Source organism: Hyperoodon ampullatus (assembly GCF_949752795.1).
Source record: "Hyperoodon ampullatus genome assembly, chromosome: 18".
Classification (NCBI taxonomy): Eukaryota; Metazoa; Chordata; class Mammalia; order Artiodactyla; family Ziphiidae; genus Hyperoodon; species Hyperoodon ampullatus.
Window position 1 is genome coordinate 14,631,176 of NC_136931.1, and position 71,501 is coordinate 14,702,676.

General features: G+C 50.5%; 1 protein-coding gene across 1 annotated transcript; it reads left to right on the plus strand.

Moving 5' to 3' along the window:
* Positions 1 to 17,791: 17,791 nt before the first annotated feature.
* Positions 17,792 to 45,251, plus strand: CALB2 (calbindin 2; the record flags this gene model as incomplete). Its single annotated transcript, XM_079723242.1, has 11 exons — positions 17,792 to 17,888; positions 28,780 to 28,856; positions 32,209 to 32,298; positions 33,244 to 33,324; positions 38,122 to 38,178; positions 38,773 to 38,850; positions 39,383 to 39,438; positions 39,774 to 39,813; positions 39,972 to 40,025; positions 40,806 to 40,877; positions 44,568 to 45,251. The coding sequence occupies 11 exons, from the start codon at positions 17,792 to 17,794 to the stop codon at positions 44,682 to 44,684; spliced, it is 819 nt and encodes a 272-aa protein (XP_079579368.1). The 3' UTR covers positions 44,685 to 45,251.
* Positions 45,252 to 71,501: the final 26,250 nt, after the last annotated feature.

The following is a 71,501-nucleotide window of genomic DNA, read 5'->3' on the forward strand; positions in this document are numbered from 1 at the left end:
TAAAAAAAAGAATTAATGATTAGGAAAATGTGAACATGTTGTTACAAGAATAGCTGTTGGGCCAGGAAACTGGTAGTAATTTAAACAATAGATCAGCCATACAGCAGAGTCACAGGACCTTTAGTTCCTCCCTGAAGAACACAGATAACAATGTCTGATGCACATTCCTAAGCTGTTTTTACAGAAACCAGACTCCCACCAAATGAAAACTGCTGGCCACAAACACACAGACCCCAGACCAGTTGGGACCAGAAGGTTGATGATGTTGACTTCTGAAATATCACCCTGTTACCTCACCACCAAGCAAACAGAGGAACATCCACGAGCTGCACCCTGCAACCCACACCCCTAATGTTGCTTTTAAAAGCCCTTCCCTGAAAGCCACTGGGGAGTACAGGTCTTTTGAGGACTAGCTGCTTGTTCTCCTAGCTTGGTACCCTGCCATAAACGCTGCACTTTCCTTCACCACAGCCTGGTGTCAGTAGATTGGCTTTGCTGCCCATCAGGCAAGCAGATCCAAATCCAGGTTCAGTAAGAGCCTGGGAGACAGAACCTGAGACTCCAGGCCTGGCACAAATTGCTCACGGGACTGTGAGCTGCATCCCGCCCAAGAGATGCCCCTGCTGACACTTAGTGGTGCCCATTTCATCATTAATCCATTCACTCAACAGTGCTGAACACCTTCTCTGTGTCAGGCAAGCCACTGAGGATAAATGGTGAGCACTGCAGAGTCCCTGCGTTCACCCGGGCAGTGTAGTCGGTGAGGCCGATAAGAAAACAGAGAATTACAATGCAGCGTGAGAAAAATGATGAGAACAGAAGCATGGGGGCGGGGAGGCAGCAGACTGGGGAGGGGGTAGTGGGTACTTGCCAGGCAAAACCTAAGCTGAGTCTTGAAGGCTGGGCAAGAGTTAGCTACGATGGGGTGAGCAAATGGACAGAATGAAGGAAAGGTGCTCCAGGCAGAGAGAACAGCATATGCAAAAGCCCAGAGACAGGAGAGAGCATTCAGGGTGCAGCAAGCAGTTCAATGCAGCTGCAGCGTGGAGAATGAGGCTGAAAGAGAGGAGGAATGCAGCTCAAGGAGAAAGCAAGGGCAAGAAAGGGAATGTTCCTTGGTTTTCCATGGGCTTCCAGCTGCCCAACTCCCCTTTAAAATCAAACAGCACAGGTCCATCCATGTTGCTGCAAATGGCATTATTTTGTTCTTTTTTACAGATTGTCATACTGAGTGAAGTAAGTCAGACAGAGAAAGACAAGTATTGTATGATATCACTTATATGTGGAATCTAAAAAAGGCTACAGATGAACTTATCTACAAAACAGAAATAGAGTTACAGATGTAGAAAATCTGTACGCCTGAAACTAACGCAAGATTGCAAATCAACTATACCCCGATAAAAATTTTTTAAAAAAATTAAACAGCACAGGAAGAGATTAGTTGAGAAGTGGCTCTGCATCTGGGGAAGGAGGGACAGTGCCCCTGAGGTGAAGGGGGCTGAAAGAGGACAGAGGGGGGAACCGTGGCCACACCTTCCCGATGCCCATCAGCCCAGCCAGCCCCAACTCCTGTTCCACCAAGCGCTGCTGTCTCCCCAGAGCATCACCACTGCTCAGACCCCCTGGAACACGCCTTTTCAACTTCTCAGTCATTCCATTCAGCTCTTCTAGGAGATGAATAACAATTTATTGCACATCAACTTGGGGTGGGCACTGTACTCAGTACTTCAAATGCAAAATTCATTCATTCCAAAAATAATGTTTGTGTTCCTTCTATGCAACAGACAATATAATTCAGATACTGGGGACATGGTCGTGAACAAAATAAACTCCTAGCCCTCCAGGAACTTATAGTCTCAGGATGGGGTGGGGCTGGAAGAGAAACAAAAGCAAATAGACATGTCTTATGTCAGGAAAACACAGTGGTCTAAGAAAAATAAAACCCAGTAAAGTGACAGAGAGTGACAGACAGGGGATGGTCAGAAAGGGGCCTGAACATCAGAACCAAGACCTGAGGGAACTAAGGAAGTGAATCATATGGAAATCTGGAGGAATAATGTATCACACTGAGGGAACAGCAAGTGCAAAGGTCCTGTAGTGGACATGCCACCGACACATTCCATCAGTGAGGCTGGGGGAGCAGGAGGAGACCAGGCCAGATCAATGGAAGAGATTGTTATTATCACTGATATTATCACAGATTGTTATTATCACTGTAACGTGAAAAAGTCAAGCACTCTTGTTGTTCCAACACTACAGACAAAGAAACTGAGGGTAAGAAATATGCACACGGTCTCAAACGTTTTCTAGACAGAGCTGGGAATCAAACCCAGCCGCTCAATCTTTAGAACATGTGCCCTTAATTGCTCCCTTAGACTGTCTTGTCAAGAAGCTGTAGGTAACTAGAACAGATCAATAAGACTCCAACCTGCCAAAGTTACCCAAAGCCCCAGCGATTCCACGCCTAAAATTGTAGGGGATCATCAAGGACCTGAACAAAGATTTAGCTACTTTTTTATAATGGCAAAATAACTGGAAACAATACCTTTTCCCTAATAAGAAGGAATTGGTGAATAAAGAAGTTACGATACATGCATGTAAAGAGTGTCTCATGCATGGCCATTTTAAAAGACGTGGAAGAATATGCAATGACATGGAAAGATGGTCAAACTATGTCATTGAAACGAAGCCATAGGCACAGTAGGATCCCATTTTTGTAACAAATAAATAATGTGTGAATATATGCATAGGCAAAAGGCTGGAAAGAATTAAATCAAAATGTTGATAAATTGCTAACCCAGAGGGTAGGACTGTGGGTGGTTTTTCTTTTTGTTTAGCAGCATTCACTACAATGAATATAAATTATTTTTGCTCAGAAAAAGTTTACACGTACACAAACACACAGAAAGCTGGCCAGAAAGCTTCCTGGGTTGGCGGCCCCTGGGTGGCACCAACCTGGGCTCCTCCACCCCCCACCCCACTCCCTGAGGTGTGCCGGCAGCAAGGATCCGCCAGGTCCCCATCAGAATCACGTTCAGGTTGGAGACCCTCATCATGAAGCAGCTCCCTGGCCTGAGATGGAAAATTCGGGGGCATACTGACAGCCTCACCGCATTCCTCAACAAAGCCTTCAGGATCCAAAGCTGGGGGAGGGCTCCAAGCCCGAGGGCGGACAGTGGCGGCAGCACACGGGCACCCGGCAGCACACGGGCCAGGGTGCCGGAGCGGCAGGGTAATTGACACTTCACTTGTCAAAAAATCTGGTGCTATTTTTAAAATCATTCCACCGCATAGTTTCACAAAGGATTCCAGGAGTCCTGCTCAAGTCCACCCAGTGCTTTAGGAAGGCAAATGAACCGATGAATGATTTAGTAGTAATCACCCAGAACTTTAGAGGAGATGCATCACCCCAGCCCCACCCCAGGGATTCGTTTGCTACTCTTCCTTCTGGAGATGGAGGGGAGTTGAGCCAACCAGAACTTTCTCACCTGCACTGTGTTTGCTTTCACCCTGGAAGACACCTGGAGCCATTCGTTTACTAGGCCCTGGCTTTGGTGAACAGCTCAGCACAGAGGCTTCAGAGCCAGGCTGCGGCCCTGCCACTCACCAGCATGTTACCCTGGGCGGGCCACTCAACCTCTCTGTACCTCAGGTTCTTTGTTTATAAAAATGAGGATACGACAGAGCACCAAGCGTCCAGGGCTGTTGCCTTTAGTCTAAAGCCAGCAAACTATGGCCCCCAGACTAAACACAGCCCACCTCCTGCTTCTTTAAATAAAGTTTTATTGGAACACAGCCAGGCACATTCATTCACAGAATGCCTATGGGTGCTGTCGAACTAGGATGGCAGAGGTGAGTGGCTATGACAGACTATAAGGCCCACAGAGTCTAAAATATGTATTAAATATTTATTATCTGGCCCTGGTATTGCCGACCCCAGCTTAGGTTAGAGTCTCCCAGAAGTGGAACAAGGATTTGGGGGCAGTGATTTATCAAGGAAATGCTGCCAGGAGGAACCAGTAAGGGGGTGAAGGCAGCAGGATGGGCAAAGGGAGGAGGCCAAGCCAGGGCATGACATCAGGTAAAGCCTCAGCCTGGGGACTTCCCTCGTGGTCCAGCGGTAAAGAATCTGCCTTCCAATGCAGGGCGTGAAGGTTCGATCCCTGGTCAGGGAACTAAGATCCCACAGGCCTCGGGGCAACTAAGCCCACGTGTCACAACTACTGAACTCGCGCACCTCAAGGAGAGAGCCCGCGTGCCACAAACTACAGAGCTCATGCGCTCTGGAGCCCACGCCACAACTAGAGAGAGAAAACCCACACGCCACAACTAGAGAGAAGCCTGCACACCGCAACGAAAGACCCTGCAGGCCGCAAAGAAGATCCCACATGCTGCAACTAAGACCCGACACAGCCAAAATAAATAAATAAATAAATATTTTTAAATAAATGAATAAATTAATTAAAGTCTCAGCCTGACTTGACCCTGCACGAGCAGTTCCCTTGCAGGTGAAGTGGTTCAGGGGGTCCCTCAGGAAGGGAACACGTGTGAGCTACTAGAAGCAAAGCCCACAGAAGCCATCCCAGGCGCAGGGCACTGTGTCAAGCACTTTGGGTACATTATAACGTTGACGCCCCGCCACAGTAATAGAGGTGGGAAGTACGTGATGCCCACGTCACAGCTGGGAGTTAGAGGAGGAAATCTACGTGGGGTGCTCAGCCCATCACCCACCACAGAGGAAGAGGTGTTACTGCATCCTGGGTCTGGCCTTGTGCTGAATTCTGGGGCCGCAGAGATAAGTAAAACAAGCCTAGGATCAACGTGACTGGTCACGGGGAATCTAGCACGCAACTTCCACCAGAGCCCTGCTTAGTGCTCCTCTCAGGGAGGTCGGAGGAGGTGACGCTGGGAAGGAGTCTTGAAGGAGAGATAGCAGTTGCCAGGTGGGGGAGTGAGCTTTCCAACACAGAACACAACATATGCAAGGGCTTGGCCCCGGGGAAAACACACACTCTGGCAACTGCAAGGAGTTTGGTGGGGGTGGATGAAGGCCGCGTCGGGGGCGGTGGGAGATGAGACCGGGGGCATGGAGGCCACGCAGGAAGCAGATCTTGGATGATGGAGAGTCCATGCAGATTTCAAATCGGGAGTTCTGTGGTTCGGCTGGAGTGTTAGTTTTCTGGGGCTGCCGTAACAAAACATCACAGACTGCATGGCTTACACAAGAGAAATTTGTTTTCTCATAGTTCTGGAAGCCAGAAGTCCAAGATCCAGGTGTTGGCAGGGTTGGTTTCATTCTGACCTCTCTGTGGCTTGTAGGTGGCCGCCCTCTTGCTATGTCCTCATGTGGTCTTTCCTCTGAGCACCCCTGGTGTGTGTGTGTGTGTGTGTGTGTGTGTGTGTGTGTGTCTCTCTCTCTCTCTCTCTTTCTGGTGTCTCTTCTTAGAAAGACACCAGTCAGACTGGATTAGAGCTCACCCTAAGGGCCTCATTTTAACTTAATCACCTCTTTAAAGGTCCTATTCCCAAAGGCAGTCACAGTCTGAGGTACTGAGGTTAGGACTTCAACATGTGAATGGGGGACGGGGTGGGGATGGGGGAGACACAGTTCAGCCCAGACCAGCAGGCATTTCAGAAAGCTCTCCCTGGTGCTGGTAGAGAACGCAGCCTGGAGAAACCAGAGGCGGCAGCCTGGATGAAACCCATTGTAGCTCTCCAGCCACTTAGAGCCTGAAGTCACGATGGCTGAGTCTGCAGTCTGGGGGATGGCTGAGCAGCGGTGGCCAAGCTGCACTCGCCCTGCCCTCCGGCTGCGACTGACCTTCAGATCCAGGCAGCAGAGAGAAGAGGAGGACAAAGGTATGCTTCTGCATAAAGGCAAGCAGCTGGTACCCAGAGCACCAGAGCCCGCAGAGCAAGTGTCAAGGCCAACACAGGCACAAAGCCAGCTGTCACCTGTCCCCTGGCCACACCATGGGGGCTTGACCTCCTGGGCAGCACCTGGGGGGATGTGGTGCCCCCATTGTCCTGACTTGTTCACATACTCCATGTCCTCCCAGCACTATCTGGTCATCGAAGAAGCCTTGTACCATCCAGGTTGAGAGTTCACATCAGGAAGCATCACACCTTCTCTAACCCGCCCTCGGAAGTTCCGGGGGCCACTAAGGGGGACTCACACTGCTCATTCCCAGGTGAGTCCTTCCCAAGGAAGCTACTGATCTATTATATCTTTAGGGCCAGAGCTCTACAGCTTCCTTTGTGATTAAACATTTTTCTCTCTTTATGTCTCTCTCTCTCTCTCTCTCTCTCTCACACACACACACACGCACGTGCACACACACACACGATCCACAGTTCCTAAAATTCCACCAAAGACTTATTCCTTCAGTTCAATCTCCTGGGAGAAGGAGGGCACAATACATTAAGTCACCAACACCTTAGGGTGAATTTATTAATCAGATTCTTCCCTCTGCCTTAGCCAGGTGTTAAGAAAGTACCAAGCATTTGAAGGGGAGGGTTATTAAAAAGAGATGGCATTGTGGAGGAAAAGCAAATGTAAGCGGGGAGAAGCAACGTTCCTTCTACCCAGTCTTGGTCAGCCTGACGCTCTGAGTCAGAAGTCAGCCAACTTTTTCTGAAAAGGGTCAGACAGTAAACATTTTTGATTTTTCTGGCCATAGAGTCTCTGCTGCAATCCCTGGACTCTGCCATCGTAGCACGAGGGCAGCCGCAGACACCAAGTAAATGAATAGGTGTGGCTGTGTCCCACTAAAACCTTACTTACGGACACTGAAATTTATCATTTTCATAAAATATTCTTCTTCTAATCTTTTCCCAACCACTTACAATGTAAAAGCCATTCTTAGTTTGCAGGCTATGCAAACATAGGAGGTGGCTGGATTTCGCCTGAGAGCCGCAGCTCGCAGCTCCCTGTCCTTCATGAGACAGAATTTGCACCTTTCCCATCTTGTCAAACAGTCCTCTCCTCAAGGACAAGCCCTTGGCCATTCTTTGCTGCTCACCATCCTCACCTCCCCTCTCCAGCCCTCAAGAAAAAAAAGCGGCTCCTTGTTCTGTGTGCTCTGTCCACGATCCCTGGGGATCTGCTTTCAAATGTGGAGGAGAAGACAGGGTGACAAATGGGCTGGCATGCAGGCTAGCCACCAGCAGCAGGCTGCTGCAGATTCAGGCCAGCTGACTGAGGGTGGGTTCCATCTGACCACCCCTCCCTAGCCCACACGTGATGCATCAGGCCCCGAGGGTTCCATCTGTCACACTTCTGGGCCACTCTTTAGGCACCTCTCCCCAGTTACCAAAGGTAATTCTTATGACAACTGACTTTAGACGAACCATCCCCATTAATAAAACAACACTCACTTCGTACTGGGTACTCGGTCTGTGCAGGTGCCATATAAACCTTCTGTGGCTAATATTCCCAGAATGAGCCAGGCTCTGTTGTAAGTGCTTTGCATGTACTTGGGGCTCTCAGGAACCCACGGCTTCAGTACCAGCGTTATTTTCATCTTATGGATGAGAAAACCAGGCCGAGAGGGGTTAACAACACACCCAAGACACACAGCCGGTCGGATCTATCTGACTCTAAAGCCATGTTCTCTGTCACCGGCTCCCCCAGCCCTCTCTATCTCACAGCCACACTCCAATATGGTATCACGATCCCAATTCCTCAGATGTAGAAATAGAACCCCTGAGAAGTTAACGTCTTGGTCCAAGTTCACGTAGCTAATAAATGGCGGTGCTAGAACCCTTTGTTAGAACCACTGACATGCTGGAAATATCCTGCCCTCTTGTGAAAACACAACATTTCTAGATAGTGTCAGAAACTAGAGTCCTAGACTGAGAGTGGGGCTTTCCAACAAGTGGCGAGAGAGGAACCTTAGCCTGAGCGCGTGTCTTAGGGCTGATCTAAAAGCAGAGCCCATGACAGGGATTCTGCGCAGGTGAATTATTGAGGTGAGGGCACCCAGGAGGAACCCTGAGAAGGTACAGGTTCAGCTGAAGTCTGGCCTCAGCCTGATCTCTGGGGAGCTCTGGAGCATGAATGGGCCACGGGGTCCTCTCGCCCTGAGGCAAGGGGTCAGGCTGAGATATGCTGTATCTGTCAGTCATTGGCGATGGGTTGTCCCACGGTGGGGTAGCGGAGCATCTCTGGGCAAGGTGGCAATTCTCCAGAGAACGGCGCAGCTTTGAGCCCTAGCAGTCAACCCTCACAGCAGCCGGTGGGCGTAGTACCATCGTTTGAAGGGTCCTCAGCAGGGCACAATTGGCATCTACTATGGGCAGGTGACCCTGTAGGTGCAGACCTCACTACCTGTCTCTGTGACTCCTGGAAAACCACATTCCCTTCCCTCCCCTCCCCTTTCTCCCCCCTGTTCCTCTCTTGCTTTTGGACCTCCTCCTTTGTCACCCTCCAGCACTGGCTGGGCTGGCCTTGGCCCGGGCTTCTGGCTCCTGTATCAGACCACCGGCAATCACAGCCAGAGCTGAAGATTCCAGGAAGCGCCCCAGTGTGGCTCCTTCCGGCCTGGGCCTGCTCCCTGCCCACCACTGCCCAGCCCCATCCTGTGTTCTGCCTGTGAAGGGATCCCCACTGACGTGATGGGGAAAGCAGGGCAGGGAAGCAGCTATGAGCCAGGCCTGGGAATTAATGAATGAGGGAGAGGACGAGAGCCAGGCAGCTCCTCCTCGCCAGACGGTGCTTCAGCCGCCAGCAGGGCAAGCAGCTGCCCTCCTGAGGGTGACCCTCGGGGGCCCGTTGCCTGGCAATTGATCGCCAGGGGTTGAGCTGGCCAGGTCCATGCAAGGGCTCATTTCTAGAGCTTTCAGAGGGTCGTAATTCTCTAAGTAGAAACATCCTCTTCCTCTCTGCTGCTCTCCATTCATTCACTTAGCAATTATTCATTGAGAACATATGGGCCACAAACTGTGCTGAGAGCCGGGAAAAAGGGATGAACAAAATAGACAAGGTCCCTACCTCCATTCTAGTGGGGGTGACAGAGAAGAACTGAGCATGGTGGGGTCACACATCGCTCAGATAGATGCACCCCGAAGGTACAGTTTCTTGGTCCTCTCTTCCTCAAATGCCTCCATGCTGCCAGGCGGTAGGGGGGAGGGAATGGGGGAACACACTTTAAAACTGCCAATTTATGGGACTTCCCTGGCGGTCCAGTGGTTAGGACTTCGCCTTCTAATGCAGGGGGTGTGGGTTCGATCCCTGCTCAGGGAGCTAAGATCCTACATGCCTCGCGGCCAAACAACCAAAACAGAAAACAGAAGCAATATGGTACCAAATTCAATAAAGACTTAAAAAAAAATTGCCCATTTATGGTACCACCATGCTGTTTTGCTCAGAAGGGCACTTTTGAAGCATCTGGTTTCCTTTGGAGAAATCTTCCATCTTTTCCATCCTCTCCTCACCCCCTTCTCCAGCGTGGTGTCTGAGCGTGAGGGAGGGCAGTGATAATGGGATAACTAATGGTGGGGGGATGGAGGTCACTTGGAGGAACACTGGGTCCTCCCTGCTGGCCGCTGCTCCAGAGTGGCTGGCCTGTCCTCTTGCTGGCTGCACTGCTGCGATGCACCTGTCCCGTCTGGGGCACAGCAGCTGCTCCTGGGGTCCCACTCCATCCCCTTCCCTAACCAGGGCTCCCACCTCACAGCTGCTGCAGGTGTTGGCTGCTGTCACACCTGCACCCTTCTCCAGGGATTGCCCTTGACGGAAGGAAGGTGGCCACCACCCCTGGAGATGGGCCCTGGCCAATGCCTACCTCTCCAGGGTCACCATCCCACCACACACGCCACCCACCCTATGCTCCAATCCCACTAGTCTTCTTACAGTTCCTCCACCACGGAGCATGGGATTCAAATCCCAGGAATCCTCCCCTCCTTCCTTCTCCTGGTTAATTCTCTCTCATAATGACCTCCCTTAAAGGCTAGATATTTACGGGACTCTTGTTAAAAACTGTTTGCCCTTCTATGTTCCATTATGTGGTTTGATCAATATCTGTCTCCCCCAATCGACTTTAAACTCCTGAGGGGAGGGACTATTTCTGTTTTTCTAACCAGTGTCTCCCTAAGGCCTACTACAGTGCCTGGCACAAAGCCGATGGTTATTAAATATTTTTTTGAGGGCATGAATAATTCAGTTTTAAACGAGCTTATGAATGAATGGAATGCAACCCTGACCTCTGAGCACCTCACTCCAACAGCCCTGCTACATCCTGGAAAATCCTGCAAGTGGGACACTTGCTCCTCTAGGGACACTTCACCTATCCTTGGTGAAAGGATCCAAATTCTCAGCCACCAGGAAGTCCCATTCTGGCAGGAAATGGAGCAGGTCTGTTTGCAAATCGAGCCCAGGGCTCCCTGCCAGGCCCCAAGCAGAGGCCAAGCCAGCCCCACACAGAGGCCCTGCAGGTTTGGATTCATCTGCAGTGATATTTCCCTCTGCCGGCCTTGCCTGAGCCTTAGCTTACTTGATCTCCTTCACCCCGGTCCTTTAGTGATCTTCTCTAACCTTCTGGAGAGAGGAATTATCAGCTCCCAGCTCAGCTCAGAGAAGATGAAGAGACTCTTGTAGATTCATAAAGCAAACTGGTGGACCTAGAATCCAGTTATTCTGAGATCGCACCCAGTGACAAAAAAAATAAAAGCAGCCAATATCCATCTACTCTGTGCCAGACGCTGTGCAGAGTAATTTACATGCATCATTTTACTGAATCATTACAGTTCTTCTGCGTAGGTTCTATTAGGGTTCCTGTTTCATAGGAGAAGAAACTGAGGCCTTAAGAGGTTAGAGAGAGACTAAAATTCATTCTACTTGATCAGGAATCAGCAAACTATGTCCCAGGCCAAATCTGGCCCAGTGCATGTTTTTGTAAATAAAGTTTTATTGAAACAGAGCCATGTTTGTTTACATATTGTCCTTGGCTGCTTTTGTGCTACAATGGCAGAGTTGAGTAGCCGAGACTGCCACTCCGGCCTGAAAAGCTAAAACAATGTACTATACGGCCCTTTACAAAAAACAAATTTGCCAACCCCTGCTCCAGATAACACCCCCTCCCCCAGTTCTTTTACATTTGCACTCACTGGTCAGAGTGCTTTTTTACCCAGGTTTACAGCAAACAGGTCCCACTGCCTCTTTGAGTTTTCCACGTTGAGCACCCAAGACTAGAGGTGTTCATGAATGCCACTGTGCCCACAACTCCCTCTAAGGGAAACAGCCGATTCTCTGCGCTGCGCCCCCCCTCCACTCCTCTCACCCCCTTCTGACTGGATCCACAGCTGATGGGATCCAGGGGTGGGTGCCATCCACAGCTGGGCAGCAACTTATGATTTGAATAGCCTGACACAAAGAGATGAACTAGACCGATCAGATCCTTCTCTTGGGATTTGGGAAAGGGAAACAAACAGAGGGGAAATGGAAGCTGTGACTCTTGAGGACAAGTCGAGGCGAGGTGGCTATGACAGGCAAGGAAAGGCAGTCGTGAGGACAGGTGCTGTGGGAGAGAAGAAATTGGACAAACTGTGCAGATGGAGACAGAATCTGAGCAGGAGTGGCTTGCTGCCCTAAGAAAAAGCGAGAGAGAGGAGCCTTGGCCCCTGAAGGTTTCCCAAGTCCAGGTCTCATGAGAACAACCGTCCTCTTCTTGGATTATTAGTTAGGACTTTTTGGTTACAAACGAAAGAAAATCTAATATAAATGGGCTTAAACACCAATGGTTATATATCAACTCATGTAACTGAAAAGTCCAAGGTACTTCAGACTCAGCTTGATCCAGCAGCTCAAATGATGTTACACGTGACCCAATTTCTTGCAGTCTCTCTGTCTTGCCTTTTGTGATTGGACTGCATCCTCAGTCTCCACTCCGTGCCCTTCTCCATCTTGGGCCACTCTAGACTCTCACTCATGGTGTCAAGGTGGCTGCAGCAATTCCAGACCTCACAGCTGCATACCAGTCTGTTTGCCGTACAGAGGGCATCCCTTCCAGCAGCTCCTTCCCATTCTGGAATGCGATCTCTTACTTCCTATCCTTGATTGCACTTTGGTCGGGGGGTGGGCTGCACTGACTCAATGAAACCCCTTAGCATCTGCCTTCAGTTTCCTCACCTATAATAACAACATTTGAGTGCTTCATATGTTCCAGGCCCTACATCACTCTTTACATGCTTTCTTTTTTTTTTTTTTTTTTTGCGGTACGCGGACCTGTCACTGTTGTGGCCTCTCCCGTTGCGGAGCACAGGCTCCGGACGTGCAGGCTCAGTGGCCAAAGCTCACGGGCCCAGCCGCTCTGCGGCATGTGGGATCTTCCCGGACCGGGGCACGAACCCGTGTCCCCTGCATCGGCAGGCGGACTCTCAACCACTGCGCCACCAGGGAAGCCCCTTTCCAACTCTTAATGCTCACAAAGGTCATATGAGGAAGTTACTAGATCTTACCAACGAGGAGAGGAAAGCTCAGAGAGGTTGGAAGCCTTGCCAAGGGTCACACAGCCATCACATGGCAGAACTGCTGATTAGCAGCAAAACCAAGAGCTAAAAGGGGCCTGTGGGATCCTGAAGCCTGAGCTCTCAGCCTCTTCTGTGCCCCTGCCTATTGGGGGAGGGTGTCACTCAGCCCCCAGTTACTGTCATTCCACCTCCTACTGCTATCCTGGTGACCCAAAGCCTTTGCTCAGAGGGGAGTATTTTGTCCACAGATTCTCAGGCTTCAGACTGAGTTTACTCAAAAGTCCTGCTCCCACCTCTGGGTTCCTCTGGACTCTATTCTCCCTCCACCTGATTCGTTTCCATGGAAACTGCTGGGCTCCTGCATCCTTTTCATCCTTCTTTCTGGGAAGCAAAGCCAGCTCTCCAGTAGCCAGGCCTAACCATTTTAAAGAGCAAAGAGGCAGGGGCTTCCCTGGTGGCACAGTGGTTAAGAATCTGCCTGCCAATGCAGGGGACATGGGTTCAAGCCCTGGTCTGGGAAGATCCCACATGCCGCGGAGCGGCTAGGCCCTTGAGCCACAACTACTGAGCCTGCGCGTCTGGAGCCTGTGCTCCGCAACGGGAGAGGCCGCGACAGTGAGAGGCCCGCGCACCGCGATGAAGAGTGGCCCCCGCTCGCCGCAACTAGAGAAAGCCCTCGCACAGAAACGAAGACCCAACCCGGCAAAAATAAATAAATGAATAAATAAATTTATCAAAAAAAAAAAAAAAAAGACCAAAGAGGCAATATCTGGAAAAAATATTTCCAGGCAGAGGGAGGAACCAAGCAGGGTTTCTGATTTTTTCTTTGATGTTCTCCAAAATAACACCAGGTGCTCTGAGCAGCTCTGCCAATTACCTCGGCCCAGTGGATACCGGCTAGCAAGTTGTCATCTGTTCTCCTGCATCTCACCACCTGACAGTCAGCAGGCTTCCCTCCCTTCTTGGGGGAGCAAGTCTGGGGTCTGAGGCAGAGGGCAAGTCTTCTTGCCAATCCTCAGTACTGGACTGCAGCCCTCATGATGCAGCTGGTGGCCTGGAGGTGCGACAGGAAGGATGGCACCCAGTCTGCTCCTTCTGGAGAAGGAGGAAGCAGCCATCAGCCGAACTCCTAGGCATCTCAGAAGCAGTAGACGTGGTGTCATCCCTTGCCACTAGGAGGTTCCCTGCGGTTCCAGCGGTCAGGACGTGGGAGGAACTTTGTACATATTGTCCAGGCCCTTGGTACCTGGTCCACAAGGACTCCACAGACCAGAGGAGCCCAAATGTTCCCTGTCTCCCACCCCTGCCAGGTCTTGGGTGTTCATCTCTCTGAGCTTTGGTTTCCTTATCTTCAAAATAGGCCCAACTCTCGCACTGATAGGCTAGCTGTGAGGACCTAACCAAGCAAGACACAGTAAAAGCCCTCTTTTTAAGTCAACTAAAGGTATGCTTGTGGTCATCATCCTTGCTGTTGTCGTTATAAACATGTGGGGGAGATCCTGGAGGAGTAGCAGAGCCTCAGACATCCAAAAATAATTACAAAAGTCTCAATTCATTGACACATAAACATAAAAGAATTTTGTTTCTATGGTCACTGCTTTCAAATATGCTCACTGAAACTCTTTCCCATCCCTGAGCAATTTCTGCATCCGTGTTTTTCTTCTCACGTTCGGGTATTTAAACTTGGTCAGGGCCAGCTGACAACTCCAGTTTCTTCTGCTATTCAAAGCTCTCCTCCTCCCCCCACTGTAGACTGGAGTCTCGGCTGGGGCCTGAGCGTGGAGAGGAGCCGGGGGCTGGCTCTGAGACGTCTCCTCCCTCGGTGGGCAGGGGTCGGGGCAGGGAGGAGATCTTCCCACCCATCTGGTCACTTCGGGGTGTAGGAACTGCAGCTGGTCTCTGGGGAGTTCGAGGGCACCTTGCACGGTAGAGTGAAGGCTTTCTTGGAGCCATTTTCAGGTCCACCGCGGCCTCCTTCAACACCAAGGATCGACCAGCAGTATCTAGCTTTTGCTCCTCCTTTCAACTCTGTGCACCTTCCCAGAAGCCACAGCAACCTCCAAGGAAGGGCTGCAGAGAACAGGAACGGGGTGCCATCGCCCCCACCTTCCTTCTAGGCCCAGGACAGGACAGCCTGGGCCTTCAGACAGCTCTAAATCGGACACAAGTACCAGTTCTGTCTTCACAAGGGGCCCAGACTCCAGAATTCTGCTCCGGGAGCAGGCGGGCCTGCCAGTGTCCCCTTACAGCAGGCACCCCCCAAGACCTGGCGAGGTCTTCTGGAGTCTCCCCAGCAAAGTGTGGCTTCAGAGGAGCCACACACGCTGCGCTCCCCAAAGACTAAGCCTCCTATACTGCGCTTCCCAAAGACTAAGGCTCCTTCCTCTCCCCCACACAGCTTCCCCTTTCATAGCCCATGGCCTTGGTTGGAAGTAGAGGGCAGCCCAGCAGACAGGAGGTACCCGGCTCCTGGGGAGAAGTTTAACAAGTGGGATACTAGGCCCCTTTTGTGCTACTCTTTCAGAACAAGAAAATTCCTAACATTCTGTATTAATAACAATATCCACCTTTTAATTAAGCACTTACAGCTGCTAGGATTCATGCTAACTAACTCCTCGACTACATTATTTTGGGTCGCCTTACACTGACTTTGTGCCACCAGTATTATTATTACCTGTATTTTGTGTGTGTGTGTGTGGTACGCGGGCCTCTCACTGTTGTGGCCTCTCCTGTTGCGGAGCACAGGCTCCGGACGCGCAGGCTCAGCGGCCATGGCTCACGGGCCCAGCCGCTCCGCGGCATGTGGGAACTTCCCGGACCAGGGCATGAACCCACGTCCCCTGCATCGGCAGGCAGACTCTCAACCACTGCGCCACCAGGGAAGCCCTATCACCTGTATTTTTACTAAGGTTCAAAGAGGTTAAATAGCTTGGCCAAGGTCTCAAAGTAGGTTTTGTACCTGCATCTCTCCAACTGCAGAGCAGGGGCTTGTAATCCTAAACATGGCTGCTTCTGCAGGACTCAGCTTGGGAACAAAGGGATCTGCTTGGGCTCTGCAGCCCTCCCTGGGCCTGTATCTGGGAGTCAGGGATGCGTCTCCCAGAAAGAGACTCCAAGCATGCATCTAAAATGAACGATGCAGGGCTATCCCAATGCAGGCTTTGCAGACCACTGTGGTCACCCTGCTGTCATACTCAGGACCTCTCCTAGTCGAGCCAACAACTTCCCCCATCTCAGCAGCTCGGGAAAGTAGGAAGCACGAGCTCCACTCTCTCTTCCTCGCGAGGAAAACCAAAGCAGCAAGGGGGGTACTGGCTTGGGTCTTTAGAGAGCCAGAGATGAGATCCCTCACCCCAGATCTGGGCCAGGGGAGGGCACAGGAAGTGAGCCAGAAGAGCCCAGATGACAGTGTCAGAGCTGGAAGGGGCTGAGCCTGGCCCCTGAGGGGCTGGCAGCGCACTGGTTAAGAGCTTGTGTCTAGCCTTTCCCCTTGGCCTCACTCTGGGGTTAGCCCCTCTAGAAACTATTGGTTACCTCAGGGGAGGGATGCTGGCCAAGGAACTTCTTGCCACGCAAACCGCCAACCGCTGCTGCTCTTTCTCCACAAAGGGCAGCAGAAGCACGAGATCATTTAATCCTTGGAACAATTCTAAGAGGTAAATACCCACATTCGCATTTTGTAGAAGAGAACAATTGAAGCACAGATAGGTTATGTAATTTGCCCAAGGTCACACAGCTTACTCTGGGATTCAAATCCAAGCAGCCTGATTCTAGAGTGCCTGCTCTTAACCACTGAGCAATCCTGCCTCCCTAGACCCAGCGGTTTTGGTGAATTCCTCAGCCCTGGACCCTTTGCCAGCAGCATGGGGGAGGGGGATGCATACAGGCCTGGAAAGCTAGCTTCTTAATGACACCTCCTCTCTCCTAGTCTGTTCCTGCAAGGAACTCTAAACACTTTTGCTCTGGGCAGGAAAAAAAACAAGTGGTTTTGGAACCTTCACTCTGTATTGCCTCTTTCGGGCTCACTATGGGCTCGTCGCTCCCCCTAAGGCACAACCTACCCCCTCTGTCTCCTCCTGGTTTTCCTCTCTCCCCTGGTGACCTCCTTTTCATTCTCACCTCCTTGCCTTTGCTCTCCTTTTGGAAGGCAGTTCAGCTAACACTCATTAGCACATGCTAATGATCATCAATTCATTTCTCAGTCACTCAGCAGGAGAGGGGAGAAAGTAGGGACAAAGCTGCCACTCTGGGGGTAACGGTCCACAAGGCCAGGACAGGCCCCCAGGCTCAGGCCCCCAGGGAGCATGGGGAGGGAGCCTAGCCCCCAGCTGGGGAGTCCTGTCTATATTCTCAGGCTGTACCCTCAGCAGCTGCTTCTGTCTTTTCTGAGACCAGCGCAGAATATTCCTAGGTCAGCCATGAGACCTTCTCTGCCCACCAGCCTAAGTAAATTCCCACGAGGTCCATGGGTGGGCGTGGCTACGACCTGGTAGAGGAGGCTTTCATTCTGCAGCTCTCCGAACGAGTGTCTGAAAGCCCCCAGAGCCTGTCCAGGGTGCGGCAGGCACCAGAGGGTGGAGGGAGGTACCCAGGTGAAGGCAATCAGTGGAAGCCCCTCCTCCACTCCCTCCCATCTGGATCTTTCCTGGGGGTCGCTGACTCCAGTCACCCCCAGTAAAGCCTAGAGAACCCTCGGCTTCTCCGCAAGACTGGGCCCCATTAAGGAGCTGTGAGAGGGAGGAAACAGAGCCGGGCTGGGCAGGTCATTTGGTCCTTTGAAGTCTCAAGTCCCCTCATTGGAAAAGTGGTCCCTGGTCTTCCTGCTGTGAAAGGGTCAGACGAGAGGAGGCATGAGAAAGTCCTAGAGAACTCCGAAGTCCAGGTGCTAAAGACCTGTCAAACTTTTATTATTATTACTACTGGTGGTGTTGCTGTTACTACTGTTAGTATTATTGCTGCTGCTAGTGATGATACATGGTGGCTGCACTCAAGATGATCAGAGGGAGGGAGAAGGAAGGCAAGGGCAGCCTCTCTCCACTTTGCACCCGAGAGCCTCTGTTTCCCTGGCCAGGCGAGGAGTGGTCTCAGCACAGACGGTAGCCCCCACCCCACGAACCCCTGCGGAGCCCCGGGTCGGCCGCCGCCCCGCTGAGACCCAAGCCGATTCTCTGAGCGCGCGCGCCCCCTGCTGGCGGCGGGGCGCGGGCGCAGCCTCCGGATTGTATATAAAGGCAGCGTGGCGCGCGAGACCTGGCCGAGTGCGGGAGAGGAGCCGGCGCGCAGGGAGAGCTTAGTGCTGCCTGAGGTCTCCGAGCGGCTCGCCATGGCTGGGCCGCAACAGCAGCAACCCCCTTACCTGCACCTGGCCGAGCTGACGGCGTCCCAGTTCCTGGAGATCTGGAAGCACTTTGACGCAGACGGTCAGTAAAGCTCCCAACTTGTGTGCCCGCTCGCCCCCAGGGGACCTGCGGTGGAGGAAAGAGGGCAAGGAAGTTGCGGGCAGGGGTAAGATTGCCCCAGGGGGTGTTTTGGGTGCAGGGCCTGCTGAGGTCGGGGTCTCGAGTTTGGGAGACACCTGGCTGCCCTGGTGACAACCGCCCGCAAGTTTTCTTCCCTGACAGAGACGACAGAGCCCACCGGCTTTTGCAGCCTCATTCTGGGCAAGTTGGGGCTTTCCCAGAGGGGAGGCCTGGGCTGGCAAGGCTCCCCATGACTCCCCCTGCCGTCTTATCTTCCCCGCCTTTCTCTTCAAGGTAACATCCTGCCTTCAGCTGCGGCAGCCACAGGTCTCAGACGCCCACTCATTTCTTCCCTCAAGTTCCCCTTTTGTTGAATACCAGGTTGGCCCCGTGGGGTCCTGGGGACTGGGGCAAACTGGGGGGTCCTGAAGGGACACTCTTGGCCTCCCCAGCCCGTCCGGTGGGAGCAGGAGTGGAGACGGCATCCAGGCAGTGAGCATCCCCTAGGCTTCCTCTGCCCACGTTCCATCCCTCACGGGCATTCAGGTCCCACTCACAGGGTGTGGTGGGAGGCAAGCTTGGGGTGCCAGCCTGACATGTTCCCTCATGATGATAATCCTGGGTGCTTTGGGTGACTCCTTCCTTCTCTGGGTCGGGGGAGGCACAATCTTAAATGCCTCAGTGACCCACCCTCTGCTCTGTGTGGTCTTGACATTTACCCACCCAAAAATCGAGGGCTGGACTGAACGACCTTTGGAAGTTGGCTCTAAGGACTGGGATTCCAAGGGTCTACGATGGCCTGACTCAGGCATAAAGGGAGCCCACCCCCACCCCGTTTTAGAGGCTTCTGATATCACTAGAGACTTTTTCTCCACCACTCCAAAAAATTAAGTGATCTGACTTCCTTCTCAGAGGTCCTGGCTGGGGTGGGCATCCGAAATGTTCTGGCACCTCGGACCACTGGCAGGGTGTTTATCCTGGGATTGAGAGTGAGGGGCATGGAAACCAGGGGGAGGATCAGCTGGAGGCTCCCTCCATTCTTCTCCCTCCCCTTCCTCACCTCGGCAGGGCGGGCATAAAGGTGGCTAAACAGAGGCCCTCGGCCCAGAGTGCTGTGGAGAGGCAGGGGTTAACGGGTATGATAACGAATGAAGTTTTGTTCCCTTGGAGCAAACTGAGAATCTGGGGGTGCAGAGGACTGGGCATGTGACACCTGGATTAGGACGGTGATCCGCCTATGAAGTACCGAAGGAGGTGGGTAGATTGTTAAATCTGTGAAATGGGGCTAAGGAGGGGTTGTATTTCCAGTCCCTGGCTGGTACCATAAAACTCCCTTGGGGGAAAGGGCTATAAAAAGATTGCAGCCTCTCTGTATTCTAGGTGACACGCGCACTCCCTAAGGCTTCTCCTGCCAGTTTATCTGCACCAGAGACTTGCATGATTCAAGGAAAGTTACCAAGGGCCAAGGTTATACCACAGGCCTCCTGCCAGATGAGTCAGCTATAAACAGAGGACTCCACAGTTCTATTCTCCCCCAGTTCTCACGGGGCCAACCAAGACTGCTCTTGATAATCGTGCAAGTCCTCACATTTGTCTGAGACTTTGTACTTTTCAAAACACAATCGCACCTTGAGTCCTGCACAGTGAGGCTGTGGGCAGACCATGATTCTCCTTGGGCAGATGAGAGAACAGACACAAAGTGTGACTTCTCTGAGGTCATGTAGCGAGGTGATGGCGGCACTGGTTCCTGGCCAGCGCTTAATTCCCCAACTCTGGTTTCTGGACACCTGCTTTCCCTCCTGATCCAGCCTCAGAGGTGATGGGCAGTCCCTTTAATACTAGAAAGGGGTCCTATGGCTGGAGCATAGCTAAGCTAGCATGAGGCCAAAGAGTCTTTAAAGACCCCCAAAACCATCGTACCTCTGGTACAGTGTGAAAGGGGAGCTAGATTGCTTCTTGGTTCCTTGTCCCCCTCGGCATCCTATTGCCCTCTCTGGTCTCCACTTCAGGGAAGTCCCAAGGAGGGACCATGGACCTAACAGAGAAGGAAAGCAAAAAGGATTAGAATACCAGAGATGGCGCAGAAGGCGATTTAGGAAAATGAGGCTATAGCCAAATTGAAATTCGACTAAAGGACCCAGAATTAAGCTGTGGGTCACCTTGCTCTGGACCTTCCGTACCTGTCCCCTTCTGAACTCCCATGGCTGCCAGGGAGCTTCTCCCTCACTGCTGAGGTGCTCCCTGCCCTGGCTGGGCCTCCTCTTACTAACTCTGGCTTCTGTTTTTATCTTGGGGGTTTTCCCCCGACTCTAAGAGTCCCCCTGCCGCTCACAGAGTGAAAGAGCTCCGGGAGGACTCTCCACGGCTCACCAGGTCCCCGGGGTGAGCTCTCTGGAGCCCAATTAGTCCCAGCTACCAAGGAGGGGGAGCACCGACTCACCCCACCCCTCCTGGACTCTAGTAAACAGAGACTAGGAGTCCGCAGAGAAGCTGGATTCCGAGGACAGTGGGGAAGAGGCAGGGAATCTGACCCTCCTAACTCAGCCCATTTCTAGTGAGGAGGAAGAGCCGTCATCCTGGTGACTTTGCCCAAAGAATTAGATTATCTTCAACATTATCATCAGCCTTGCGGTGGAGAAAGGAAGGAGCAGGTGTCTGAAGAGGGGGAAACTGGGACTCAAAGAGGCAACGTTCTTTTCACAAGATCATACAGCGAAGTGAGAGGGTGGGGGACCCAGGAATCCTCTCCTAGTCCCCCCCCACTCCTCCTCAGTGGTCAGCCAAGGTCATGCCCTTGGAAGCGTTCAGGTGTCATCTCTCAAAAGCAGGGGAAGGGAAGACAGCAGCCGAGTGCACCCTATGAGCCAGGTTGGGGCTGGATCTCTTCCACATAACATCCCCATGCTCTGAGTGACCCTTACGTGCCCTACATGACTGAGTCCACCGTTCTGTTGTTTCCTGGTCACTTCTTGGTCAGAAACGTTCTCAGTCTGCAAGATCCAGGCTTCAGAGGGATGCTGGCCCAGCTCAGGGCTCATGCTGGCCTCTCTTTGTGGTTCTGACCACACGGCCGCCAGGCTCCTCCTCTGCTGACGATCAGTACGAGGGCCGTGGGGAGCCAAGTTCTGCCCTTGGCCTTTGCTACCCTTTGGAAGCAACTGCAAGTGTAGGGATATTTTCTCTCCCAGAGGCCAGCAGACGTTCACAGGACAACGCAGGGAATCCCACTCACTCCAAGAATCAACCTACGTGGATATACTTGTACATATACATAAAGTTATGTGAACAAGGGGGCCTAGTATCAAGTTCTTTGGGATACTGAAATTTTAAGAATGTGCTTCCCTAGGGAACAGAAAAATAAATCCTGCTAATCTCTACAGTGGAATATTATGCAACCAATGGGATTGAGATGGGGCTTTTGTACTGACATGGAAAAGTGTCCAAGATGTATTCTGGAGATTTTTTTAAATTACGGCAGGACACTATTACAGTATGAGCCCATTTTTACTATTAATGAAACAAGTATGCTGGAAAATATTTGAAAGACAATAATAATAGTGGTCCTCTCTACAGAGTCAATGATGTAAAATTAAAAGGTATTTTCTTTAACTTTATAAGTAAATTTCTGTAGTGTTTTACAAGAGCATGTGTTTCTTGTGTAATCAGCAAAACAATAAATATTCAAGAAGAAAATAATTTTATGGGCACCCCCCTCCCCCCAAAAGAAATACATATATATCTCCAGGTGTGGGAATCTGCCCAGAGTTTTCTAGGCCTTTGTCTGCCTCCAGATGGCCCTAGTGATGCCAGAGGCTCTCAAAGCCTTGCACAGGGACTGAGCCTTGTTCCATATGGGTGTGGCCCTGAGGACTCTGAAAATGAATGACAGGCAGGACCACCAAGAACTGAGGAAGGCCCTGTGCAGTCTGCCCTCCTCTCTCCTCCTACACCCAGTAGTAGTAACGGAAGCATCCTCCAAACCCATCCCCCATGGGGGACACTGGCCAGACAGAGAGTGCTCAGGCAGGCCCTCAGTCACTGAGGAGCTTGTGTCCCTGGTAGGGGAAGCAGAAGAAAGCTGAACAACAGCGCCTCTCGGAGGTGGAGAGAGGCCTGGGCAGCTTGCACTGGAATTCTAAATGACAAAGTCTTTTGGAATACTGAAAAGAAGACCTCTATGTATAAAATAGATAACTAATGAGAACGTACTGTATAGCACAGGGAACTCTATGCAATGCTCTGTGGTGACCTAAATGGGAAGGAAATCTAAAAGAGAGGGGATATATGTATACATATAACTGATTCACTTTGCTACACAGCAGAAACTAACACAACGATAAAAATTAATAATAATAAAAGACCTGCCCCAAAAGGGTTACAGAATATCTGGTATATATTAAGCATTTACACAAATCCTACGGCTGTTACTATGCAATACAGCTGTGCTGTTCATAAGATAATTACAGGATTTATAAAAATGATTGCTTCTTGGAGCATTAAAGGCAAAGGGGTCTGGTGCTGGGAGGGAGCCAAAGCTGTCTGAGGGCAGCTTTCTTTTAACCCTGTGGGCATTTCTCTGTGGGGTCCGTGTGTCCCGTTTAGGCCTGATGTCAGGATTTGGGGTTCTTTGGGAGCAGCCTCCTGCCCCACCTGGGATAAGCCCTAGGAATAAGTCCCCCATCCCACCTCCGCTTTCACCCCCAAATTCCCCACTTGTCTTGCCAACAGTGCCCTTTGGTGTGGATGTCCGCGGCATGCCAGCTGCGGACATCATCCGTGAGGCCCTCATGCCCCATGGCCCAGCCAGCCTATGGGGGAGGCAGCTGTGTCTGAGAGCTGGGGCTCCCCAGGGAGGCAGCTGCGGGGACGTTTTCACAAACAGGGACACTTCAGCCTCGCCTCGCCTCGCGTGGGCGGCCACCAGTGATCCCATGTCCCTGCCCTACTCGCCTTGTTTATTCCCCTTTGACTTCAGTGGTTTCTACCTGAGCCCCTGAGGGAGGTTTCCAGGGCTGATGAGGCCCCTCAGGGGAATCCCTCCCAATACCCAGGGAGCCAGAATTAACAGAGCAGGCGGAGGCTCTTCAAGAACTGAGCCTTGGGCTTCCCTGGTGGCGCAGTGGTTGGGAGTCCGCCTGCCGATGCAGGGGACACGGGTTTGTGCCCCGGTCCGGGAAGATCCCACATGCCACGGAGTGGCTGGGCCCGTGAGCCGTGGCCACTGAGCCTGCGCGTCCGGAGCCTGTGCTCCGCAACGGGAGAGGCCACAGCACTGAGAGGCCCGCGTACCGCAAAAAAAATTTAAAAAAAAAAGAAAAAGAACTGAGCCTCTCCAGCTCTGGACCTGGTGGCTGTCCTGGAGGATTGCATCAGATCCCGCCTTTGTCCCGCAGGTCCCAGCTGGGGCCTCTGGCTTAGGCCCTTTCCCCCTCCTCTCTGGCTCTCAGCTGCCTCACCTCCTCTCTCGCCCAATCTGCCCCATCCTTCTGGCCTCCTCCACACCGGGAACTGGCCCAGCATTAGGCTGCCAGATGTCCACAGGTTCGGGGGACCCAGCCCAGCTCCAGAGCCTCTGTTCCAGAAGCAGCTCTGCCCAGAAACACAGATTAAAAGTCAAGTGTCTAAACATTCATCCAGTAGCAGTTTGCACTGGGGTTTTCCCCCCAGGAGCCTCTGGGAGATGTGTGTGTGTGTGTGTGTGTGTGTGTGTGTGTGTGTGACTGACAAAGAGAGAAACCAAAACAAGATAGAGATATGGACAGAGATCATCCCTGGGGTGAACAGAAGGAAAACAGGCTGTTAGCTGTGGTTCAATTTCTTTCCTCTCAAACTCCTCTCGAACACGAGGTCGATAACACCCGTCTGTTTACCTGGTAGCGGCCTGAAGACCAGCTGGGGCAGGGAGGGGAGAGCTCTTTGTAAATGGTGAGCACCATGCAAAGTAATATTTATACTGGTGCAGAGCCTGAGGAAGTCAATTTCTTGCCGCAAAGGGTGGCGTTTGTCCCAGAGGAACTCAGGCTGGAGGGTAGAGGGCTATTGGTCCTTCCATACATTTGAACTCTGGACAGACAGCCAGGAGGCCTGGCTTCATGAACGCTTTCTTGTGCAGGTAACGAGGAGCCTAGAACTGCATAACGCCCCTCCTTGATTTCCTTAAACTCCGCAACACAGAATAATACAGATTGGTGAGCACCACGCCCTAGGCCTGTGCTTCTCGAACTTGAGCGCGCAGGAGACTGGTTCAAGCGCAGATTTCTGGGCCTCACTCCTAACAATTCTGATTCAGCTGGTCTGGGGTTGGTCCGAGAATTTGCATTTATAACAAGCTTGCAGGTGATACTGACACCGTTAGGGTGCAACCACTCTTTGAATAGTGCTAGTCTAGGCCCCTCTTGTCAAAAGAGGTGCCGTCACTTGTCAAAATGAGACCCCGGTCTAACATCTCGGGCTTCACACCAGCCCCCCACCTCAACCTTGAATGTGAAGCCAAAGGTGCCGTCTCTCTAGGGAGAAGATGCTCATGTTCAAAAGCAGTGGTTGTGCTTTGAAATGTTCCTGCTCCTATGTTGTTAAAATGCAGATTCTGGTCAGCAGGCCTGGGGTGGGGCCTGGGATTCTGCCTTTCTAACAAGCTCCCAGGTAATTACAAAGTTCCTGGTCCACAGACCACACTTTGAATGACAAGCCCTCATACTCCAGACCCACCAAATTAAAATCTCCATTTTAACACGCTCCCCAGGTAATTCTTGCATACCTTAAAATTTGAGACAGGTCGCACTAAAGCAGTCCTTAATCCTTACTGCACATCAGAATCATCTGGCGAGCTTTGAAAACATGCCCACGAGACACCCTCACCCCATCAATTAAATCAGGAGCTCTGGGGGTAAGGCCCAGGCAGTGGTACACTTTGAAAAGCTTCCCAGGTGATTCTAATACATAGCCTGGGCTGAGAATCAGGACTCTGAGGCTGCAGTCATGCTGGAACTCTTTGGGCTGAAGGGTTTACAGCCATGGATTGGTTCGGAAGACCTTAAGAGCACAGAGTATAAAAATGATGCCTTCCATTTATGTGAGATTTTACATTTTCCAGAATGCTTTCACAGCCTTATCTTGTATGGCTGTCACAATGGTTCTATGAAGTAAAAAAAAAAAGCATAAATAGTTATACCCATTTTAGAGATCAAGAAACTGAGGTTCAGAGAGATTGACTTGCTCAACATCGCATGGACAGTCACAGAGCTGGTGGTAGACTTATGACCCTTAATCGGGCTCCTCTTACCTGTTCAACTCTCAGAAAATCTGTATGCACAAATCTCAGCGAGAAACAAGCCTCTTTCCACTGTGAGGCAGGGCATTCTTTGGTCAAGGTTTTCCAAGTGTCTGTGGTCAGATTAATTCTAAAGAAGTGCTGTCTCACTTCAAAATTTGGGGAAACTGAGGCACCATGGTGGTGAAGAATGGTAGCAAGCCCCAGAATAAGGACGGATGCAGGGTCCCCGGCTCCTCCCATCCCCCTCCCTAATATTCACAGGTTGCGGTTTGATACGGGGAAGTCAGGAGTGATGGTTGCTATGGTAACCACATCCTTATCAATGCCCATCCACATGAGATGTGCGCGGTGGCCAGTCACCCCACCCCCCTATAAGACGGGCATAGAAAAAGCAAACCACTTGCCCAGTGCTGAAGTCCTCCCTGGAAGGAGGCAGGCCAACCTCTCTACTCCCACCTCGTGTAATAGGTGCCTCCCGCGTGATGGTTAGGGAGTTGCTCTGAGGGAAGCCAAAGGAGCGAAGACCTTCTCCTCCAGTGCTGGAGGATGCCCCGGCTGGGCCCTGCAGCCCCTGCCTATCTAATCTCTGCTCACCCTCTCCCTTCAGCTGGTAGATTCCTGCTATTCTTGTCTGGCTGCCACACCCCCGGAGACCATTAAATGCTCTCGGGGAACAGGCCCATATCTAAACTTGGCTATAGTTCCCACAACGTTGAACGGTTGTTCAGTTCAAAAAAATAAAGGCTTGTGGAATTGAACAACATTTCTGTCCCTTTGCACAGAGCGAGGTGGTACTGTAATTCCCAGTGTAGCAAGAGGGGTTTCTTCCCACAGGGGCACTGGCCCCCACTCCCTGCCTTTGCTAGTAGCTGGGGCTTCTCAGCGAGGCCTTCCCTGCCCACCCTGTCCAAGTAGCCCTCATAGATACTTCAGCCACCTCCTAATACACTCACAAAACAGACTCATACTCACTGACTCAGGTGTCCACCCAGCCCTGGCCCGGGCCCAGCTCTGAGGCCTCTGGTACTTCGAACCCCAGCACATGCTCACAATGTGAGCTCCACCCCTGCCCCCCACCCCCCGGCCCCTCCAACCCCAGCCCCTGCTCCTGGACCCAGAGCTGAGCTCAGCTTCCTGCCTGAGAAATGGAAGAATAGACAGATCACGGCAGGGAGCGGCCAGCGAGAGAGAGGACTCGTTCCTCCAACTCAGTGGCACTGTCAACTGGACCACTGCCTTTTTGTCTAGAAAGCCCTTCCTCCCTCCCTCCCTTCCTCCCTCCCTCCCTCCCTCCTCACTCCCCCTGCTGCAGCTGTCCAGCTCTCCCAAGAAGCTTTCAGAACATCCTAGAAGAAAGATGACCACTCTAGCCTAGGGGAAAAAAGGGAACTCAAGTCTCATCTCTTCCCACCACGCGCCCCCACCCCGGCCTGCAATTACAATCACATCTTTTCCCTGCAGATAAAAATACTTAATTTATCTCACATGATTCCTCCATACACTATGTATTGTGGCATCTTCTCCACTAGAGAGCGCCACTAGGATTATTCATGCCTAATCTAAATTCTCAGGGGACACTAGTGGGGGAGGCTAGGAAGAACACACACCCCGACTCCCACATCACCCTCCAGCCTCCCAAAGCCCCCACCAAGGCCAGGCTAAATACTTCGTTTTTATTCTCTTTGTTTAGTTTGTAACTCCATTTGCCCTTGAAGCAAGCTACCATCTCCCTTTCCTGTTCAAGTTGAATATTCTCTATGGGAACCTTGCTCACTGCTTTAGATCAGATTTGGACCTTGACTTTTGGTCAGTGGTTTCCAAACCTTGCTATATACATGGAAATTACCTGGGGAGCTTTTTTAAAAATCACGATGTTTAGTTCATACCCCAAACCAATTACATCAGAATGTCTGGGGATGGGAGCCAGACATCCACATTTTTTTAAAGATTCTAGGACATTCCCATTCACAGCAGTCTGGGGAGCACTGCCTTAGACCTGTCTGATTTCCCACCCACAAATGACTCCTCCCCATCACAGACAGACCAGGGAGCTTGGCCATGGACTCAGCTCGCCCTGGTCTCTAGGTCTTTTGGGTTCAGTGGTGAAAAACCTAAAGGACTTCTTACTACGTACGTGATCTTGCAACTCAGGCCTTGACCTTGGGACCTGGTCCCGATAACGGCACTTTTCACCCAAATTCATTCCCGTTTTTTATACAAGTTCTGGTAACTGAACTCAAACAATAGTAACATTTACACTGCACCCATAACGGACTGAGTGACAGGCTTTACATGCAAAAATCCCATTTAATTACCCATTTTGCAGATGACATGGGTTAAATAACTTTCCCAAAGCCATACAGCTCGTAAGTACAGCAGAACCAGGATTTGAATCTACCTGCACAGACCTCAGAGCCCCCTCTCTTCATTACTGTGGAGTGGGTTGCCTCCCATATGCTTGATCCCTGTGACCACCTCTCAGGTGCCCCCATCCCTGCTTTTCTCTTGCCACTCTTCCCTTCTGCATTAGTTTCCTGGAGCTGCCGTGACAAAGTACGACAAACTGGGTGGCTTAAAACAACAGCAATGGATTCTCTTACAGTTCTGGAGGCTAGAGTCCAAAATCAAGGTGTTGGCAGGGTTGGTTCCAGGTTCTGAGGGGTAATGTGTTCCATGTCCCTCTCCTGGCCTCTGGTAGTTGCTAGCAATTCACAGTGCCCCTTAGCTTGGAGATGCATCACTCCAATCCCTGCCTCTGTCTTCATGTGGCCTTCTTCCCGGTGTGTCTTTGTGTCTTCACTTGGCCTTCTTATAAGGACACCAGTCATTGGATTTAGGGCCCACCCTAATCTAGTATGACCTCATCTTAACTAATTACATATGCAAAGACCCTATTTCCAAATAAGGTCACATCCTGAGCTCCAGAGGGACATGGATTCTGGGGGGGGACACTTTTTTTTTTTATTAGAAAGTCTACTTTATTATTATTATTTTTTTGGCTGCACCGAGCGGCTTGTGGGATCTTAGTTCCCTGACCAGGGATTGAACCCGTGCCCCCTGCAGTGGAAGCACGGAGTCTGAACCGCTGGACCACAAGGGAAGTCCCTGGGGGACACTCTTCAACTCAGTACACCCTCCTACCCCAAAGACCCAAGTTCTGCCTCTGACCTCATTCACCCTACTGACCAGGGCTTGCCACCTGCTGACAAATCTCGAGGCTGATGACCTGTTGTCCCCTGTCAGATCTGCAGCTCCTGCTGCTTGCCCAGCTGGCTACGGACAGACAGCTCCCAGCTCCCTCTGCCAGCATGGCCCACACACTGGTCCCTCCCAGTCTCTGACTACTAAATGTATATCACAAAGGCAACACCGTTATTAATCTTGGATCTCTATGGTTGCAAATGGCCAGAGGGCAGGACCCACATCCCTAACAGTCCAGGGCTGGCCCAGACACCTGCTTGACCAGTGAGGAGAACAAGTTCTCAACAAAGCCCCCCATTTCCCCACCCTACCCATCCACCATAAGTTTTACTACTTAGCTCTGAGGTTCATTGCTTTTTTTCTTTGCTATTTTTGCAGGAAATGGGTATATTGAAGGTAAAGAGCTAGAAAACTTTTTCCAAGAACTGGAGAAGGCAAGAAAAGGCTCTGGCATGGTAAGTCCAGACCCCTCGCCCGTTGTTTGGAATTTTCTGTCATCCTGACCATGGCTTTGAGCATTGTCTGTCTTAGGTCATACATTCCATCAGCAGCCTGACATCTCTGGTCTTGACCCTCAGAGTTTTTCTTTTATCTGGAATGATTTTAAAAATTGAAATACTCCCTTAAAAGAGTACCTTACCTCACTATCTCTTGGTGTCTGGGATTGAGGGGTGTTCATGGGTACCGGGGGTTGATAAACTGCCCAAAACTGCAAAAGTTTGTGTCTGCGTCTGTGTGTATAAAAAGTATTTTTTCCGGGCCTCCCTGGTGGCGCAGTGGTTGAGAGTCCGCCTGCCGATGCAGGGGATACGGGTTCGTGCCCCGGTCCGGGAGGATCCCATATGCCGTGGAGCGGCTGGGCCCTTGAGCCATGGCCGCTGAGCCTGCGCATCCGGAGCCTGTGCTCCGCAACGGGAGAGGCCACAACAGTGAGAGGCCCGCATACTGCCAAAAAAAAAAAAAAAAAAAAAAGTATTTTTTCCTAGGGAAGAGTCCATAGCCTACCTAATATGCTCAGAGGGGTCATGACTCAAGACTGGATGCCTAGGGCTTCCCTGGTGGCACAGTGGTTGAGAGTCCACCTGCCGATGCAGGGGACACGGGTTCGTGCCCCGGTCCGGGAAGCTCCCACATGCCGCGGAGCGGCTGGGCCCATGAGCCATGGCCGCTGAGCCTGCGCGTCTGGAGCCTGTGCTCCGCAATGGGAGAGGCCACAACAGTGAGAGGCCCGCGTACCACAAAACAAACAAACAAACAAAAAAAAGATTGGATGCCTAGAGGGTTTCAAGTGCCTTTATTCAAGACTGGAGTTTCTCAGCCTCGGCACTAATGACATTCGAGGTAGACAACTCTTTGTCATGGGGGGCTGTCCATGGCATTGCAGGATGATTAGCAGCATCCCTGGCCTCTACCCATGAGATGCTAGCAGCATCCCTCCAACTTGTGACAATCAAAAATGTCTCCGGACATTGCTAAATGTCCCCTGCAGGGGATGCAGAATCGTCCCCACTAGAGAACCACTGTTCTAGACCAACCAAGGTTGGAACCTCAGCAAGGACCTAGAGGAAAGTGGAGGATTGCTCCAAACCAGCATCTGAGCCAGATCGTACTGGCTCATGTGTGCAGGTGTCAGACCGCCCTTCATGGCCTGAAGTGACTGCAAATCCTGTCCCAGGCCCTTAAGGCAGGCACATTGTTTCCCCACGTGCCAACCTGGCATGATTGACTTTACTAAAGCTTTTTGGGGCAACGTCTGAAATACTGAAAAGGTAAGGTGATTGGAGCTAGTCTGTTGTGATTCCCATGCCTGGTTCTCGAATATATGGAGTCAGACCAACTCCCTCCCCACCAGCTCCTGCGGGTCCTTTGGTCGGGGCGGGGGTGGTCTCTCTACTCTCCCCTGCTGCATGTCTGTTGGCCAATCCACTGCTTATTAGCAAGTCTTCATGGAGCGCTTTGGGAGATGAGTCACAAATCCACTGGTGAACACCTGGTTCAGAGCTCGTCAGCGCGCCCTGGTGAGGAAGATGTCCAAGTGATGGGCTTAAGTGATGGAGGTGATTCATGGGTTTGTTTATCAACAGTCCCCCGTCACCCCTCATTACTAGGATAGTGAAGCCCGGATCACAGAAAACACAGGCTTCACAACTGGTTCTGGGATCGTGGGGTAGATGGAGGAATGTGTTTTTACAAAGTGCTTCAAATCTGAAATCCTTCTCTTAGTCACTCCCTTCCTCAGATGGCATCAGGGGTGATTTTCAAGTCTGTCAACAACATTCTCAACTAACATCACCCCGGACTGGATCTCAGAGCAGCTGTTCTGTGGTAGAAAAAATATTGGCCTTGGAAACAAGAGTCATGAGTTCAAATTCTGGCGATACTAGCTGGTGACCTCAGGAGAAGTCACGTCATCTCAGCCCCCGTTTGTGTGTAAAAATGGACAGGCTACTAACATCATGGGGACTGTTGTGGAAAGCAAACAAGATGGCCACATTTGTGATAAGGGCCTAGGCTCATTCCAGGCACATTTGTAGATGTAACGCAATAAATATTGATAAACAAATACATATGGGCAAATTGAGACCAGTCCAAAAGGTAAAAAACAAAAGACTCTAAGAATTGGTAGAATTTTCCTTGGCCCAATCCTAGGAAACACACAACCCACTAGAAAGCCGTTAGAGAAGCGAAGAGGCTTCAGATGCCAAGATGATTCATCACTGATTAGGGATAAAGAAGAGCTCACTAATGCAAACACTTAACAAGCAGCACCCCAAGCGAAGAGAAACTCTGAGAACTTCAAGAGAACCTTAGACTTAAGTTAGGCGGTGATGGCCCAATAGAACTTTTGAAGTTCTTTGCCTTTTTAGTAGTCACATTCAACTAGTGGACTATTTAAATGACCTCTCAACTATATAAACTTTCCCATCACATTCTTCCTAGCCTAAAATCAGAGTGAAAAGCATTGTAGAATTTCCAGTTAGTCTTTAAAGAAGAAAATGAGTGATCACCTTTGCTCTGGTGGAGTGTCTAGAACTTATTGGGGGCCCCTACAATAGGTTGGGCTTATTAGAAGCTACCTCAATGAAATGTTGGGGCCTGAGTTCTCACATCTGAGTGATGGAAATAAGTCCTCACCCTTCTGATAGACTTATGGTTTAATCCATCTCAAATCCATCTTATGGTTTAATCCATCTCAAAGGCAGACGGGCATGTTTACTTATGTGGTACAGAGCACATCGATATGTTCCGTTTCCCTTTGAAAATAATGTGATTGAGCCTCAAAGAAGAGAACACTTAGGGCTTCCCTGGTGGCGCAGTGGTTAAGAGTCACCTGCCAATGCAGGAGACATGGGTCTGAGCCCTGGTCCAGGAGGATCCCACGTGCTGTGGAGCAACTAAGCCCATGCGCCACAGGTACTGAGCCTGTGCTCTAGAGCCCGCGAGCCACAACTACTGAGCCCACGTGCCACAACTACTGAAGGCCGTGCTCCTGGGGCCCGTGCACCGCAGCAAAGAGCGGCCCCCGCTCGCTGCAACGGGAGAGGGCTCGTGCGCAGCAACGAAGACCCAACACAGACAAAAATAAATAATAAATTTTTAAAAAGAGAGAGAGAACACAGATTTGGAGGAACCCTAAAAACGGAAAGGGTGCAGCCCTGATTACTCAGAGCATTGGTTCAACCTGGTTCCATGCCTGCCTATTTGGGGTGCAGAATGATTCCCCACCATTGCTGCACCAAGAGGGTGAGAGATCCACGGTTCGCAGGGGACCCAGCGGCAAAATCAGCACCCTTTGTCTTTCTGCAGGTGTCCAAGAGTGACAACTTTGGGGAGAAGATGAAGGAATTCATGCAGAAGTATGACAAGAACGCAGATGGGAAAATCGAGATGGCAGAGGTGAGTCCTAGTATCCTGCTAAGAGCTACACGGGAAGGGCCGTCGGTTGCCTGTGCCTCTCCCATGCACAAGAGTCCTTCTAGGGATCCGAGTGAGGTGGTGGTCTTGAAGCCCCACCCCACCCCCAGCACTTAGGCTGATCAAAGAGAACAGATGGAGCTTTTCCTTTGACTCAAAAGGAACGAGGAAGCAACAAGCATTGACCCTAAGACAGGGATGAAGACTTTTAATGCTCTCAGGGTCCAGCGGGTACTATAAATGTGTGGTGAGCTCAGTTTAAGACAGAAGAGAGGGTGAAGTTTGCAGAACAGGAGTTTGCCTGTGACTCAAGCATGCTGGGAGCAGAGAAGAGGGGAAGGCCATTGGGGGGAACGGGGGGCAGCCAACAGTGTTTGCGGCACAAGAGGACTTGCAGTTTTTTAAAAATCGGATTTGTTGTGGTATAATTTACATATAATAAGCAGTATCGATTTGAAGTGTAAAATTCCATGAGTTTAGACAGTTGTATACAGCCATGTAATCACCACCACAATCAAAATACGGCATCTCCATCACCCCCAAAATGTTCCTCTGTCTGGTCAGGCCATCCTGCACTAGCAGCCACCAATCTCAGATTAGTTTGCATTTTCTAGAATTATATATATGGAATCATCTATTAAGTATTCTTTTGAGTCTGGATACTTGGTGTTTTAAAGTGGCACCACTTTCCGTCCCTCCAGCTGCTCATACCCAAAGGTTTGGGGGTGACCCAGAGGCGCTTCTCAGAACATCCTTCCCCTTTGAAGGGCTGCCAGCCCCTGTTCTCAAGGAAGGAAGCAAAATGGAGCAAAATGTGACTCCCATGCTGCCTTGCCACTGGCTGTTTTCCATCCTACCTGCAGGAAAGTCTGTTTGCTTCCTGGCAGGGCTCTCCATAATGTTACTGTTGCTCTCTGATCCCCACAGCTGGCGCAGATCTTGCCGACCGAGGAGAACTTCCTTCTGTGCTTCAGGCAGCATGTGGGCTCCAGCACCGAGTTTATGGAGGTGAGACCAAGGCGCTGCCTTCTCTCTTGCACATCGGGGCCTGCCTCTCTCGTGTTCAGAGCCAGGCCTACCCAATGCCTGGGAATGGTCCCTGGAAGACACTAAACCCCTTTTGAGTAGCTCAACTACTCAAAATGTGATCCATGGACCAGGAGCATCCATGTCACCACCACCTGGGTGCTTGTTAGAAATGCAGAGTCCCTGACCCACTGAATCAAAATCTACATTTTAGCAAGATCCCCAGGTGACATGTGTGCATGTTAAAGTGTGGGGAATAAGGTGAGAGGTAAGCTTGGGTAAAGTACCTTTGGAAAATAATGTGTACACACCACTTCCCATTTGGGTATTTGCCTTAGATATTTGCATATTACAAGCTCTGAGGAATCCTGCAGTAAAGAGACCTGTTTCACTTGGTTTGCCCCTGGAATCTTTCATATTTTCTTCTCACTCAATAGCATTAGTGTTCCTGGAATTCAGAGTTCCAAGGAGCATTCTTGAGAAGGATGGATTTAGGTACCATTCTAAAACTGAAAAAGCCCAGTGAGAATTCCAGTTTCCAGTATCTTCCAGGTTTGGTCTTTGACTGTGGTCTGGGCTTCACTGTCCCATCTTTAAAATGGATGTTGCCATCTTTGCAGTAGCAATTCTTTGAGATCCTCATGGGAAATAGGACATCCAAACTCAAGTGTCTTTTGAGTAATATGCAATTGATAGATTGAACCATGTGAAACTGCTCATATTTAACCATTCTTTATTTACAAAAATTGGAAATTCCATACAGTTTAACCAAATATATTACTAATCCTGATGTCCAGCAAACTACCAGTTATTTTTTGCTATTTTTCTGGAGCTCTGCACTCTAGCCATTTAATGTATGTGTCCCTCAAGATGAAATTCAACCCATACCACCCTCCCACACACACACACACAGTGCCTGCTGTGATAAATAATGACTAGCCTTCAACACAACTCCAGTCGCCATTTGTCATGTTAAATCCATTTCTAGCCACCGGTAATCCCCTGTCCCTGATTCACTGCTTAAAAATGACTGGAGAGCTAGTCCAGAAACACACATGGCAGTGAGTTCCCCACACAGATAGTCAGTTAGAAATAATGGATTCTTAGGGCAGAAGATTCATTTTTTTAAGTGGTAGCTTGCCTAAGCATCAGATATGGATTTAATTTTATTGTGCTTTAAAGGATTTCCTCCAGTTTTTTCACGATGGCAAAATTCCATAAGCTGGTCATTGACATGCTGGATTCTGTTCTTAGTCCCCGCCTTGCCTGTCTAGGAGGAAAAGTCCGCATATACATAGAACTTGTCAGGGTGCTGCTTTTATGAGTGTCAGTTTTTCTGTCTGTAGAAAAGGGAGCGTTTATACTTGATTACTCCTTTCCTGATAGGGAGGCGGTCAGAGGTTGGCCTCCCTTCCACCTATGATCAGGAAAATGGGGATGAGAGCTTGCAGGGGGCAGAGATGCTTAAAGAGGAGGGGAAGGAAACCCTCTCTCTCTAAATCATCAGTGGTTTCTCTCTGTGTAGTTGACGTGGTTCCATATTTTACCTGCCTTTACCCTTTAAGCCCCAGCATAACTACTGAGCCAACGCCACCCCCCTCCCCAGGTTTCCTGGGACCCCATCATCCTACAGGACCATCCCCTCCTGGGGTTGTCCATTCGTTCCACCTTTATCAGCTGGAAACATGAAATGGCCCCTCTGTAGCCCTGAAAGGTTTGTGCTGTCAGATGCTTCCATCCCACTGCCCATCACAACATTTTAATTTCTAACGTTAGTGACACCTCCGGATTTCTTTGAGATTTCACAAAGCCCAGGTTTCTTGAACTCTTTTCCTTGAATGGGAAGAGAATAATGACCATACTTTGTGATGGCTGAGCACAAAGTATTGGATGGGAAGAGAAGTCCAGCATGAGAGCCTGGAGCAGCGGGTGGATCCAAGGAGGGAGGGAGAGAGGGAGGGAGGGAGGTCAGACCTGCTAGGATGATCTCACTCTGAAAGCAGCTGGCTGCTTTGCTTTCTGGGAGGACTGGGGTCCCTTCAGGTTAACCTCCCCTGAGGCAATTTAGGGGGTGTCTGCCTTTTTCTCCCAGTCAAGACTCAACCTAGATGAACTAAATTCCAATACACTAAAGGCATGCAGGTGGTTGGTGAAGTCATATTTGAAAATCTGCACATATTTCTTTGTGCTTACTCAAGGGCGGGCTTTCGGAGCATGGGAAGGAATATTTTGATGGAGCCGGGCATTTTCTTTCCCCAAAGAAAGAACTCTCCCCTAATCAAAAATCATTTACCCAAGTTGTATGTAGAATAAATCTACCTTTTTATTGGGACTTGCTCATATCTCATAACTTTTTAAAAAATCAGGATCAAATTTTTTGAGCCACTACTATACCATGAGAATTACACAGCCTAGTTTGCTGGTATGGAAGAAAGATCCTAAAATATCTATACTTTCTCACACTCCTCACAATAAAAGGGGGACATGCCATCAACAGACGAATGTGTGGTACATATATATAATGAAATATTACTCAGCCATAAAAGAGGAATGAAATAATGCCATTTGCAGCTACATGGATGGAGCTAGAGATTATCATACTAAGAGAAGTCAGAAAGAGAAAGACAAATACCATATGATATCACTGATATGTGGAATCTAAAATATGACACAAATGAACTTATCTACGAAATAGAAATGGATTCACAGATATAAAGAACAGACTTGTGGCTGCCAAGGGGGAGGTGGGGTGGGGGAAGGATGGACTGGGAGTTTGGGACTAGCAGATGCAAACTATTATATATAGAATGGATAAACAACAAGGTCCTGCTGTATAGCACAGGGAACTATATTCAATATCCTGTGATAAACCATAATGGAAAAAATATATATATATGCGTGTGTGTGTGTGTGTGTGTGTGTGTGTATATTTCTGAATCGCTTTGCTGTACACCAGAAACTAACACAACATTGTAAATCAACCACAATAAAAAATTTTTTTTAAGTGGGGGACATGATGTGGAGAAGTTGAGGAGACAGGAGATCAAATTTGGGAAAAGAATTAGCACCTGCTGACTCTCAGAAAATCAAGTGTTGCTGGTGTCTAGCTGCGCTGTTTGGAGCTGAGGGAGAAGGGAATAAAAATCAAGAAAACTTGGAAGAAAATCTAACTGTGATCAGGCACCAAAATAGACCAAAGATTAGGGAAACAGGGTTCTCTGGGCCTTTTGTCACAGATACACCCACTCTCACCCCCCACCATGGTATTCCCTCCTCCCCATAAGACAGATTGGGTTAAACACTGGGGTTTCAGGACAGTTGCATTCAGGACCAGATTTTTTCAGGACCATTGTATTAGTTAACTATCGCTGTGTGACAAATTATCCCCCAAAATTTACCAGCCTAAGGCAACAAACATTTATTATCTCTCAGTTTCTGTGGTTGGAAATTTGGTAACAGCTCAGCCAAGTGGCTCTGGTTCAGAATCAAGATGTCAGCTGGGCTGCAGTCATCTGAAGGCTTGGCTGGAGCTGCAAGATGCACTTCCAAGATGGTGCACTCACATGGCTGTTGTCAAGGGGCCTCAGTTCCTCACTACATGAGTCTTTCTATAGGGCTGCTTGAGTGTCCTTATGACGTGGCATCTGGTTTCCACTAGAGTGAGTGATCAAAGAGAACAAGAAGGAAGCCTCAATGTCTTTATGACCTAGGCTTGGAAGCCACACACTGCCATATCTGCCGTGTTCTATTCATTAGAAGTGAGTCACTAAGTTCAGTCCACATTCAAGGAGAGGGAAACTAGGGAGGTGAAGAATTGGTGGACATTTTAAAACCATTCCAACTGTTTTTCCTTGTTTCTCCTGTGTGATGTCTGCTCCTGCTCAGATGGCCAGAAGAGAGAGGAAGGAGGTGGTCAGACCCATATCACCTGCTGAAGCTCTGCTTCTCTTTGATCCCCCAGATGCTGTGGTCAGCAGGCAGTTCTCTGGTCCCTCACAGGGACCCAATGCATGTACTGAATAACTGGGACTCGGATCAGAGCCCAGAACCAGTATGGAACAAGATCCAGTGATGGACCGATTGTCTAGGCCTAGATCACATGCCTACCTCTGGAGATGGGTCAGCCCCTCTTGAACCGTGTGGACTGAGCATGAGAGAGGGGTGGTTTCCTAAAAAAAGGGGGGCGATGCTTTTTATCAGAAAGATGGGGAGTGGCCTTGGGATAGTCTAAACAAACTGATTACACTACCAATTCTGTTCCACCTTCAGACAGGGCTGCCATATGCATCGTGGTGGAGGGGTAGAGGACGCAGTACAATGAGTAACCAAAGCCTGCTTCTGCCCTTCCAGAGGGTTCCTACCCTTGCTCCCAACTCCCACACAGAGAATGAGAAGCTTCCAGAACAGTAAAAGGACACCCAATACACCCACAGCAAAAATGGGATCCAACAGATCATAGTGCTAGTCCTGGTAAAAAATCTGCCTGGTTAACACCTTAGAAAGCCACAACCCTGCTTACAAGATGATCCTGAAGCCAGTTACAGTAAGGAGACCTTGTCCCAGCAGGGTTTTTTTCTTCTCTATGTGACCTTGGCCAAGACACTTTCCCTTGTTTCTTCATCTGCGACGTGGAAGGGACTGGTCTAGACCATCTGCATGTCCCCAACTCACTGTAATATTCTTGAATATCAAGATCCGGCCTGGCCCGTTAAAGGAAGATGGAGGGAAGCTTCTAGGTGTGGATAAATCTTTGTGAATAGGTTGACATTCCCATTGCAGGCCTGGCGGAAGTATGACACAGACAGAAGCGGCTACATCGAAGCCAACGAGCTCAAGGTAAGATGAGCCTTGGAGAGGGCATGGAGGGCGCAGAGAATGGGCCTGAGACCAAAGTGGTGGTGGGTTTAAGGAACCTGGGGAGGGAGGAGAGGGTGGGTGAGGAATTTGGGTGTGTGGTCTGCTGTGGGATACTCAGGCCCGGCTCTGAATGGTTGGACATGTTCGGCCATGTGAAATCAGCAACAGAGAGCTGTAGGAGTTCAACCAGTTCACATTCCTCTGCACGTCAGTGCCCAGGACAGGCATCCTCAAGGCATTCCAGCAGTTTGGCCTTCTCGCTTGCACGTCTACCCCTAAATTCCTCTGGACCCAAGGAGTCCCAGGCACTGCTTAGCATGTGTCCTGGGCTCTCTGAGGAGCCAGAGCCAGTTTCTACTGCCTGGCCTATGGGGTGAGGTTGCATCCAGCAGCTCCCTCCCCCTTCAGGGTTACTCCACAAGCATTAAGGGGTGACGGAATTGTGAGGGCTGCAAGCTATGCAAATGATGGGCCCCGGAAAACAGTGTTGAGTGACTGTCTGAAGGAACAGGTAAGTGAGTCAGGGACAGACAGCCTGAACTGGGAGCTCTGAAGAGGACTTTGGTATTCCAGGGATTCCTGTCTGACCTGCTGAAGAAGGCGAACCGACCATATGATGAACCTAAGCTCCAAGAGTACACCCAAACCATAGTGAGTGGCTGAAAGTATCCCTCCTCCCCAGGGGTGCAGGACATGGGCCCCAGATCAGTGGGATTTGGGGTTTGTGGGGTCGTTAGTTGGCTGATTCTTCAGGTCCAGAAGAAGTGACTCCCAGTGGCAGCCAGCAAGAGGGATGCTAGTTCATGGGCCCAGCACCCTCTCTCTTGAGGTCCCCACTCAGCCAAATGCTCCTGGGACAGTGTAAGACTGGAGCATGTTTCCATGACAGCCTCCACAGCTCCAGGGGAGGATAAACTTGGAGAGCGTGGGCCTGTGGTGCTGGTCTGCTGTCTTCTGCGGCCCTGTCCCTGAGAAAGGGGGAGGGGAGCCATGACCAAGTCCCTGCTGTCTCCCCAGTGACCGATTCAGCCCATGCTGGTCCCTGCCACCAGGTGACCTCAGAGGACGCATGAGCATACTCCCCCATCCTCCTTCCTCTCCAGTACAGGGGATGGCAGGCCAAGGTCCCACATGAGAGAAAGTCAAAGCAAATAACCCAGGCACCACTTTCTGTCCCCAACAGCTACGGATGTTTGACTTGAACGGGGACGGCAAACTGGGCCTCTCGGAGATGTCCCGGTAAGTGCCTGCCCTCACTCACCCCAGCATCACTTTTCACAAGATCCCTACAGATCACCCCTGTGCTACCGTCCCTATCGCCAAGATCAATCAGTGGAGAAGGTGACAGGTCAGGTGCCCTGAAGCACAAATCAAAGTTAGATCAAATCATGATCATCATCACCTCAATGTCCCGTCTCCCTCTTTTTAGAACTTTCCACTGACACCTGATTATTAAGTGCTCAGAGATCGTTTCCATAACTACAGATGCTCCTTCTGCAACCCCTCCCCCCAGGTCCGAGTTGTTCTTGCTTCTGCTCTGTCTCCTAATCGCTGCTCTAACATTCTCTTTCCAGACTCTTGCCTGTACAGGAAAACTTCCTGCTTAAATTTCAGGTAAAATAGCCTCTTTGCTTTTCTTCAATTCCTCCCTTCCCCTCATCCCTCTGAGCTCACCCTTCCTCAGCACGCACACACACGCACACGCACACGCACACACACACACACACTCTGCAGGGCTTTGGCTTCTGTCTTTAATACCTTGGGCCTTCCAGGGCATGAAGCTGACCTCGGAGGAGTTCAACGCAATCTTCACATTTTACGACAAGGTAAGACAGAGGACGGTGTGGATGGAAAAGCAGGAGGCCCGTTCCAGCCCCCCCTCCCCCCCCACCCCACCAGAATGGCTCGCCTTGGTCCTTGGGCGTAAACAAGCTGTCGGAGCAGCAATCTGAGCCATGCAGTTTCTTCCTGTCCCTTTGGATTCCCTGCAGCATCTTCTGCTATGTGAGAAGATAAATGTCCTTCAGTGTGTGGCCTGTGGGACCCAAGGTTTTGGTTCCTTAAAAGTACAGGAGAGAATAGCTCATGGAAGAGGGTTATGCCTGGAACTAGGGTGCGATTACATTGTTGGGACCCAAAGAGAGGAGGTGCTCAGTTCTGCTCCCCTGGTGCCAGGTCATAATCTTGCTGTCTTCCTAGGAAGTGGGGAGTGAGAGGCCCTCCGTACCAATGTCGCCCCTCCCTTAGCTGCCCCTGTGTGGGTGACTCCAGTGGTTTTCCTTAGCACTGTAGGCTTGGGGGTAAACTTTAAATAGCCTGTGTTCATCCTGACATCTTATTGTGGGATTCGACACCCAGGGAGTTAGCGAAATGCTTCTTGAACCTCACTTACAATTTCAGTGCAAATGAAAAACACCAGAAGGGAAGGTTACCAACAGTTTGCCCTGGACCCTCCCGTTCCTGCAGTGACTGGTAAAGTCAGAAGTGACACGTTATTTGGGCACCTCTTTTGCTCAGAGTAAAGACCATTAGCAAAGCTAGACTCTGGTCGGGGGTCGTGGGGCCTGAGTTCTGAGGCTCTGTGCTGACCCTCTGCTCCCGGCCAGGATGGAAGTGGCTACATTGATGAGAATGAGCTGGACGCCCTCCTGAAGGATTTGTATGAGAAAAACAAGAAGGTGAGTGGCTGAGCCCGGAGGTGGGGTGCTGTCCTGGAGGTGGGATGGGGGTGGGAAGGAAGGCCGAGGAGTGTGTGTTGCTTCTCTTTGATCACCCCCTAACAAGGCAACGGCAGTTTTTTGGTTTGGTTTTTTTCTGGTTGAATTGATAGGTTGTTTTTTTTTTTTTTTTTTGCGGTACGCGGGCCTCTCACTGTTGTGGCCTCTCCCACTGTGGAGCACAGGCTCCGGACGCGCAGGCCTAGCAGCCATGGCTCACAGGCCCAGCCGCTGCACGGCATGCGGGATCCTCCCGGACCGGGACACGAACCCGTGTCCCCTGCATCAGCAGGCAGACTCTCAACCACTGCGCCATCAGGAAAGCCCTTTTTTTTTTTTTAATACACATAAAAAAGTTTGCCATCTTAACCATTTTTAAGTACAGTTCAGTGGCATTAACTACATTCACAATGTGTGCAACTGGCACCACCATCCAGCACTTGTTCATCTTCCCAGAATGAAACTCCGTAGCCATTAAACAATAACTCCCCCTTGCTGCCTGCCCCGGGCCACTGGCACTCATCATTCTACTTCCTCTGTGCATCTTACTGCTCTAGATACTTCATATAAGTGAGATCATACAGTATTTGTCTTTCTGTGTGTGGCTTATTTCACTCAGCGTAACATCTTCAAGCTTCATCCATGTTGTAGCACGTGTCGGAAATTCCTTCCTTTTTAAGGCTCAGTAACATTCCATGGTGTGTCTATCCCACATTTTATCTGTCCATTCACAGGCAGACACTTGGGTTTCTTCTACCTGCTGGCTGATGTAAATAATGCAGCTACGAGGCCATGGCAGTTTTGATGTGGCCCAGTTCTTGGAAGTGCCAGCCACACGGCGAACAAAAAAGACTTTTTTACAGGAACCGGGAGATGAGTCTTGGCAGCATTTTCCTCCACCTCCTGCAAAATGTCTTTCTCTGAGAAAACGGTTTTGCTGCTTTCTTTAATTAGATGAGGAACGCTCTATAATTCCTTGCGTTGTCTAACTGCCTGGGCGGTCAGGCTAGAGCTAAATATAATGCTCAATTTCAGGGCAAAAAATTCATCACAGCCTCTGAGTCTGTCTCCCTTTCCAACTGCCTTCCGACTTCTTTATCCTGAATATCATCCTTCATTTCTTTCACCCTAAATTTATTTTTTTGCTTTACACTACCTACAATTGCTTTTTGAAAGAGGCAGAAAACGAATTATAAGCAAATACTTCCTAGGAAGAAAGGAAGTACTCACCAAGTGTTTGAACTCGGCAGACTTTTTCCTGGCACCAAACTCTAGGAGAAAATTATTTGTGCATCCTTATGTGTCCAAGGAATGTTGCACGTCGTAATGGAAAATATCTTTAACTATAATTGTATTAATGAGGCATGATTATTCTCCATATGACCCTGCTTTATGCCTGAGGCTGATAGGCCTTGAAGGCAGGCATTAAATCTTGGGAGAGACCCGAATTTCCTGATCATCATCTAACTAGGCTCTTTCTTGATTACCACAAAAGACAACTCATATGGCTACACAGCTTGACTCGAGATGTGGAAACAAAAAAGAGTCAGGTGGTGGGGCTAGGAAATAACTCTGAAGGTTAGAGAACAAGGATATTAATAAAATTATTTACCCGGGAGCCTTCCACCTGTACTAAGCTCCAGATTTAGCACACGGGGATTGAGTGAATGAATCAGTAGAGAGAGCTGCATGCTTGTAAATAACAGCCCCTGAGTTGGGAGGGGAATGGCCATTTTTAGGTGAGCCCACATGGCAGATGCATATGCCTTTTTTTTTTAATAAATTTATTTTTTATTTATTTATTTTTGGCTGTGTTGGGTCTTCGTTGCTGCATGCAGGCTTTCTCTAGTTGTGGCGAGCGGGGGCTACTCTACATTGCCGCGCACAGGCGTCTCATTGCAATGGCTTCTCTTGCTGCAGAGCACAGGATCTAGGCGCGCGGGCTTCAGTAGTTGTGGCTCGCAGGCTCTAGAGTGCAGGCTCAGTAGTTGTGGTGCACGGGCTTCGTTGCTCCGTGGCATGTGGGATCTTCCCGGACCAGGGCTCAAACCCGTGTCCCCTGCATTGGCAGGCGGATTCTTTACCACTGCGCCACCAGGGAAGTCCGCATATGCCATTTTGATGGTGCCTGCACAGACGGTGATTCGGTTTCTGAGCAGATTAATGTTTGAGGCTCCTGTGGGACAGGATGATGGGCTCAAACTTTGACATTTCCTAGTAGTCCTAAGACAGTTGCAACTTGCTGAAGCCATCCTCAGCTTCAAGCAATACTTCTAGACACAGAAAGTAAGCAGCCCCCTCAGCCCATTCTGCTAAAACTCTTGATGCCACACTAAACTGGAGGGTTTTGTCAAGCTCAGGCTTGATATATGGGGTCACTTCCTTAGCTCCTAATTGAGTGGTAGGTTGCTCAGGCACACCCTGGTGTTATGGACTAGGTGACATTTTTTCCAGAAACTTCACAACTTTAGTGAAGATGCCCCTCAAAGCTAGAGATGCTTGCAAAGTGCCTTGGGGCTGGGTGGTGGCACAAACCCAGGAATCAGTAACGTGAGGGGATGTCACCAAACGATGCAATAAAAGACTGACCTTGGAGCACTGAGGACAGGTGAGCCAAGTAAAGAATTACGCAGGGGACTAAGACTCTTTATGGCTGTAGAGTTGGTCCCATCCCTTAGCCAATACCTTAGTCTTTACACCTCAATTTTCTCATTAGCTGAATGGAGATAATGACCCATCAGCCTGGAAGGGGAACTATTTAAAAAAAAAAAAAAAAAAAAAAAGATCTGCCGACATGTTCAATACAAAAGGAGGAGGAGGAGGAGGAGGAAGAGGAAGGAGGGAGGGAAAGAAAAAGGCAGTTGTTTAGTGATTTTCCAATGTTGATGATGACTTTGCTCTATTTCAGAACTTTCGGCTATTTCCATCCAAAGCAACACAAGGCATGTGGGCTGTTGGTGTTCTGTCAATGTTGGCCTCCATTTTATATGAGACTCTGGGCATATGTTTGTGGGTCACCTGGCTTAGCGCCCCTCAAGGCCACAAGGAGCCAGTGAACAAGCAGTAGGCTGGTAGGCTTGCTGCTGGAGGAGAAAGGAGTTAGAATCCCTTGTTTCACTGGGTGAGGCTTTTAGGGAAGCGTGATCCAAGGGGCCTGAAGACAAAACCAGGGAGTTCCCCTGGCATTCTCCTCCTCACCTGCAGGGACCCAGCAGATTGAGTAAATGGAGGCTCACTGAGGTAGAGGAATTTAGAGAAGCTATGCGTATAGGTAACGACTGTCATCAACAGCTACTGTTTGGAGTGCATGCTGTGTGTCAGGTACTGTGCTAAGTATTGTTTACATTCATTTCCTCATGTAATCCTCATAACACCTCAGTGAGGCAGGCTCATTACTGTACCCATTTTACAGATGAGGCAGCTGAGACTCAGAAAAGGTTGAATACTTTCCCCAAAGCAATGCAGCCAGTCAGTGAATGGGAGACTGTTTTTCATCCAGGGCTTTCTGACTCCCAAGGCCCATGCTTTGTGTGCCTCTAAGCTACTTGCACTGAGATGGGATAAGGGAAAGGTTCTGGCTGAATGAACAGCTGGGCCGTGTAGGTGGGGCCGTCCTCTGAGCCTCTTACCCTCTCCCTCTCTGTCTCCTAGGAAATGAACATCCAACAGCTCACCAGCTACAAAAAGAGCATCATGTCCTTGGCCGAGGCGGGGAAGCTCTACCGCAAGGACCTGGAGATTGTCCTCTGCAGTGAGCCCCCCATGTAAAAGGGGGGATGGGGGCTGCTTCTCCACCTCCCCCCAAACCTGCCCCTGCTGCCCTGCCACTTCCACCCAGACCCGGAGATCCTGAGCATCCCTCCCGCTGCCCCTGCCATCTGCACACACACCAGCCTGCAGAGCAGGAAAGAAGAGATGGAGAAGGGGCTGCTGATGGGCCCCCTGGAGCCCCCTCCAACCCAACCCTGGCTGACCAGTCACAGCGCTCTGCATGCAGAGGGGCACCAACCGCACAGGAGGTGGTCGGGGGCACAGGTGGGGAGTCCCTCGTTCTCTTCGCTGTGATGCATGAGCTCATTCGCTGTATGATTTAGGCTTCTGTGTCCAACAGAGTGGACCCTCCCCTCTGCCTCTCCCCCATGCCACCAGCCACCCCGAACCCCCAGGTTCCATGCCCCCGCCTCGCTAGTGGTGTAGCTGTCTTCTCAGAGCTCCTTGTTCGTGGCGGGCACCGGCCCTGTCCCTGACTCAGCGTGCTCCCTTTCCCTTTGGGTTCCTTGTTTACCAAAGAAGAGTTTACAGACAATAAAAAGGAAATGTTCTCCTGTGGAAGCTCTCCCAGTTCTGGCTGAGTGGTGAACTTTCTCTCTGCCGCTAGTCCCTGACGAAGAGAGAGCCTGTTCTCGAGTGAGTGGGGAGAGTGAGGGGACCACCCAACTGGGGCACAACCACTAGAAGCAAGGGTGTGGGACCCCAGGACGCGGTACCTTCCCTTGCCACTCACTGCCTTCTCTCCATCAGCCTGTCACTTCTCTGCTCCGTGTTTGTTTCCACATTTCTGAAATCGTAACAGCAGTTATCAGTTCACTGAAAGTTTACTAAATGCCAGGTATTATGCAAAACGGTTTGCCTGCGGTATCTCTCTTAGTCCCTTGAGAGGGGTGCTGTGATTGTCTCCAGCGTACAGATGAGGAAACTCAAGATTAAAGAGGTCAAGTAACGAGCCCCATGTCTTAGGGCCAGTTGGTGGCGCAAAGCCAGGGTATGAATACCGAGGATTGGATCCACTTTTTTTTTTTTTTTTAATTGGCCACACCACACGGCTAGCAGGACCTTAGTTCCTTGACTGGGGATTGAACCCGAGCCCCCTGCAATGGAAGCTCAGAGTTCTAACCATTGGACCGCCAGGGAATTCCCTGGATCCACATTCTTTACAGGAGGGCTACCAATGGCCTGTGGCAACAGTGGGACTAGGTGATCTCCACCCAGCAGGGGGGACCTCCACCCAGGAGTTCCAGGCACCACGAACTTAACTTCTCCCCCTCGAAATGCAATTTACCCCACAGCAACATATCAGATGCCCCTTGGTATAGGGCCTGGCCTTTGGGTGCACAGAACTCTTTGGGATCCTAAAACAGAGAGATACCTGGGTTTTTTTAATGCTATCAGACACTGACTGTTTTGACATTACCTCATTTAACGCCCCAACAATCCTTGCGGTGGATACGATTTTCAGAGGAAGAAACTAAAGCTCAAAGACGTTAAGTCACTTTGGAAGTGTCCATTTGATAACCAGGAACTCACCTGGAGCAACGGAGCCCCGTGGGTCGAATATACGCCTCCTTTCTTTCCCAGCCACGCCCCTTTCTGAGACAGCCTGTCCTGTTCACCCCCTGGATGATGCAGCCAGCGAGCCACCTGACCTCCGTCTGCCTGCCCACAGCTGACGGGGCCGAGAGTGGACATCTGATCCAGGCGGGGCCCCTAAGAGCCTCCTGGAATCTGAGGTTGAGAGCCAGGGCTGTCAGGCAGAATGTGTGGCATTGAAGCTGGGTGGTGATACAGCTTTGGGGGCGAGAGGCGGCACGACGGCGATCCAAAACCAAGCCCGAAGTGATGCTGAGAAGAGTAGGAACCAAGAGCCCCGGAGAGTCAGAGAATAGTGGAGAGAAGATGCAGAGAAAAACACAGGAAAGAAGGGAGGAAGGAAGGACAGAGACTGAGAGAGACAGAGACAGAGACAGAGTGAGGGGAAGGGGAACCACCCAACAGCTCCCATGAGGCCCTGCTGCACTGCCTGATACCGATTTCCCTGCCACCCCCATGTATCCTACCAGGGGATCTCCTGTCCGCTAAGCGCAGCCCCCCACCCTATCATCCCTAGCTGTCCTCGGCCAGCATCCCCCAGGATGAGGCGCTGTAGCCCAGTCTATAGCTTCACACCTGCCCTCCCGACACACACTGCTCTGCCTGGGCTTCCCCTCAAAGCCCCCGAGACAAGATGGGGTGGAGCGGTTGCCACAGCCTGGGATCCATGCAGGGGCAGAGGTGGGTCCTTTTCTACCTGGTTGCAACTCCGGGACCCAGATTTGCTGGACAGGGAAAGGGCCTGGGAGCCCTTTCTCCCAGGCACAATCTCTACTCAGCAGAAGGGGAAACTCATGCCGTCAGGGACACGTGGTCTTTCAGAAGCCCGTCTAGTTCACTGTGAATGCAGGTATCTGTCTATTGGGACAAAGGGAGGGGGAGGGTGACGCTAAGGCCATCACAGTGCTGTGCCGTCCTCAGGGCTGTGCTGACTCTCGCCTGTGTTAGGAGCCCACGCCAGGGGAACAGGGGCTGGGGTGACAGGGAGCGTGGGGTGGCATCTGGGATTTATTTCACCCTCTTCCTTCTCTCTTGTCGACACTAGACTTTGTTGCTGCCTGACTCACAGGTGTGTTAGCAGCTCTAAACACAACCCTCCAGCGGAAGATCCTAGCCCAGCTCCATGCCCTTGAGTGGAATTTCCCATTCCACATAGAGCCTTGGGACCTGAGACCGAAGTCCAGAATAGAGCAGTCCCATGCAGACGCAGAGATTTCAAACTTAAAGGCAACTGTCTCCCGGGTACATTCTCCGTTCACGAAATTCCCTTTGGAAAGATTACCGAAAGCCAGGCACAAACCCATCTAACTCTGTATTTTGGAGGGGGGACACCTGCCTTCTACCCTAGCCTCCCAGGACCACCCCAGGAACGGCCCCGCCCCTGTGAGGTCCAGCACCTTTCTCTTGTCTCGAGTTTCTCCACGCAACTCTATCAACAGCCCCACCTTCTAACACAAAGGTCAGCAGAAACAGGCTATGAAGAAAAAGGAAAATGCCCAGGAACACCAAGTCCAGTTAGTAAGTTCCGAGGAAGAGGGCAGTGTCACACAGCTAACTCGATTAGTTGGAATTAGTTGCATCTCAGGGCTGAGAGAGCAGGCTGGTCAAATCCACAAGGTGCCAGGTCACTGGGAAGAACCCGAAATGGTTTGGACCACTGCAGGTCTTTCCCCAAGCAAACCGTCAATAATATAATTTTCCTGACAACTGCTTTCTACCACAGGTTGCATGGGGAGACGGCAGGAAGACAGAGACATAGGGGATAGGCTCGGTGGCACTGAGAGGGCATGGCCCTGACCCCCGGGGAACACATGATCCCACAAGGAGCCTCCCTTTGGTGTACCTGGTGCACCCTTGAACGTGTGGCCCACACGCCCCCTTTGGCAGCAGCAACAAAGGGACTGCCCCTTCCTCTGGGAATCCCTCCCTGGCTTCCCAGTGTTTAGCTTGGGTGCCACTCCCATGGGCACCTTCGTTCAATAATAAGTATTTGTTGAGTACCTTCATGGAGCTTATACTCTAAGGTGAAAAAGACAATACACAGATTAAAATGTTCATAAAGCTGTGATACATGCTCTAAAGTTCAAGAAGGGAACGAGATAGGAAGAGGGGAGGGAGGCGCTATTTTAGGCTCTCTGAATAGGTGAAATTCAAGAAGAGATGTGAATGAGGTGAGGGAGTGGACCCTGCTGCCATCTTGGGGAAGCGAGTCCAGATGGAGGAAACAGCCAGTGCAAAGGCCCTGAGGTGGGAGAGTTCCTGGCATGCTCAGAAATGTGGTCACTGGGGCTGGGCAGAATGAAGGAAGGGGGTGAACAGTTGACGGGGCTGGGGAAACAGGTGAGGCCAGGTGGAGGCCACAACAAAAAGGACTTCGGATCTTACTGTGTCAAAGGAAGCCACTGATGGGGGGAGACCATCAGAGAAGTGACATGATTTATTTTCAAGGTCACTCTGGCTCCTGTGTCAACACTAAACTATAGGAGGCAAGGGAGAAAGCAGAGGCGCCAGTTAGGAGGCTGACGCACCAGGGCCACTGAGAAACGCTGATGACTTGGACCAAGGAAGTGGTGGGAGGTGACAGCAATAGCAGATTCTGGACCTGTTTCTAGGATTGAATCAAAAAGGCTTGCTAAGGACAAGATACGTGACATGTGAGAAAAACAGGAGTCAAGAAATGACTCCGAGGCTGCTAGCTGGAGCAACTGGGTGTGTGGTGGGTGCCAGTAACCGAGACGGGAGAGGAGCAGGTTTGGGGATGGGTCGGGTGGGTAACTGGGATTTGGGACACGCTGCCTGGCATTTGGTGCCTGTCAGGACACCAACGGAAAACAGACTGCACATTCACATTGTGGACCTTCAACAAACATCCATGAGACAGACAAATGCTAGGTGCTGGGGACACAGCAGTGAATAGGATAGTCCCTGGCTGCCGAGAGCTTAAAGGCTCCTGGGCCTGAGAGATGAGGAAACTAGCAACTCCGCATGGTAAGTGGTAGGTCAGAAAAAAAGCACAGGAGGAGGTCCCTAGATTGGGGGTGGGGCTGAATTCCTTGGTGAGAATGCCTGGCAGTTAAAACATCAGCGTCCACAGTGGCACCAGAGCCAGAGGAAGCCAGGCTCAACTGAGGGGACTGCAAGTCCCTTGAGAGCTGAAGCTCAGAGGGGAGAAGCTCAGAGGGTAAAGCTCAAGGACCAGACAGGACCAGCTTGTGCAAGGCTGGACATCGCTCTCTTTTCCCAGGCTGCTTTGCAACTCCTTTCTTCTCCTTCTGGTCCTGGCTCAACCGTCACCTCCTCAGTGAGGCCCACCCTGATTAAACTGCAACCCACTCACCCCCCACCCGATGCCCCATAACCCCTCCCCACCAGGAATATTTTTCCCCATAGCACATGACGACGTGCGCTGATGTGTGTTCAGATGCTCCCCCAGCTAGAAGGTAAGTCCTCCAGGGCGGTGCTCACACTCTACTGTCCTGCCCACACCTGCTCAACCCACACACCTGGGGCACCGTTCCTTCCAGCCTCCTCCTCACCTGGCACCCCTCAGCTCCCCAGAATAGTGGCCCCAAAGATGTCTGAGCCCTAAATCCTCGGATGTAGCTAATACGTTATTTTACGTGGCAAAGGGGAATTGGGACTGTAGAAGGAATTAAGGTTGCTAATCAGCTGACTTCAGGGAGACTATCTAGGATTATCCAGGTGGGCCCAAAGTAATCACAAAGGTCCTTGGATGTGAAAGAGGCAGGCAGAACCCAGAGTCAGAATGATGCAGTAAGCGGGAAGCATTTAGAAACTAGGAAAGGCGGGAAAACATTCTCCCTTAGAGCCTGCAGAAGCCCCGCAGGCCTGCCAACACCTGTTTGTTTTTTTTTTTTTTTTTTGCGTGGTACGCGGGCCTCTCACTGCTGTGGCCTCTCCCGTTGCGGAGCACAGGCTCCGGACGCACAGGCTCAGCGGTCATGGCTCATGGACCCAGCCGCTCCACGGCATGTGGGATCTTCCTGGACCGGGGCACGAACCTACGTCCCCTGAATCGGCAGGCAGACTCTCAACCACTGCGCCACCAGGGAAGCCCCCGACACCTCAATTTTAACCCATTTTGGACTTCTGACCTCCAGAGCTGTAAGGTAATAAATTTGTGTTGTTTTAAGCCACCAAGTTTGTGGTAAGTGGCTACAGCAGCCAACAGGAAGTGAATACAAAACAAAACACAAAACAGGCCCACCTACTCGATATTTGTGTTCCTGTCACGTTATGAAACATGGGTAAGTATTTCATACTTGAGTGAGTGTTTCTGTGAGGATCCAGCGGATGCTAGTCACACACACACTTCGCACGGTGCCCAGCACAGAGTCTCACTAACTGGCAGCCGTGGGGTTGATGTTTGCTGTGGCCGTAGCACAGGAGGCTTCCTCTGCTTTCTGCTGTGTGTTCTGTGGCTGCCCCAGGACTCACGGGGACCCAGCTGGTTCCAAATTTGGGAAGTCTCACCTTTTGGAGAAGGAGCCCACCTGGTGTACCGCATCCTCCTTCAGGGATGGGAGTCCTCCAAACCTGGCGGACACCCCAAGGAACAGTTCTGTGTGCCAGGGCCCAGGAGCTGACCTCACACACCGTGCCCATGAAGGGGGTCCTAGAAACCACCCAGAAGCCTGACTCAGGGTGCTCGGTCCTCCTTACGCCTGTCCTTTGTTTCCACTCAGAGATCACAGTCAACCGGGAGAACTTGGCCAGACAGCCCCTTTGTTGGTCTCAAGTTCCCCATCTGTAGAATGGGAAGCTTGGAGTGAACGGTGTGCAAGCCTCCTTCAAAATCTTACCCCCTGACATCTCACTGAAGAGCGTTTATAAATGGCAAACAAGGGCTTCCCTGGTGACGCAGAGGTTGAGAGTCGGCCTGCCGATGCAGGGGACACGGGTTTGTGCCCCAGTCCAGGAAGATCCCACATGCCGCCGAGCAGCTGGGCCCGTGAGCCATGGCCGCTGAGCCTGCACGTCCGGAGCCTGTGCTCCGCAACGGGAGAGGCCACAACAGTGAGAGGCCCGCGTACCGCCAAAAAAAAAAAAAAAAAATGGCAAACACACACATCGAAGACGACTGACATCATCAGCCATTAGGGAAATGCCACTGTGAGATCCCACTGCACACCAGTGTAAACTGAGGATCATTTTAAAATGTCTTATCCCCGCTTACAAAAGCAGAATCTACTAAATTGTTGTGGATGACAGGGAGCTGAAGAAGAAAAAAGGCTTCCTCATAGAGCCAGTAAGCTGAGTGTTAAAACAACGTTACCGACAGTTTAAAAAAATCACCACAACGAAATCCCCACACCCCTCCGTGCACTGCTCTGTAATTCACTCTTGTTCCACTGCATCTTGGATTAGCAGTCTGCTCTCATGAAGCCATCTGCTTCTGGACCAAAAAGAGTCCTGGAAATCCTGACTCGATCCACGTTTATGGTCTGAGAGCTGCTTAACTGACGTCAGCTCAGAAGCCTGCACCCAAGAGTCTATTCTTTATATAAAGTATGAACGGTGTGAAGCACCTGGTACAGTCTTTTATCACAAGGCTCTAAGACTGTCCGTTTTAATTGACGACACACGCTGCACCCTGCAGCTTAGAGCAGAGCCTTCAGGCAAACACCAGACTAAAGGAAAACATCTCTAAGATGACACAGGCTTCATGGCTGTGGTTAATTGATTACTCTAACCAATAAGGTCAAAATGGAGGAGAGTAAACTTCTCTCTCAGGCTACAGTACAGAACGATTTCATGAGACTTTAGACGAGCCTTTCCCCTGAGGGTAAAAATATATGGGCAGTGAGGCACTGACAAATCACAAGGAGCTTCCATAAACCACACGATTTCTAAAATACTTACATTAACATTTCATCTGTATAAGCATAACCTGAGGAAGGCCAAAAATGTTCTCTGATCTGACAAGTCTTCTTGTGCAAATCTTATAAGAGTAACACATCAAACAAACCTAATTCTTTCTGGCACTCTCTTTTGATAAGATGCAAAAACAAATCTTTGTGATTTTCCAGGGCTCCTCTGAGAAATCTCAAAGAACATAGTAGGTGTAAAAGATATCTTGAAAGTTTTCTCTTTTTTTTTCTATATTTATTAAATTATTTGAAAAGGGAGAATCTAAAGAGTTACCAGAAGGGATATAGACACTTGATTAATATATGATCATGGGTGCCTGAGAAACAATCCTTGGTTACCCACTTAATTAACATTATTTAAAAGTAAACAGACCCAAGAGTATTGAAGGCATACGTCCACATAAAAATTTGCACACAAATGTTCACAGCAGCATTGTTCATAATAGTCAAAAAGTGGAAACAAACCAAATGCCCATCAACTGATGAATGGATAAATAAAATGTGGTGTATCCACACACTGGAATATTAATCACTCATAAAACGGAATGAAGTGCTGATACATGCTACAACATGGACGAACCTCAAAAACGTTATACTAAGAAGTTACACAGAAAAGGCCCCATACTGTATAATTCTATTCACATGAAATGTCCAGAACAGACAAATCCATTGAGACCAAAACTAGACTAATGGTTGTCAGGGACTGGGGCAGCGGTTCGGGGGCCGGGGTGGCGGGGGGCAGTATTGAGGAGTGACTGCTAATAGGGACGGGGTTTCATTCTGAAAATGTTCTGGAGGGACTTCCCTGGCGGTCCAGTGGTTAAGACTTCGCCTTCCAGTGCAGGGGGTGCAGGTTTGATCCCTGGTCAGGGAGCTAAGATCGCACATGCCTCGCGCGCGGCCAAAAAACCAAAACAAAACAAGAGCAATATTGTAACAAATTCTATAAAGACTTTTTGAAAAATGGTCCACATCAAAAAAAAGTCTTAAAAGAAAAAAAGAAAATGTTCTGGAATTAGGCAGAATTAGATAGTGGTGATAGTGCTGACGGTCGCACAACCTCATAACATACTAAAAACCACTAACCTATACTCTCTACAAAGGTGAATAATATCTTAACTTTCTTTTAAAATGCCTATGCAAGCATTGATTGTGAAAAAATTAAGTAAAATAAACAGAATTATACACATAGCTTGTTCATAAGTGAGGAGTTTCTATTTTTTGTGGTGTAAAATGGTCTGTTCTAGGACACAACGAATTCAACGTAAAGCACCAGAAAGCTTTCTGGTGGGATACAGAATCTCTGCTATCGAGAATAACCTTCTGTATTGTAGGCAATGGTATTAATCAGTAAACCAAGGAGGCAAGCCCACCCAACCTGAGCAAACTTTGCTAAAATAGAATATATTTCACCGTTTCTTTTCAGACAAAGGTATTATAAAGTAATACAAATAAAATTCACTTTCACTTTCCAAACCTTGTCCTTCACGGTGCCCTTTCACTTTCTGGAACAGACTGATACTTTACTGTAGGACAGAGAGTCTGCAGGGTCAAAACTATTTTCATAATAACGATAAAATGTTATTTATGTTAACATACAATGTGTTCATCACTGCTATTTTCAAATGACTCAATAAATAAGTAATTTTTTTAATGTCTCCATTTTGATTTCAAATGCGGTAAGTAGTATCGATAGTTTTAACCCACATAAACAAAAGCTCTTTGGGTAATCTCAAATGAGTTTTAAGAACGTAGAGGGGAAAACCACATCTTAAAACAGTGTTGAGCGCGAAAGGAAACAGATTAAGAAATGGCGTAACAATACCACCTATGTGAATTAAAAGTACTTACAAGGGCTCCCCTGGTGGCGCAGTGGTTAAGAGTCCGCCTGCCGATGCAAGGGACACGGGTTTGTGCCCCGGTCTGGGAAGATCCCACATGCCACGGAACGGCTAGGCCTGTGAGCCATGGCCGCTGGGCCTGCGCGTCCGGAGCCTGTGCTCCGCAGCAGGAGAGGCCACAACAGTGAGAGGCCCGCGTACTGCAAAAAAAAAAAAAAAGTACTTACAAGACAGCATCGATGCTTTGTTAGAGCATTAAGACAACCAAAAGACAGCCACTGAGTGTTCCAGAATGGTGGCCTACGGTGGGAGAGGGAGGCATGGGAGTGGGAAAGCTCATTCGGAGGGCCTAAAACAAGGCAGGGACCTTGCATAGACCATTGATAATAAACTGCCACAAACCGAGAAGGGTGCTGAAATTCACCCTAGGCCCCAGAGGTTCCCATGTCCCCTCCCACAGGAAGCTGCAGCTGCCCAGGACAGAGCTGACGCCACACAGAGACCCTGTCCTGGCTCCTAGCATCATCATCTTCCCGGAGGTGCCTCATCCTGGAGGATTTTCTCCAGCACGTCCACACATGGTAGGGAGAGCTGGCCTTGGAGGGAGCAGCCCCAGGAGCAGGAAGGCAGGTAGGACTGGGCAGATACCAGAGAGGCAATGCAAGCATATGTATCATGTACAGACCACCTACATGGACCAAAGGGGTTGTTCAGTTGCAGGGATAAGGGTGGGAGTGCTGGCCGGGTGAGAAGCCTGTACCTAACATGGAAATAGGCAGAAAGTGACAAAAGTGGCTGGAAGGACCAACCACGCGGTCTGTCATCCTGTTAAGTGGATGTTTTTAAAAGGTGCATGAGTTGGAGCACCACAGTGCCTGCGGTGAGGGGTGGTGGAGGAAAAAGGAACCCAGGAGAGACACACAGAATCCAGACTGGAGGGCCAGAAGCTGAGAGAAGAAAGTTCTTCAAAAGGTCCAGAGCGATCCACGGGGTCAGTGCCACCAGCTCAAATCCCACGGATATGTCCCAAAGGGCACGTGCTCCATCACATCAAACCAACCATGGAAATATCAGTGATCAATGCCGAATGACCTGCTGGTTTCCGCTTAACCAGTGCCCTGGCCGACGACGGGGACCTGGCTGCTTGTCAAAGAAATAGATTTCACTGTCATTCAGCTTGGTTATGAAGTTTGTCATTGTTTGACGACTATCGTTTGGAGCATTAACCGCAGGCTATGAGCTACACTCACACTGGGGTTTATAGAATGAAGAACCACAACAGACCTGCCCGGATTAGGCTCCCGGTCGAGGAGACAGCAAACACTTCCAGCAGGCAAATAATCACAGGGGTGTTCTTGCCTTTCTGAGTCCCATACAAAATGCCCAATCACTCATCCTATTCCTCCCGTTGATTTTAAGGCGGCCCCTCTCCCTGTCCCTCTGTGCCCACCCTCCACTCTCTCTCCGCAATCCCAGGCTCTCTGCACAACTCGTTCTCCAGTGATCTGTCCCCTCTTCTTCCCTCACTGCCCTCAGTAACATTCCAGGGACACACTGTGGTCTGTAACTGCTCCTCTTCAGGACCAACCAGGTAAATGATCTGTAGGGCTCAGTGCTAAAAAGAAAATGCGGGGCCTCCTGCTTCAAAAAAGTATGAAGAATTTCCAGGCAACGACAGCAGAGCATTACACCAAGCGTGGGGTCCTGTGTGGCTGCTCAGGCTGCACACTCCAAAAGCCAGCCCCGTGCCCCCGGGACAAGGAGACATAAACGAGCTTATCGAGCACCAGCCTGGGGCAGGACAGATGCCCACCTGCGCAGCCCAGTCTGTGACCCATCAGCTTGTCATGAGCAGGGGATGGGCTCTCATCACTAACTGCCCCCAACGGGACCCAGAATCTCATCAACTCCCCGTAAAAGGGATCGCTAACACTTGTTAGAGCAGAAATTGCAAATGGAACTCAATGGTTAACGAAAAGCAAGGATCCTGAATATTAATTTTAAAAACCAAAGTGAAGGGCTTCCCTGGTGGCTCAGTGGTTGAGAGTCCGCCTGCCGATGCAGGGGACACGGGTTCGTGCCCCGGTCTGGGAGGATCCCACATGCCGCGGAGCGGCTGGGCCCGTGAGCCATGGCCGCTGGGCCTGCGCGTCCGGAGCCTGTGCTCCGCAACGGGAAGAGGCCACAGCAGTGAGAGGCCCGCGTACCACAAAAAAAAAAAAAAACCAAAGTGAAGCTGTGAAGAGTCCTCTGTGACCACAAAACTACGCTCTGAATCACAAAAGCCTGCATAGCAGGCCCCGGCTTTGGGGCAGGTATGGACAGGGCAGCACGTCCCCCAAGGACATGTCAGCAAACAGAGAGATGACACTGAAGGGGCTCCAGCTGTCCCCAGAGCCGCAGCCTAGAGGAGGATGCCTCATCTCACGCCAAAGGTGGCCTTTCTAAGTCCTGAAGGAAGACGTCTGCTGCTCAGGACTCCCCTTTCTTGGCCTTTGCTTTCATGAAAATCACTGAAGTCAGGAGGCACTGCTCTGAAGTAGGTTATTGCATCCAAGACTAAGCAGCTGAAACCACAGCCGGATTAACTGGCAAGGAGCTGAAGAGCCCTGGGCAAAAGTATAAAGGGGAAAAGAAATGGACCCAAAAAGGCAGGGAGGCCACAAGATCCGGAGAGTTACCACCTGTGGAGCATCCCTCAACTGAGAGACTGCAGTCGGTGGGTAAAAACCCCAACTTCCTGGTGCCATTTCCCGTGGCTTACACCCCACCCCCTGCCCTGTGCCCCCATCCCAGCATCCAATGCACCCCAAGTCAGAAAGTAGTTGAATCCCAGGATGAGAAAATCAGAAGTCTGATGAGTCCCATCATGACGAATACGATCCCAAGACAAAATACTGCCCACAATGGTTCGAAAGAGGCAGCCTCCTTCCCATTCAGATGGAGAGAGGAGGCATCACTGTACCACAGCAGAGAGACAAGGAAGGTGTACAGCCCATGCTCTACCGAAAAAGCAAGAGGAGAGTCACATGGGCCTTCAGAAGGCCAGCAGCAGCAAGTCATGGCTCTACAACACAAACAAATCGGGAAGAAAGGAAATGGTTTGAAAAAGATGCAGCCTTCCAATCCCAGATGAGATACGTGTCCAGCAGGCACGTGTTGGAAGAGGAAGGGGAGCAGTGAAGGGGGCAAGTGTTCCCTGCATCTGGCCAACGCTCCCCTGGAAAATGAAGGCAAAACCACGCAGGCCTTAATGAAAGCCATCAGCCACGAGTCTGCGCTGGTGCACAGACAGCCAATCAGAGTGGAGAAAGAGCAGAAGCTGCTTGAGGAAGTGAAAATGAATAAGCAGAAAATCCAAGACCTGGAGAAAAAAATGAGAAAAACAAGAAAGGTCCTCTAAAATGTACATTTGCCTTCTTAAACAGGAAAGCCACAAACTCGTGTTCTGGGTACAGGATGTTAAAAGAGCTGTTGCCACAGAGAAGGTGGGAATTGCCAACTTGAGACATGTTTTAGGACAAGCACTCCAAGAAAGAGAGAGACTCTTCAACAAGCCCTGTCTCTTCAAACAGCTCCAAGAAGTAAGCAGTCCACCAGAAACTTCCTGGAAGATGCCCTCAATGACCAGAGAGTTCCTCTGGCCCAACCACCAAAACAGGTGAATTCTTGCTCCCAGTATCAATAATAGGCCAACGTGTGGGGCCTTTCTCTTCCTGCTAAAGGAGCCCGGCCCGGACTGGAAGCCCTGACAACCATTCCCAGGGGTCACCTCCTGGCTGGTTCAGTGGAGTCCCACCAACAGATGCAAGAAACCCTTCTCTTCTAGAGAGATGGATGTCACAGGCCACGTGTCATTTCCACAATCTCCATGATCACACTGAGACAAAGATGCCCGCCCCACCGGGAAGACCTGTGCCCCCTGCATCCTACCACCTATGGTTCGCCTTAGACCTACTGAGAAAATACAAACTGTGCTCCCCTCCCCCGCCTGCCCAGTAAGAACAATCTGAGGTTTGGGTTTTAAACAACCGTCTGCCCACTGTGAAGGCCACTAGCTAAACTGCCTCTTCCCACCACCACCACCGAGTCAGCCTACAAGCCCCTCCTCGTCCCTCACTGGAGGAGTTCAGCCTGGACTTGGGTCCGGGCCTGCAGAGGAAGCCCCTACACCTTGTCCTGGGCTCCTCTGAGGTCTCTCCTGACCACATATCTGTGCTTTGCTGAAACCCTTCACTTGTGCAAATACGTGGAGAAGAGCCACTGTGTCACAGCATCAAAGCAGAACCAACTTGATTCCCATAAACACAGCCAAGCCAGGGCCAACTCAATCATCATCTTCCTCAGCAATCCTCCCTGGCTCTTCCCAGTGAGAATTCGAAGACTGTGGCCCCACCTTTGGAGACTGGACATACTCCAGCATCAGCTCTGCTGTCTACATAGCAAATAAGAGGCTTCCACACTCTTATGACAATTCATACCACAATCCTTGGTGCAGTGTGACCAGCTTGAAGAGGTACTATTTGCAATTAACTGCAAGCCTGATAGCCCCAGCTCCATGGCTACCACACTTACATGGAAAACCAGAATCTCTGAACCCACACATCGATGAAGACCTGCAACTTCGACTTGGTCTATATCATGCAGCCCTCAACATCCTAGCAGCATCGTTTAGAGCCTCCCGTGATAAAGGCCACATTCACTCTGCAGAGAACCACCACCATGCTTTAAAGCAGCCAGCAACGTTGCCAGGGTGCACACACCTTACCCAACTCCAGATGCCTCTGCATACATTACATGTATCGTGGCACAGCCGTGGTGTCACAAGGCACTAGATGGAATCTTCATCACCGAGCTCACAGGGCCAGCTGGGCAGATGACCGTCCAGGTCCACAAAATGGGAAGAGGGACTCAAATGGCCACACTCAACGCTACGGACACATACCTCCCACAGCCCAACTTCACGCTGATGCTGATGCTGATGCCTGGGGTCTTTGCCAAGATCCCCAAATCCCACAGAGCGCAGGGGCAACTCAAGGCAAAAACCAGCACTCGGTTCCCTCACCCAGAGGTGCTCCTTGTTGCACCCACAGCATTTCCAAAGCTTGCTTCTGCTGCCTGGTACCAGGCATCATAGTCCCAACAATGAGGGAATCTCTGGCTGGCAGATCCACAACTGAAGGACTGCCCGAAGCAGGCCACGTGAGCATTCAGACAAAAAGCTTCCAAAGTCTGGAGGAACATCCCTCCCCTGGAATTCCTGGGGAGCTGTCAGAGCAGGTATCCCAGGAACTGAGCAGGAAAAGGACAGGCGAGCCTGATTCAGCAGTGGAGGATGAGTCATCATTAAAAAAAAAAAAAAAAAAAAAGACCCAAAACCCTCGTTGCATCCAGGATGCCCTGGTGTGAGGGCACAGCAAGTGCAGTGCTTTTACACCACCTCCTAAATAGTGGGGACCTCAAATGCTTCCAATTCTTCTGCCACATCCGTTCCCTGCTGGGCCTTCTCCTTAAAACCCTTCTCTGGTTTCTCCCCTGAATGAGCAACTACCACTGCTGAAGTCTGTGATTTAAAAAAACAAAAATGTATTCACCACACAAGAAGATTACCTCAAGACCTTGTTCGCCACATAATTAATTTTAATAGCAGCTCAGGTGTCAATTAACAGTAAAGGGCTGAGTGACTTAGAGCACTGCGTGTAATGCTCTAAAAATCTTTGGGTTTGAGTGAAAAGAAACATAATAAAAACTGAGTTCCAGCCGATCCAGCTGCTCAACCAGCTTTAGGAACCAGTAATTCATATCTGAAAGGGCTGGGGTTTGAAAAGTCTGTGTCCGTCAGCTTTGAAAAAACGTCTGCCATGGCTTCATGGGAGCCTCCAGATGGTGCACAGAAGAAGTAGGCAGAGACCACCAAGGCTCAGAAAAGTAATCTCGCTAAACTCAACACAGCACCTAACAGCTGCTTTCTGAGGGCTCACCCCACAGGGACCGCCGCAAGGCAGTAGTTCTCACCCAGAGACGGTTTTGTCCCCAGCTCCCCTCCCCGAGGACATCTGGTAATGTCTGGAGACGTTTTTGATTGTCACAAATCAGAGGGGATGCTCCTGGCATCTCATGGCGAGGGCTGCGGACGCTGCTAATCATCCTACGATGCACAGGGCAGCACACCCCACCCCAACCATGACAAAGAACGATCCAGCCCCAGGTGTCAGTACTGCTGAGGCTGAGAAGCGCCAGTCCTAACGTCACGCGAACCCCGCTAGGCATCCACTCTCTTGAGTCCCTCTGAGCACCTCACTCAGTAGGCCCTGTCCCTGGTGGCGGGGGAGGGGTTTATACACACAGACACAGAGACAAAGCTTCGCATCTCTGAAGGGGTGGTGGAGGGGCGCCAGCAATGCCTGATGCCCACTCATGAACTCTCCCCCACACCCCGCCCCGCAATGCCAGGCACCCAGGGATGCTGAGTTCAAGTACTCTTTTTAGAGTCTTCCAAATTTTTAAAAATCCTTCTAAGTAAAAGAAACCCCGCTCAAAAGAAACTTCAGCACTTATTACCTCATTTAAACTTCACAGCCATCCAGTCGGGTCGGGACTCAGGATCACCAAGCGACAGAGGAGACGTGGGGTACACAATGAGGTTTGGGTAACTTTTCCAAGGTGACACAGCCCTTGAGTGGCAGAGCCGCAGGCCCGGGCCCTCCGGGTTCCGAGGCCACCGTGGAACTGCGCGGTGGGGTCCCAGCCGATGGGGGAGGGGGGCGTTCCGATCCCAGCCCGGCTTCCATCCGGCTCTCACCTCCTCCGGCTCTCACCTCCTCCGCAGCCGCCGCCCTTCGCTGGCTGGGAGGTGAAGGCTCCCAAGGCGCCAGACCGGCCCTCTAGCAGGGCCCTCACCAGGGAGGGCGGCTCTCTGGGGCAAAGGCGGGGCCTGGGACGTGGCGTGGGCACGTGGCGTGGGCACGTGGCGTGGGGCAGGGGCAGCTCCTCCCACGAGCCACTGCGGCTGCGCAGAGAGGACCCTGCCCCGCCTCTCCCGCCACGCGGGTTCCCGCTGGTGCCGGTCTGGCGGGCCAGCTCCCATTCCTCCACAACCACGCTCACCTGCGAACGTGGCCAGCAGCACCTGTAGGAGCTACTGGCTCATGGAGCAAGTCAGCTCCAAGGCCCATCACCTGTTCATTTAGGGTCCCCCAAACTTGCCCGCTCACAGCATCCGCTAGGAGCCTCTCTGTGCTCCTCGGAGGCCAGCAGCCAGCCAATACCTAGAAATCAATGAGTAATGGCGAGTCCCTGAGGTTTCCTTATTTTTACCTCCATTAAACCGCTCCTCGGTTCCCTCAGTCTGTCCCTGCTTTTGTTTCACAGCAAGAGGCTGCTTGTGGACGAGGCAGGCCAGCGGTCCTGCAGGGACCAACCTCACTCTCCTCCTCTGGGTGGGACTGATGCCGGACTTGGACATTCATGCCCCAGGGCTCGTCCTGTGTCTTCATTTCCTGGTGGTCACACTTTAGTCTGATCCACAGGTTCCTGTTGAAAACCACCCAGCAGGGCACCTTTGCATCCAGAGGCCTGTGACAATCAAGAAACAGCATTCAGGCAAACTATATTCCGAGGCACATTTTTTTTCTTCTACTTTGAAAATACACATATTCAAATCTCAAATTTTTGTTTCAGAAAACAACAGCCAACCAGATTCTACAGATGTTACCCCTTTGCCATATGAGCGCCAGACCAGTTTTTTAAATGAGTAAACATTACTCTAAAGCTAAGCTCCCCCACCGACCACTACCCTGCTATTCCTTTCAGTCACCCACTCCCTCTCTGGGCCAAGCACTATATAACCAGAGCATCCCTTCTCTGGATATTTCTTACTGGTATGGGACACTACTGTAGCCAGAAATCAACACGTCATACCTGCCCTGTGGGTTCTGACAACTTACAGAAAAGGTAGCATACTGCCCACGTCTGGACCCTATTTTAGGCTCATTCTAAAACAGTCCCAGCACCTTTTCTTGACTGGATGTCAGATCCCTGTAGCTGGGCAAGGGTGGCTTTTTCCATCCTAGGCTGGAAGGGATGAACCCTGCCATCTGATGGAGGAGAAACAGGCCCAGAGAGGGGAAGTGAATGTGTCAAGATCACAAAGTCAGCGGTGAGGTAGGGACTAGACCTGCACTCTTGGCCTGGGCCGGGCTGCATTCACGAGCTGGTGACATCATCAGAACCTTCTTCCTCCTCATCCCACACAGAGCAGGCTATGTGGATGGGAATCCTCCTTCCCCACTGCACTCGGTCTGGAGAGGAGCCAGACAGCTGCAGACAGCCATGCCGGGAGGCTCTGAGCTGCTGCAATTCCGCTTGTGGGCATCCTGCCACTGGGGTCAGCAATTCTGGTCAAGAGGGAGAGGCCTAGGGCACCAGAGCTAGGAATCTAGGTGAAGCCACAGCGCCCCCTGCGGCTAACTGCTAAGTAACCCAAACCTTAGGTCTACCTGTCAGATTTCTTGTGGTGCCCACCCAGGAAAGCTGAGGGCTGGGTTCAGAGCAAACCCCTCCTGGGGAGATTTTCCTTTTGCTCTGCATCACCCCTGGGGGAACCCTCAGGATCCCAGTTGATAAGAAAATCATGTCCACCGTGTACAAGACCCTTTCTCTCTCTGACTGCTTCCCTGAATGTGTCCACCCAGCATCATCTATTGATGACTTTATGCAGGCCAGACACTGGGTCCAGTACTTTGGGGATGGAAATGACAAGACACTGTTCCACCCACCATGGAATTTCTTGAGTGAGGCAGACAACCAAGGAAACATAGTGAGACAAAGATTTGATGGAGTGCAGTGGGCTGGGGGAGTAGAAAGGAGGGTATAGTACCATGGAAATGGATCAGAGGGGCTCTAATGGCAGACAAGGTGTTTGAGCTGAGCTTTGAGGAGGAAACACAGGAAGACAGATATGGAGAGAGGGGAAGGCATTTGTGGGGGATGGAACATACACAGCCAATACCCTTCCTCACTTGTCTCTTGTCCCAGCTGCTTCCTCTTCCTCCCTCCCCTCCTAATTCACCATGGGTCACAGTGGCTGTCCAGCTAGAGAAGCCACCCACCTTTCCTGGCTGCAGCTCCCCTCTCTGACAAGGTCCGTGTCTGACTGGATTCCTGTGACTCTCCCAGTCCTCATACTTTGACCCTGCCAAGGAGCACTTGGTTTCCTGAATCCTGCACAAGCCTGTCCACAATCTGGACACTTGAGAATTCAATACGTGGGAAATATTTCTTAGGCAGGGGATTCAGCAAAGTCAAAACCATCCTTTGTCTCTAAGAAAGAGGATTCATCCCAGGAAAGGAGAAAAGGGGCAAAGGTGTCATGCCGAGAGAAGTTTCTCTGCACATTCTCTGCAGGCCACTATGGCTGCTATACACCCTCGCTCATGGCAGAGTGGGTCCTGAAGGTGCAGGGAAACCCATTCACCCCGGACAGCAGTATTATTCTGATACTCCTATCTCCTTTGTAAAAAATCATCTTGAGCTAGAAATCTGTGCTGCCACCAGGGGGCAGCAGAAGACCAAAGCTTTACCTGTAAACAGCTAATTTGTTAAATTCTCTGCCCAGGAGGTAGAGCAGCCGTTCCTAATCTTGGCTGCAAGTCAGATTCACCTGGGGAGATTTAAACAACACTGATGCCAGGTTCCCACCCCCAGAAATTCTGATTTAACTGGCCCGGGGTGCAAGCCAGCATCACACTTTTTGGCCTCCCCACAAGAACTTTAATTTTGTTTAACAGGGAAAGTATAGACGAGGAGAAGCAGCAACCTCTCAGACCATTCTACATTTCAGCCAGGGTGAGAACCACTGGGCTAGACAGACCATTGTAACTCAAAGCATGGTTCACAGACTACCAGCATCAACATCACCTGGAGCTTGTTAGAAATGCAAAATCTCAGGACCCACCCCAAACCTATTGAATCAGAATCTGCATTTCAACCAGGTCTCCAGGGGATTTGTTTGCATATTAAGATTTGAGGAATGCTGGTCTTAGTAACCAGAAGGGCCCTTGGGGAGATCCTAGTCCTACACCAAATCTGGTTTACAGATGTAGAGGTTGAAGCCAGACGGAAGAGTCCATCTGCTCAGACATTGGCAATGCGTTGGGTGGGATGGCACAGACCTCAAAACCCTGACTCCCAGTCCAGTACTCTTGCTCCCACAGCACCCAGAGTGGGCCTGGGCACCAAATGGCCATAAACAGTGGCGCGAGTTTGGTGAGGTTTTGGAACTTCCCCGTAGCTCTCAGCAAGCGGACTGTGGGCATCCCAGAGATGGCTAAGTTACCATCCCGGCTCGAGGCGCTTCCATCCTCATATGTAACTCAAAACACACACACACGGCATCAGCCAAGCATAGCCTCTCACCTTGAGTCACGCTGTAGGACCATCTCTAAATCTAGGAAGAAAGAGAAGGGAAAAAGATCAGTGTGGACGGATGTGTAGCCAGGGAAGGTTTCCTGCAGGCTGGGCTTGTGAGAGGGGGTGGGTGAGATTTCAGTGGCTGGTGGAGGGAGAGGCAGCCTTTCAGGCCAAAAGACCAAGATGAATGAAGGGTATTAATAAGGCAGGAAGGGGATCAGTGTGACCAGGGCACCAGGTAAGGATTGGGCAGCAGTGAGAGATAAAGCCGGGTTGGGGGAGCGGCTCAGAACACAGACAAGGCCCTGAAAGCAGACAGAGGACTGCTGGGTAGAGCTGATTCAGTTCCTGGGCTGGAGGCCACAGTGAGCCATAGAAGGCATTGGAGCCAGGGTGGAGTCTGGTTCTTGGACAGGTCTTCTGGGGTGTATCGGACATGGTACAATGGAGGAAGGGGCTACAGGAACCCTCACCCTGGGAGCTCATTGAGGGTACGGCTAGAGGCTCGTTCATCTCAAGGTCACCAGCATTTGGTAGAGCCTTGGCCTTGGAAGGTCTCCTCCAGCTGACCATATGCAACCCAAGGGCCATTTAAGACTCAGGGTCTAGATCAGAACAGGAAATTTAAGTCATGCTCTTGTGACCTTGGGCTTGTTCCACCAGAGAGTCAGGATGATAACAGAAACTCCCTCATAAGGTTAGTAAGAATTATCTGTGATAAGACCCTTTCCATAGCTGGCGTCTACCTGGTGCTCCATATCATGATAACTCCTTTCTACTTCTTAACCCCTGCTCTTCCCAGGGCCTCAGAAAGTTAGCACCACCTTGGTATCCCTTTGAGTTGCTCCTTCAGTCTCTTCTCCTTCCCTAATTAATGGTAGCATCTGTTGAGTACTGTACCCATATAAAAGCACAAGCCCATTACATCCTACAATAATGCTTTGAGATTGGTTCTATTCATTCCCTGATTTAAAGATGAGAAAACTCAAGGGCAGAGTTTTACATGCACACAACAAGGGCTTGAATTGGGTTACCATATCAAGCACCCCTCTCCTAACCACGCTTTCACATGGCCTCCAAGTGAGATGGCCCAGGACTCGCCATGGCTCCTCCATGACCCTCAACCAACACATTCTCCCTCCACAATTCCTCCTCTGACAGTTATAGGGACCAATCTCAACGTTTTGTCTTTGGCCTTGGTCTTCTCCTTTGATCAATAGACCCACATTTCCAAAGGCCAGTGGGATATAGACCCACATGGATGTCTGTCTTCCTCTAAAACCTAACCAACCCCAAGTTCCAAGCCCCTCCCTCTAGCCTGAGCCTGGGTAGCTCATGCCTTGTACCTCCTAAGTTCATTCCATCCAGAAGGGTGGCCATGCTGGTCTCCATCCCCAGTGTGGGGTCCTGGAGAGCATGAATCTGTCCTCAGGTGCCTCTCGCAGAGCCAAGCACAATCAATACAGGACTTACCTATCCTTCCAACCAGCGTCCCCTCCCAGCTCTCCTATTTTGGCTCACAGCACTGTATCCTGCATCTGGTCCTTTAAGATCTGAAACTTGCCCCTGGACCATCCCTCTCCAGCAGCCTCCTCATTCTCCCAAGGTCCTCTCTGCTCAGAACCGCCTCCCAACTGCCTCTTAGGTTGTTCCCTTCCCCCACTTCCCAACAGACCGACTGCTCCCCGCCCTGCCCTCCGGCAAGCTCAGGTCAAATCCAAGCCCCCTTGAGTCTTGACCACACCCTGGCCCCTATTAGAGTTAGTTCCCAGTGTATACCTTAACGCAATGAACCATAAACTCCCTGGCGGCAGGAGCTGTCTTTTTATTTTTTGTCCCCATGACACCATTCACAAAAATTAGCACACAAAACCACTAATAAACACATTTTGAGTAAAAGAATTTGGGGATTTAGTTAAAGCAGAAAGTGTCTGATTCAGAGGGAGCATGTTTTTTTTTTTTTTAATTAACAGCATGGAAGTTATATGTGTTCCCAACACAGAAACTTACAAAACTGCCCACTCCCACAGCCTATATCCCTCAGCTCCTTGCCATGCACACCTGCCCTATTTTTATTGATTCATTCGTTTATTCTGTTTTCACCCACTGATGTGTGTTGACTATTCATTCAAATACTTCTTGAGCTAATGAATGAAGATGTTAATGGTCACCTGATCTGGGAGAATTTACATTTGAATACTGGAAATACCTAAGAAGTCTGTGCAAAGTACAATCCTCAAGACCATTTCTAAAATTTCCTGAATCAGAATCTCTGAAGGAAGGCCTGAGGGCTTCCATTTTTATTTATTTGTTTTTAACTTTTAACTTTTCCTTTTAAAGTAATTTTCAGAATTATAAAACAGTTTGAAAATAACAAAGTTCCCATATACCCTTTACCCAGCTTCCCCAAACATTAACCCTTAGGTAACTGTCATGCAATGATCAAAACCAAGAAATTGGGCTTTCCTGGTGGTGCAGTGGTTAAGAATCCGCCTGCCAATGCAGGGGATATGGGTTCGATCCGTGGCCCAGGAAGATCGCACATGCCGCGGAGCAATTAAGCCCATGAGCCACAACTACTGAGCCTGCGTGCCACAACTACTGAAGCCCACACGCCTAGAGCCTGTGCTCAGCAACACAAGAAGCCACCGCAATGAGAAGCCCGCTTGACCCAACTAGAGAAAGCGCGCGCACAGCAACAAAGACCCAAAGCAGCCAAAAATAAATAAATAAATACATTAAAAAAAAAAAAAAGGAACACTTTTTTCTTTCCACTAGTACTTCCATGGTTTCATTTTTTTACTTTAAATTCATGATCCATTTGAGTTTATTCTTCTATATGGTGTGAGCTGTGAATTCATTTTTATCTTTTTTGAAATGACTACTCAGTTGTCCCAGCACCATTTATTTAAAAGTCTATCATTGCCTCTGAGATTGGAGATCCCATCTTTGTCATATACTAAATTTCCATTTGTACTTAGGCCTATTTCTGCATGTTCTGTTCTATTCCATTGGTCTGTCTATTCATGTGCCAAGGCCACCCTGTCCTAATTACAGATGCTTTTACATTTTGTTTTAATGTCTGGTAGCTACCTACCACCTCCACCCCCTGCCCGGCTCTTTTGTTTCAATGTTTCCCTGGATATTCTAGCAGGTTTATTTTCCATATGAACTTTAATATCAACAAACTGTGCCCCCCAAAACAGCTCCAAGAAGTAAGCAGTCCACCAGAAACTTCCTGGAAGACACTCTTAACTACCAGAGTTCCTCTGGCCCAGCCGCCAAAAACAGGTGAAATCTTGCTCCCAGTATCAATAATAAGCCAACCTGTGGGGCCTTAAGACTCTTCCTTTTCTGGGAGCCCGGCCCGGACTGGAAGCCCTGACAACCATTCCCAGGGGTCACCTGAGCCCTCCAGTGCAGTGCCTGCCTCCTGGATGGTTCATCGGGGCCCCCACCAACAGATGCAAGAAACCCTTCTCTTCTAGAGAGCTCGATGTCACAGGTCACCTGTCATTTCCACGATTTCCATGATCACACGGAGACGAAGATGCCCGCCGCACCGGGAAGACCGCTGTCTTATCTAGGAGGAACTTCTGCGCCACCCTTCCACCTATGGCTCCACTTAGACCTACTTAGAGAAAATACAATCTGTGCTCCCCCCAAGTACGAACTTCCTTTTGCCCAATGGGGTGTATGCAGACAATAATCTGAGGCTTGGAGTTTAAAAAAACTGTTTGACTGGGCTTCCCTGGTGGCGCAGTAGCTGGGAGTCCGCCTGCTGATGCAGGGGACGCGGGTTCGTGCCCCAGTCCGGGAAGATCCCACATGCCGCGGAGCAGCTGGGCCCGTGAGCCATGGCCGCTGAGCCTGCGCGTCCGGAGCCTGTGCTCCGCAACGGGAGAGGCCACAACAGTGGGAGGCCCGCGTTCCGCAAAAAAAAAAAAAAAAAACTGTTTGACCATTATAAAGACCACTGCCTAAACTGTTTCCACCTATAGAATCACCTACAGGATCACCTTCTTAGTTTAACTCCTACCACCTCTGTAAGTATGAATGACTTAGAAATTTAATTTCTAAATGTGATAAACTTCACACTATAAATAAATCCTTTTCTATGGATGATTAGCAAGAGTCTCTCAGTTATTCCAATGTGCAGCCGGGTTTGGGAACCGGGGGAATACAATAGACAGGACTGGGATCTGGCAGCCCCAGGGGTGCTCCTACACCCTAACAGGGTCCTTGCGAACAGCTGAACCCGCCACACCAGGCAGTGAATAGGGAAGGCTCAGCAAGACCAGGGGAGTCCTCCAGCTCAGAGTGGTCAAACCATCAGTGATGAGTACCTGTCACCACAGCTGCCTTCCCAAGCTAGGTGTATTCTGCAAACTCTAGAATTGTATCTCCCTTCAATCTTCCAGCAGCCCAGTGAGGTAATTTCAGGTTTGATCACCATTTTATGGGAACAGAGAGGTTAAGATAACCAATCATGGCAGACCTGGGGTGAACAGAGGCATCTCACCCCAGCAGCCATGCATCCTTATTTCCAAGACCTTGGATTCTAAGGACATTATGAGAAGTAGAAAGCGCAGCACTAAGTCCCACTCTCCACGCTGCATGGCCATAGCCCAAGGTGAAGTTACATGATGCTGGATCCTAGAATGGGCGGGAAGGGATTGACCCTGTCATTTCATAAAGGAGAAACAAACCCAGAAAAGGAAGAGACTTTCTCAAGATCACACAGCCAGTCAGTGTCAAAGCTGAGAACAGAGCCCAGGTCCGCTAAGCAGGGGTCTTTGCACCCACCTGCAAGGCATTCGGGAGTTTAGAGGCAAGGCAAGGCTGCCCCCTGGAGGAAAGACTGGAAAACTGCAGGCGTCCCTGTCCTGAGACCCTGGGCAGCTTCACTCTGCATGATGGATTTCCTGACCCTGTACCTCCCTGAGGGTTTCTCCTTCTTTACTAGTGCCCCTCTGCAGAACCCCCCAGGACTCTGTTGATGAAGTCACATCAGAGGCCTAGCATACACAAAGCAGCTTTTCCTCTCACTGCATCCTCGAAATCACTGGCTCAAGAAACACCTAGATAGAGATGGCTTTTCATGTATGAGGCACTGGGATGGGTGCGTGGGGACAGAATCTGAGAAGATGACCCTGCCTGTCCCCACGGAGGTTATGATGTGTTGGGTGTCTCAGACACAACCTGTGGTGAGCAGAGAGCTGAAATGGGACGAGGAGGCAGGGGAGGACCAGAAACCAACTAAAGAATGGAGGGAGGGACTCATGGGCATCACATCTGAGTTAAGTGTGAAGAGGAAAGGATTTCAGGACTGAAGACGATGGTACAAAATTCCCGGGGAAAGAGGGAAAGCAGGGCCAGGGCCTCCCCTCACGTTCCCTGGTGCCTGCCCTTCCCCTGAGCCCCTCACTGCCCAGGCACCAATGTCCGACTCCTTACAAAGCCCCCTCCCCTACCTGGTCTTGATCACATCTCCTGCGGTCACTCAACCCCAACCCTGAACCCTCAGATCTCCCAGTCCTTTGTAGGCCTGTCTACAGAGAAATCTCTATGGTAATCAATCAATAAGCTAAAACTAGTGCTTGTGTACCTGCTGCAGAGGATCCAGAAAATTCCAAACCAACCTCTGCCCCAAAGAAAAAGAAATCATCTCAGGGGAAGAGTAGAAGTGCAAGGAAGTGAGGGAGAGGGAAGCATTCTCTGCTAGCTCTGGGCAGCTGTGCAAGGGGAGCCCAGGCCGGAGGGACTTTGGGGGTGACCGACATCGGATTAGGAGGCGTGGGTAGGTGGCAGGAAGGCAGCAGCAGAGGCTGGGAGGCAGGAAGGCCCTGGGTGGGTCTGCAGGTCAGCGCATGGCCTGACTCCTCCAGCTGAGAGGCTAAGGGGTAGCCTTATCGGCCAAATATTTCCCCAAAGGAACTGAGGAGCCACTCAAGACTGGGTGCAGGGACACCTTGAAAAGTGTGTTTACAGAGATTCCTGGAACAAACAGTGTCCTTTGCTCTGCAGCTTCTCAAGGTGGCGGGGGTGGCAGGAGGGAGTTCTGGCTACACAGCTCTCACAGCCCCTGAGAACCTGTCCCTCTGGGGGAGCTGCCTGTCCCGCAGCCAGTTTCTTCCTCCAGTTCTCGGGGCAGAATTTGTACCACCCCAGGATGACCGGGAGGGGTAAGACACAAGGTCAAGGCTGGGTAGTGGCTGAGAGAGAAGAGATGCCAAGCCCTGACTCCGTGCGGTGCTCTTTGCTCACTGCACAAGCCCCCTCCAGCACTGAGTCTAGGCAGGAGGTGTCAGCAGAGAGTGGCTTGGGGGTGGGGTCCAGAACCTCCCCGAGCATGCTTCTGAAAATGGTGTTTCCAGGGGTGGCTCAGATCCTGTCTGTGGGTCACAGAGCGCTGAGTCAAGGGAGGAGACAGAACTGACATACAGGGAACAATTGACCACAGGATGCAATACTATCACTGAGTGCCCTAGGAAATCAGAGCAGGAAGGGGGAATCAGTGTGAACAGCTGTCCAAGAGATGACCTGAAACCTGTGTCCAACTGAGCACCAAACCCCTGAAAGGGGCAAGTGGGGTAAAGGGGCTAGACCCACCAGATATGAAAACACATTGTTTCCCCGGTGAAAACAAGAATTCCACAAGCATTCAACGAAAAGAATAAGCTGCCCAGTCCAAGGTAGTAATCCTACCCCATAATAATCGTTGGACACATGGGAGGGGGTACTGATTCGTTTGTAGTCATCCCTTCTGGGCATCAGCAACAGAAATTCCCCTGAAGAAGTAAGGAAGAAATGCTTTCTTAGAGATGGTTCTATGTTCTGCTCACCTGCCCATCCATCCATCCCTCCATCCACCCCGCATTCTTATGACAAGACCTAAAACCTTGCTCCGAGGGAATGCTGCTACTCTTCTGCCCTTCAGAACGCGATGCCCTATACGTAATAAGGAAACAAACAGAACCACAGGGCTTAATAAACGACTAAGATGGCAAGTCCAAGGCAACCATAGTTTCTCCCCCCGTTTTCCAACTGAATTCACATCCAAGAGTCTTCTGGAA